This window comes from Mauremys reevesii, linkage group 2 (assembly GCF_016161935.1).
Source record: "Mauremys reevesii isolate NIE-2019 linkage group 2, ASM1616193v1, whole genome shotgun sequence".
Lineage (NCBI taxonomy): Eukaryota > Metazoa > Chordata > Testudines > Geoemydidae > Mauremys > Mauremys reevesii.
In genome coordinates, this window is record NC_052624.1 from 13,326,808 (window position 1) to 13,398,286 (window position 71,479).

The window sequence follows — 71,479 nt, forward strand, 5'->3', positions numbered from 1 at the left end:
CTAGGGAAAGTGTTTATAAATACAGTCAACTTGCATATTACACTGTAATTTAGCTTTAGATCTCTAAAACACAACTGGGATCCCATTTCTGTAGGTTTTTGATTTAGTCATAAACACATGGGAAGATGAGCTAATCAACCACGCAAAGTTACATACAAATATTAATGGCTTTGTTATGGAATCAAAGGATGAGTGAAGGCATGAAATGTACATCAACTATTGGTGTGATAAAGCCATAGTTTGGTTCCAGTTTCCATATGTGCACTGATGACACAGGCAGACGCGATTATATTGCAAGTGCCACCGATATTTTTGTTTTCTGACAGCCTCAGCTCCTGGAGTCAAATGATTACCCAAAAATCTGTGCTTTGGTTGAAAAATCAAAAAGTAAGTGTGTCGCCCTAATGGCTGAAGGGAAAAGCTTGAAAATGTGAACCCTTAAAAGACGCCAAACCCAGAAGGCAATTTAAAAGAACCTAGATTGATTGATTTGCTTTAATCTCTTGGTTTTTCAACCAATTGCATGATTTTGAGGGTCAGTCTGGCTCATGATTTTTGAATGTTTGAGATTGGCAACACTGCACCCATCTGCACGGTAATGCTTAACTTGGGCCTGGTCATGCTGGGTTTAGTCATCTGTGACTTCAGTGAGTGTTTTGTCCTGAGTAAGCATGGCAGAGTTGTGCTGCTTGTTAAGAAACATGCCTTTGCCTTCCCTCCCTATCTGCCTCTCGTTAAGTGGGTAGCCGTAAGTGTTTATCTTGTGGTCAGTCATTTCCTTACACCGGTCTTTCACACCCACAGATGTCAGCCACCACCATGCACGGTCCTGTATTGCATCCTTAATACTGGCAGCTACCATAGACTGGCTAATCATTTGTCAAACAAAAGTCCCATTTTCCCGTTCTCCCTTCCTGGTGCCCTCAGACTTTGCTGTATGAAAGGTTCTGAGCCTAGCGGTTGGCTCTGTTCCCACCAGGAGGAAGTTCTGCAGTGTCTGTGCTACAAGAGCAGCTGGACTCTTGCTGCTTGCTTCTCTCATGGGAGAGGTGGGAGTGGATTTGGCTGTGGTTAGGCGGGTTTCCGTTCCTGCACTTCCGATACCCTTTGCCTATATATGGGCTACGCCGCTTCGTAGCTAGCATTTGCCTCATTCGGTGTGACCAATCTAGAGCTGGCTTCTTAGTCACTTCTATACCACACAACATAAATCATAGTAACCGTGACTATCAGCATGTGAGGAAACTGACACTTGCAGTGTCCAAACAGTTTATGCACCATGCGCAATAGCAGCATTTAGCTCTTCTCTATGGCGCTTTTCATCTTCTTAAACTGCTTTGCAAACAACCTAATCCCCACAAATCCCTGGAGGTAAGTATTAGCATCACCATTTTATAGCTGGGGAAACAGAGGCAGAGGGCATTGGGCCTGTCAGGGAATGAGTCAGAGCTGGGCTTAGATTAGACTCGAGAGTTTGTGATTCTTGTCATGTACTTGGAGATGCCTCTTTCTCCTTGAATGACCACAAAGAAGCTGAGCACGGTGTATGTGAATACACGTCTCATCTTCTCTCTACGTTACTTTATTTGGAGAAAGCCGTAGGCAAGAGACAAGACTGGGAATCGGAAGACCTGGGTTCTATTCTTGCCTTGACAATAAATTTGTCATGTGACTTTGAACAAGTCACATATTCTCTGCACATAAATTTTCTGGTCCGTAAAACTGGAGTAACAGCTACCTCCTGGGGATGTTGTGATGCTTCCTTAATACACTAATGCTGGGGAAGTGCTGTGGTCCAGTGAACTGCGATTCAGGAGATGTGGGATCACAGATCCTAGCAAGCGTCGCTTCCTGGCCACCCACTCGGACTGCTGTGAGGAGAATCCAAGCCTCTGCCACTCTGATCCCTGCGGAGTTTCAAGCTCCTGGAAGCTGGATGGAGTCCAGCCATTGCCACATGCTTAGGGTCTCTTGGTGCACACTCAGGGCTCAACCCTTCTAGCTCGCACCCTCCTGCGAGTGTTGGAACTTGCTGTCCAGCCACGTAGCAGCACGGACCCTTCAGACTCCCCAGTATTTAAACTCATCCCCTCCTCAGAACTCTGCCCCATACACAGCCCCTGGTTACAGTTTAACTTTGGCAGGGGCACGATGCAGCAGCTGTGAAGCAGACAACACACACACACTTTGCATAGTCTAGCACTTTCATGTTCTTTACTTAACAGATAAAGCACAGGAGTGTACAGATTATACAAAACAATAGACTATCCCAAATGCAGTGTTCCTCACTAGTTCACCCGTCCCTTGGGAGGTCTTGGGGGATTCTCTGTGTTCTGTAAGGCAGGGTCCCCTGCCCCCTTCCCACTGGGCTAATGCAGCAGCCACCCTCATCTTAATCTGGTTCAAAATGGGTCTCTCCCCCCACCCCAGTTCCACCCTGTGAGGACCTTTAGAGATTCCTGCTGGGGTCACCTGCTTCTCCTCCTGGAGTAACTTTGCATTCCTCTCAACCCCACACCTTCAAACGTAGGCGGGGAAGTGTCTTCTCCCAGCTAGAGTAAACCCATTGCCTCCAGGTGTTTCACTTTGAATAGATAATTGTTGAGCGCTGATCATTCATCATTGTCTCTCGTCTGGCCAAGACATGACACCACCCTGTTAACTCATGGGGGGAACAGTAATTTCCTATGGTACAATTTCATAAAATCATCCACAAATCAGAAGTGATACAGCCACAACCCCAAATCGTCACATTAAGCACCCCCAAATCATCACACCCGGTTTCTGTTCCTGCCTCTGCCACTGACATACTGAGTGACCCACAGGCAAGTCATTTCCCCTTGCCGTGTCTCTAATTTCCCCTTCCAGCCTTTGCACTGCTGGGCTGGCGTATTTAGACTGAAAGTGTTTGGGCCAAGGACGCCGCACTATGTGCATGTGTCAGGCCTGGTACCATGCAGCCTGATCCCGGCTGGGTCCTATAGTTGCTCCTGTAGTACAAATAATATATAACATGCTCTGAGATCCCAACATGGCAGACACCACAGAATGGCAAGTATTTAATTTTTATATAGCCCAGCAATCCATTTCCTTGGTGAGATTATACTCGCATAGCATTGTTTTACAGCAGGGCAGTGCTTCATTTCATGGCAGGGGTCCAGCCGTGTCAAAAGGCACGTCACTGCTAGCATTTTGGCTGTGGACTGCCATTGGAAAGCATGGCACATGCCACAGAATGATGCAATGCCTGCTCACATTTCCTAGACGCAATTTCTATTTTGTGTTCTTACATCAGTAACATATGCAAATCGGATTATCCAGAACATCCGTCACAAACAGAACGGGCTACATTTACAACTCGTGAAATCACTCGCTGCTTTCCGGACCCAAATTCCTCCCGGGAGTGTCAGTGTGGCAATCTCATTGTCCTGAAGGGCTGTGTCATTTTCAGGCATATTGCAGTGGCACCTGAAAACCCCGCGGAGATCCAGCTCACACACTGTACAAACTGAAAGGAAGGCGAGGTGGTGGAATCTCCTTCCTTAGAGGTTTTTAAGGTCAGGCTTGACAAAGCGCTGGATGATTTAGTTGGGGATTGGTCCTGCTTTGAGCAGGGGATTGGACTAGATGACCTCCTGAGGTCCCTTCCAAACCTGATATTCTATGATAAGGCTCCATCCCTGCCCCAGAGAGCTAATGACCCAAATAGACAAGACAAAAGCAGGGTGAAAAGAAGTAACTTTATCCCCATTTTACAGGCAGGGAGTTGAGGGACACAGCTTGCCCGAGAGCACTCAAAATGTCGATGGCAGAACTGTGAATAGAACCCAGCTCTTCCGCGTCCTAATCCAGCACTTTTAACACCCACTGACTCCTGTAGTCTAGGTTGAGTATGGAACTGGGAGATCTGCCTCCCTGCACTAACTCATTGTGTGACCATGGGCAAGTCATTGACTTTCCCAGTGCCATTTATCTCTGTACAGCACTTTGATCTATGGATATAATTTAAGTGCAAAGTAGTATGGATTCTAGCGTTTGCAGTTGGATCTTTGAGTTGGGAGCAGGCTAGGCCCAGTCACAGAATCGCTGGTTAGTCGAGCAATACTGGCTCATGCAACTAGCTCCTAGTTTCAGATGGTAGAAGGGGAACTGGTGCATTGTGCTCACCTTTAGGCTCAGCCTCCCTCCTTTTGCAGAGCTGTCGTCCCAAACAGTGATGACCTCACAAGTTTTAACGGATTCGGCTCATTTTTGGAGATTGCTAATTTAGCACAGATTCCTGGAGTGCTAGTTTCTCTGTGTGCATCCCACTTTCGAGAGAGCCGCTCAGAGGCTGATCTCGAGACAGAATTGAGCCCTTTGTTTTACTGGTGGTCCTGAAAAAGTGTTGTGCGTACGAGCACTGGGGAATGTCCTAAAGAAATGAAAAGAGTCTGGTACTTTGTGTACCTTACCTTCAAATTGAAATAGCTCATTAGGAGCCCTCCTTAGAGAGCTCCCCTCCCCTCAAAAATTCCAAGGGCATTTCAGACATGCCTTGCAACATCAGGAACCCTGGTGCAAATGCAGGTTGCTCCTTCTTTCCAAGGCAAGCAGAAGGTTGGGATGGTTAAAATTCAAACCTGGTAGATGGAGGCACAGCTCCATAAGAGTCGCCAGACAGCAGAGAGGAAGTGTTGTCCAGTGGTTAGAGCACTAGCCTGGCACTTGGGACACCTTGGTTCAGCTTCCTGCTCCACCTTAGGCATGTCACAGCCTCTCTGGGCTAGACTCACAAAACTGCCACTTCAAACACCTAAATGCCAAAATCAGGCCCCACGGGGATTCACAAAGCCCCTGTTCAGCTACCCCCAATCCCTGTAGGTGCCTAAACTTGCTCGGCACCTACATTTTTGCAGTAAAAGTTCCCTAGGTACCTATGGTCCAGCCTCTGAGTACCTGCACAGCAACCCCAGGCCAGGCGTCCAGATGCCTAAGCCCCAGAGCATTTCACAAGCTGGGCAAAGGTTGGAACTCCTCCACCTAACTCATGGGCGGGGCCTAGGGAGCCAACTTTGGTTGGACGAATTCCTGGAGATTTCCTCACATGACATAATCATTAATTAAAGATTAATCTTTAATTCCTGGAGATTCCAGGACAATCCTGGAGGGCTGGCAACCCTAGCAGGGCCCAATCGGGTAAGCATGCTCAGAGCTCGCCTGCTGGATCAGGCCCCTACAGAGGAGCTTACACAAAAGAACTACAGTGGGTGGGAAAGGATGGGGGAGACCCTGGTTTAAATCCCCCCCTCCACCTGAGTGCAAGAAAGGAGTTGAACTGGGATCGGCCACCTCTCAGCGGCGTTATGGCGTACCCTACCCACTGGGTTATGGAGTAGTTGGAGGTGGGGCTCCCTCACTCTCGCCTCTTGAAGCTGTTCCACCGTGGCTTATTAAAAAAACAGTCATTGGAGCAGGGGGACTGAACCCTGGGTCTCCCACCTTCTTCATGAATCACTCTGGGGCTCGCGCATCCAGACACCTGGTGTAAGGCTGCCGGGAGCCCACTCAGCAGCAGAAGCGTAGGTGCCTAGGGACCTTCTACTGCAAAAATCCGGGTGCCGAGCGAGTTTAGCTCGGTGGCAGCTGAGCAGGGGATTTGTGAATCCCTGAGTCTGGGACTTAGGTTCCTAAAGGGGCAGGTAGGCTCCCTAAGTCCTGATGTGAATGTAGCCCGTATGTATAAATAATAAACTTCCTGTGCCTCATTCCGTGCTCTGGCCTTTCACTCATCCTTGCTAAGAGCTCTGATTGAAGCAAATCCTCTGCACTGTCAGCATATCATGCTGAAACTGAATGACACTGGGCAGGCACCATGTGAGCAGCAGAAGAATAGAGTTAAGATAATCGGCACACAGTTAAAACCAATCTACCAATGGAGATTTGCTGCAGTTTTATTTGCTTTCCTTGTTTAAGTAGGTTTTATCTGCAGGCGCGTAGATACACTAACATTGAGTCGCTCTGAGTTAAGCTGTGGTGTGTGGCACTGTGCAGTGATGTACAACACAAGATGCTTGATCTGTGAGTGACACAGGGCTTTTACTGCACATTTTGCCATGGATTAATGCAATCGGGTTATAATAATTATAATAAAAACGCTGCTCTCTTGCTACAAGCCAAGTGTCATGACAACTGTTCAGCTCTGGAGACATCCAGTCCCCAGCACCCAGCCTGAGTAAAGCCTTCTCTACAGGAAACAGTTGTACTGGTTTATCTTAAAGCATTTTAGGGTATGTCTACACTACCTGCTGGATCAGCGGGTAGCGATCGGTTTATCGGGGATCGATATATCCTGTCTCATCTAGACACGATATATCAATCCCCGAACGCACTCCTGTTGACTCCAGAACTCCACCATGGTGAGTGGCGGTAGCGGAGTCGACAGGAGGAGCTGCGGCCGTCGCTCCTGAGCCATGAGGACGGGAGGTAAGTCGAAATAAGATACTTCGACTTCAGCTACGCTATTCCCGTAGCTGAAGTTGCGTATCTTACATCGACCCCGCCCCCTAGTGTAGACCAGACCTTAGTTACATCCTTTATTTCAGTTTAGCTTAAATTGATTGGGAACAGGTTTAAACTAAACCGCAGTAAATCACACTTACCACACAGAGGTTTGCCACAAGTTAACTAAACCAGTGCTAGTTAGTGTGTAGGACAACACCAAAGGCCCTGAGCTGAAAAGCCTGCAATCTAAAGAGACGAGGCAGAAAGCATTATCCCCATTTCACAGGCCCCTGAACTGAGGTCCAGAAACAGGCAGTGACTTGCCTCAGATTACACAGGGAATCTGCGGCAAAGGCAGGAATTGGACCCAGTTCTTTTGCATCCCAAGCCATTACCTTCACCATAAAACCATCTCTCTCCTTAATCACACCCTCACTTGGGCATCAGGTCTGTACCAGTTCTGCTGCAAAGGGAAAGAGGTAGCAGGGTTTGCTTTTTTTGTGTGTATGTGCATAAGCTACTGCCATGCAGTAGAATGGAAACCTCTCTCTCTCTCTCTCAGCTTATGATAAAGAACCTTATGTTGCATTTTAATTTGTGAAAATTCTCTTCTGCTATTCTCATGTATCACAGTTCTGGAGACTCGCATAATTATTTTTCCAAGAAATGCTTTCAGACAAATAAGTCTGTGGAGGCTTGTAATTTCTATTACCTCATGGCGACTCTATTGATAGACACCAGCACACCTTGTGAGAATTAGAGAGCATAAAGTAATGGAGGTTTTGTCCTTTCGAGACAGAACTGCTCGCAGTGCCTGGCTCGCTGCCAACAACACCAATTACAAACCTGGAGTAGGAGACAGGTTTTAATGCTGAAAAACTACCATATTTCAACCATCCTGTTAATGAAGAAGCCACATTGTGGCTTCCACTTTCTTCAGGGCCTGCTAAGAATCCAGGAGCATGACAAATTGTAAGTGCTTATAGATCGTTTATTGTCGCTACCTTTGGCAAAGGCTGGAGTTCAATCTACTGTTAGTTGGCTCTGCTGGCACTAATAATGTTCTACCAGCTTTTTGGAAGACCTTCCTCTCCTACAACGGCCAGCACGTCATACTTGGTGTGGACCCCACAAGCACCCCACATTTGAATGTGGACACTTTGTGGGAGTCTGAGATGAAAACCCCTGCAGTACACAACCGGGGGCGGGGGGAGAAGGGTGCCTGTTTTTCCCCATTTAAAAATGGCACCCATCCCATACGCATGTTTACAGAACAAAGGCATTGGCTTCTCAATGCTCACGTCACTCATAAAACATTAGAAAATCCATTTTAAAAATAGCATGGCAGTCCGCATTACACAGTCCACATCAGATCAGTGATCTCTACTCAGATAGAAGTAGAAGAAATAGGTAGAGGCAGCGTCCACTTTTCCATTCTTTGGAAGGCGGCGGGCCATGCACAGTGCTTTGTTTATCTGAATAGGGATACGTTATTGAGTGATCCCCATAAAACTTCCCTGGAGATACTCTGCAATCCCCTCCCAAACATTTCTAGGGATGGCAGCCTGGTTTCTTCCCCTGCAATAGGAGACTTTCCCATGCCACTCCGCGATGAGTTCCACTGGCATCATTGCAGTAAACAGGCTAGCAGCATATGGGCCCAGGCGGCTTTGGGATGCCAGTCGCAGCTGGGTTCTCTGTGCCAGTGCCGTAACAAAGGCGAGGCGAGTGAGGCACTTGCCTCGGGCACGCAAAGCGGAGGGGCGCAGCTCTACCGTGATCGGCAGTGCTTTCGGCGGCAGCTCTACCACTGCCGCTTCTTCGAGGGCGGGTCCCCTTCCCTCGGAGGGAAGGACCTGCCGCCGAATTGCTGCCGCCACTTCATTCATTTTTCGGCGGCAATTCGGTGATGGGTCCTTCTCTCCGAGAGGGACTCAGGGACCCGCCGCCGAATTACCACCAAAGAGCCTCGGGCGCAAAAATTCCTTGTTATGGCTCTGCTCTGTGCCTGCGCCTGTGCCTGTCACCCTCAGGAGTGCGAGCTCAGACAGAATAACCACTACCTGGGGATATGCTGGCAGTATTCACTCCACTTTCCCGTACCCATTGGTGCCCAAGCGTCTAAAACTTTCTATGCCACAGAACACCCCACCTCCTCCCCACCAGGCTAGGCCAGACCCACCATGGTCTGAGCTGCAGAGCAGTGCTGTAACAAGGACTCCAAAACTACAGTGACACTTAATAGTTCTTATTACAGGTGTTTATGGGAATAACGCAAGGAGGTTCTGAGGCTTCTCCTTCCCTTTCCGTTGTTACTGTAAATCTAATGGTGGATCTGTCTGTTTTAATCAGTAGCCTGGCGTGGTGGCCCAGAGAGGTGCCCCCTCTATGCCTGCTGAACGTTTGTCCCCGATCAAGAGGAGAAAGAAGCAGACTAGGGAGGATACATTCTGCGCTATCCTCCAGTCTTTTATAGCCACGGACTGGGAACACAGGGCTTGGAGGGGCTATATGACCGTGACCAGGGAGAAGGACTGAAAATGGAGAGAGTGGTTGCAAGAAGAGCGGACTGAAAGGCACATCGGGAAGTTCATCAGGACATTATGGGTTCACTCAGGCAACAATCTCAGTGCTAGGCAACATTTATCGACCCAACTACCCAGAGACACAGCAGCCTTTCCTATACATACACAGACCGGCAAAACCACAGGAGCAACCCCAGTGAACTACACGTTTTGTACCAGAGCTGAAACACTGTCATGCTTTTTAATACATAAACATAAGCATTTATTGTTTACTTGTGTTTTTACAGTACTCCTAAAATAGTTTTAACCTGTATATTTTTTTTATTTCCTCTTCCTTTGCGTACAATAAAGTTCTATTTTTGGAAACTCAGAGTTAGTTTATTACAGTAGTTTACACCAGGCATAATTGCTGCATTACAGAATTCATAATGGGAGTCAATACCCCATCCATGTTTAAGCTCCATACATAGGTGCCAACTCCATGGGCGCTCCAGGGCTGGAGCACCCATGGGGAAAAATTAGTGGGTGCTCTGCACCCACTGGCAGCCAAGCTCCCCTCACCCCCAACCTCACCTCCTCCTCCTCCCCTGAGTGCGCCACGTCCCCGCTCCTCCGCCTACCTCCCAGCGCTTCCTGCCCAGCCGCCACCAAACAGCTGTTCGGCAGCGTTAGCATGCTCCAGGAGGGAGGGGGAGGAGCAGGAACGTGGGGCACTCAGGGGCGGAGGCGGGGCCGGGGCAGGGATTTGGGGAAGGAACTGGAATAGGGGCAGAGAGGGGGCCAAGTTGGGGTGGGGACTTTGGGGAAGGGGTTGGAATGGGGGTGGGGAAGAGGCGAGGCAGGGGCGGGGCCTCATGGAAGGGGTGGAGTGGGGATGGGCCCAGGGGCCGAGCACCCACAGGAAAGAGGGGAAGTCAATGTCTATGGCTCCATATACATAAAGATTCACTAGTTCATAAAATCAGCACACATTACTGTGGCTGACTGTTAAAATGGTCTTTTAAGGCCTCCCTGAGCTGTTCAAGTTCTGCAAATACAGGAGAATCATACTTCCCCTTTAAGCAATGGTCATTAGAATCGCACTGAGCTCTGCAGGGTCCATGCAGCTGTCAGAGCAATGGCAGAGGTCAAAAAGCGGCCCACAGGACTGTGGGAGTTTTAAAAACATCACAAAATATACGGGCTGGGGAAAGCATTATAAGATGGAGAAAATGACATTGAGGGGACCTGATCCCTAGTTCCCAGAAATCCCGGGGTGAATTGTTGTATTCCACAAAGCACCACAACAATGTCCCATAAGTTACTGAGCCAGACAGCAGCAAGGGGCTCATTGGGATACTGACCTGCAGTGCACCAGTTTCCATCATAGTGAATACACACTGCACCAACACAAGCAGCCAGGTGAGCATGCATCTGAGGGATATACAGAAAGCCGCCACCTGTAAACATGGTCCAATAAAAGATATATCACTTGTGTCAACCGAACTCTGTAGGGTAGACATGGCCTTCTTTGCACACATTTCTCCCACCATCCTGGCAACTTCAGGACACACTCCTCATGAAAATCTTCGTTTACTAAAATAGTGGAACAGACCGCACAGAATGCAAGCTACATATAGCTTATTGATCAATCATTTAAACAGAAGTTTTACATGGAAAGACTCAACTTGAGGCTCTGTTCTACTTTTGTGTCAGGTGTGATAGGTGAAGAAGGGGTACAAACACATTGGCAGAAGCAGAAGGATTTGTCCAAGTTACACAGTGTATTACAAGGGCTAAGTACTCATTTCGTCTGAACGTGAAAAGCGACTGAATTGAGCAGGGATGCCAACTGGCAGCTTTGCCAAACATGTGATTGACCAAGAGTTTCTTTTTCTCCTGTATCTTCATTTGGAAATCAGTAACTGCACTGTCCAGTAGCACATGGGTGATAAGATAAAAGGAGATAAAAAAAGGTTGATAAGGCTTTTAACATTTAAAATCTGGTTTAGTACTAGGCACATAAAAATGTTACAAAGTAGAACCAAATTCTCCTAACTTGTTAATTCTGAAAGTACTTAGAGAACTTTTATATTTGGAAAAACAGATTGCTCTGCATTGATTAGAATGGCGTCTGCAGGAATATGAATAGTAGCAACTTGGAACTGTGCTTCTGGACCCAAATCATTCATAGCCCGTTAGCTCCCCTAACTTAGTTTCCTGATTTTGGCACCCTTCTCCGCTCCGCTGGGCCAGACGTGTGATAACCGCTTTGTACCAAGTCCCTTCAATTTGCCATAACTGGTCAACAGGGCATCCCCCTGGCACTGGAGGAATACAAGCATGGCATAGAGCCAGCATAGCTAGCTTTGGGCCAGCTCTCCCAGTAACCCTCACCATAGCCAGCAGGGTAAAGATGTTGAATCCTAGGAGAAAGGGAGCTTGGTTGTGGAGAGCTACTGTGCTCCTGCTGTTGCTGGCCTGCAATCTTTTGATTGCAGAGTTAAATAACAGCTCCTGAGCAGTTCTAATTTTGCCTGAAGCCAGGGTGTCCCTTCCTCCCACCCCAAATCCAGTGCCAAACTCAGTCTGGCCACAATGATAAATTAGGTCCTGTATCTTTAATTTCATGAACATGTCTTCTCAGTATACCTGCACTTTTCCTTGTCCTGGTGTCACTACATTAAACTCTCCTAACGTTGAGCTTCTCCTTTGAGTGGTGAGATTTGAATGGACACAGCATGTCTGTAACACAGAGCCACAGTCACTGACGTAGGGGAAATCTCCCTCTGCACGTGGTATCATCAGAGCCTCAGAAGCTGCAGAGTAGATAGGGAGGCAGCCAGAGGTCTTGGGTGGGTCTCAAAGCAGGAGGAAGTGAGGAACCAGAGTACAACCCAGCCTCACTAGCCCTCGACCCAAGCCCTGCATAGGAAAGCCTACACTCATGACGTTTTCCTGTTAGGAAATATTAATCCAAGCTGTGTCCAAACATGGTAAACTAAACCTCAAGGAAATCGTTCCTTTGACGATCAAGTGCTGTAAGCCATCATATTCAGGAAGACTCACGTACACTACCGATAAGAACGAACTGTAATTTGCGCACTATCAGGTTAGCTATATAAATACATATTGCCTGTATGAGAAAGACAATGGGTTGGAGGGGTGTATTTTATTGGACCAACTTGTGCTGGTAAAAAAGACAAGCTTTCAACGTGATACAGAGCTCCTCTTCAGGTCTGGGAAAAGTACTTGTCACGGCTACATATGAAGTGGAACAGATTGTTAATACATAGTGCAAGAAACCATTCAAAATGACAACTGGGGTGTGCGGTCAGTGGTTTGTTTGTTTTCTGTACTGAAGCTGGTTCTCTCGAGGAATTAGGGTGGCCCATTCCATGTGTGAGCTACTTCTCTGGTGGGGTGTTTTTGTTAGGTGAAGATGGTTATTTGGTGAACCCCTAGTTGTCACCTACCACCCCCACACTGGAACCCCTTCGGGGTTACAGCCAACAGTTACAACCCCTGCTTGATGGGAACCACATCCTGAAAGAAATCTTTCCCAAATTCCCTCTTCTGGCCTTCACCCTTGTGAGCTCATCATCAGACACAAGCTTCCCACAGACCAGGACTCACCAACTCAAAGCAGTACCAGACCCTGCCAGAACAACAGATACAACCTGCAGCCATAACTCTACTGCTATGATAATCAATTCCACCCCCTTGCCCCATAACACATATTTCAAAATCCATGGGTCCTACCTATGCCCATCACAGCAGGTGGTATATCTCATCCAATGCACTAAAAGATATCACCTCACCCACCTTGTCAGGACAGGTTATAGATTCAGAGCAATCCAAGCCATGTGGTAGACTGGGCGCAAGCAAACAATATGCACTTTAATATGGCTGAATGTAAATGTATACATCTGGGACAAACACAGTAGGCCATATTTACAGGATGGGGGGCTCTATCCTGGGAAGCAGCAACTGAAAAACATTTGGGGGTCATGGTGGTTAATCAGCTAAACACAAGCTCCCAGTATGATGCTGTGGCCAAAAGAACTAATGCGATCCTGAGATGCATGAACAGGGGAATCTGGAGTAGGGGTAGAGAGGGTTATTATAGTCTATAAGTAACTACAGGGGGAACAAATATTTTTTTTTTTTTTTTTTTTTTTATGTTTTAGACGGATGTTTTATTGGAAACTTTAAATATACTCTGCAGACACGACACGACACCCAGCTGGGGCCCTGGGGAGCTGGGTGGGGATGCGGTGGGGGAGAGGCATGACGGAGCCAGTGGCTCATGAGTGCTCCTCGGCCAGCTTGTCCGCCTTCGCCACGGCCTCCTCGATGGGGCCCACCATGTAGAAGGCCTGTTCCGGCAGGTGGTCGTAGGCACCTGCCAGGATCTCCTGGAAGCCCTTGATGGTTTCCTTCAGAGGGACCAGCTTGCCCAGGTGGCCAGTGAAGACCTCGGCCACCTGGAAGGGCTGGGACAGGAAGCGCTGGATCTTGCGGGCGCGAGCCACTGTCAGCTTGTCCTCCTCCGACAGCTCATCCATCCCCAGGATGGCAATGATGTCCTGGAGGGATTTGTAGTCCTGTAGGATCTTCTGCACCCCCCGGGCCACGTCGTAGTGCTCCTGCCCCACGATGTTGGGGTCCATGATGCGGGAGGTGGAGTCCAGAGGGTCGACGGCAGGGTAGATGCCCAGCTCAGCAATGGCACGCGACAACACAGTCGTGGCGTCCAAATGGGCAAATGTGGTGGCAGGGGCAGGGTCGGTCAAGTCATCAGCTGGCACGTAGATCGCCTGCACGGAGGTGATGGAGCCCTTGCGGGTGGTGGTGATCCTCTCCTGCATGGTGCCCATGTCAGTCGCCAGGGTGGGCTGGTACCCCACGGCCGAGGGGATTCTGCCAAGCAGGGCGGAGACCTCAGAGCCAGCCTGCGTGAACCGGAAGATGTTGTCTATGAAGAGCAGCACGTCCTGGCCCTCCTGGTCCCTGAAGTACTCTGCCACTGTCAGCCCCGTCAGCGCGACTCTGGCCCGGGCGCCTGGGGGCTCGTTCATCTGCCCGTAAACCAGGGCGACCTTGGAGGTTGTGTCCTTCAGGTTGATGACCCCTGACTCGATCATTTCATGGTACAAGTCGTTCCCTTCGCGGGTTCGCTCCCCGACGCCGGCGAACACCGAGTAGCCACCGTGGGCTTTCGCCACGTTGTTGATCAGCTCCATGATCAGCACAGTCTTGCCCACGCCGGCGCCTCCGAACAGACCGATTTTGCCGCCCTTGGCGTATGGTGCCAGCAGGTCCACCACCTTGATGCCAGTGACCAGAATCTCTACTGCTATGATAATCAATTCCACCCCTTGCCCCATAACACATATTTCAAAATCCATGGGTCCTACCTATGCCCATCACAGCAGGTGGTATATCTCATCCAATGCACTAAAAGATATCACCTCACCCACCTTGTCAGGACAGGTTATAGATTCAGAGCAATCCAAGCCACGTGGTAGACTGGGCGCAAGCAAACAATATGCACTTTAATATGGCTGAGTGTAAATGTATACATCTGGGACAAACACAGTAGGCCATATTTACAGGATGGGGGGCTCTATCCTGGGAAGCAGCAACTGAAAAACATTTGGGGGTCATGGTGGTTAATCAGCTAAACACAAGCTCCCAGTATGATGCTTTGGCCAAAAGAACTAATGCGATCCTGAGATGCATGAACAGGGGAATCTGGAGTAGGGGTAGAGAGGGTTATTATAGTCTATAAGTAACTACAGGGGGAACAAATATTTAATAATGTGCTCTCTAGGAGAGAAAGGTATAACATGATCCAATGGCTGGAAGTGGAAACTAGACAAATTCATTTGAAGAAGTGGGTTTTTTTTACCCACAAAAGCTTAAACCCAAATAAATGTGTTAGTCTTTAAGGTGCCACCGGACTCCTTGTTGTTTTTGTAGACAAATTCAGACTGGAGACAAGGTGTACATTTATAGCAGTGAGAGTAAATAACCATTGGAACAGTTTACCAAGGGCTGTGGTTGATTCTTCATCACTGACAATTTTTAAACCAAGATTAGGTGGGTTTTCTAGAAGATCTGCTCTAGGAATTATTTTGGGAAAGTTCTCCGGCCTGTGTTATGCAGGAGGTCAGACTAGATCAGTGATTCTCAAACGTCATTGCACCGCGACCCCCTTCTGACAACAAAAATGACTACATGACCCCAGGAGGTGGGGGAAAGCTTGAGCTCAAACCCCACCGCAGATGAAAGCCCAAGCCCAAGGGCTTCAGCCCCGGGCTGGGGGCCTGTAACCTGAGCCTTGCTGCACAGAGCTGAAGCCCGAGCCCCATTCCCCTGAGCTGAAGCCTTTGGGCTTCAGCCCCGAGCGGGGCGGTTCGGGCTTCAGCTTCACCCTCGGCCAGCAGGACTTGGACTTTGGCCCCAAACCCCAGCAAGTCTAAACACTAGCCCTGGAATTAAAACCAGGTCCTGACCCACTTTGGGGTCCTGACCCACAGTTTGAGAACGGCTGGACTAGATGATCACAACGGTCCCTTCTGAACTCAGAAGCTATAAATATTGCCTTTATGACATTTGTGCCCTCTAAATGCTATACAAGCCGTTCACTAACCCTCATTAGACTTCAGTGAGGTAGGTAACTTGTCATCTTCATTTTACAGACAGCAGCTCAGGGCATGGAGAGAACTGAGGAACAGAAAGCAAGGTCTAGGTTTTCTGAAGTAGACTTTGATTTTGAGTGCCTCCATGTTCGGGTCTCCAACCTGATTTTCAAAGTCAATGGAACTGCAGGTTCTCAGCACTTCTGAAAAATCAAGGATATCAGGGTAGGCATCCAAAATTAGTGGACATTTTTGGAAATGTTTACCTTACTTATTTGCCCAAGATTACATAGTGAGCAGAGCTGGGATCAGGATACTGGACGTCCTGGATTCCAGCTCTGGATCCAATGGATGTGCTGAGCTGTGCGGCTCAAGGTAACAGAATGCAGAAATATTAACTTCTAAATCTGACCTGGGACCGGAGCCGATGAGTGTCAATCACACCTCTTGGCTCTTTAATTGACTATGTGAATTGAAATGGTTGCGGTCATCAACATTGGACTAGGCCAGATCAGATACTTTCCCCAGATGACTGACATTTTAACTCCAAAATTAAGATTTCATTTTGAAAATAATTAAGCACAACATTTTCAAAACAGTCTAGTCTAGAAGGCTATACAGCTTTGAAGTTCTCAGTGCAATTCTCCACTCTATACGGTTGTAAAGAAAACCTTCAAAGTCAAAAGCCACCATATACATAATGCCTTGATGTGTTTACATCTGAAACAATAGCTCTGGGGAGAGGTGTGAACTTCCCCATTCACAGCAAAGGCAGCTTCTCAACACTGAGTATTTCACAGATGATTCTTGCATGCAAGAAAGCTGGATAATCAAATTAAGATGTGCTCTAGTGAGACTCTTGTCCATCTCATTTAGAGAGAACAGGTGGATACAGTGTTGAATTAAGGCAGAAACAATAGTTTTGGGGATGCAGCCCCTGGGCTGGGAAGGGGGGGGCACAGAGAACCACACAGTTTAGATCCCAAGATAAGTCAGCAAGACCTCCGCCCGATAGCACTGGGGTCCACCATGGGACTGCAGAACCAGGACTGCTATGAGTACTTGGTCTTGTTTCAACTGGAGTAGACACAGGCCAAGACTGCCATTGGGTATCCCAGTAAATGGATCTGGTGCTAACTAGCAATTTTCCTTCATGGTCCTGTCTACTGAGAGGAGTGAACTATTCTAACCTCAGAAGGTGGGTTAAGTGTTGGGCATAATGGCAAAGCTGAGCAATGCTGGAGGGCAAGTTTGCCCAGCCAGTCCTCATATCTGATCTATTGATAAACAGATGTTACTTGGGGGTCTCTATCCCATCGAAGGGCCCCAACAAGAGCAGGTACTCATAGCAGCGTCAATCTGGCAATACGCATTAATACAAAATTCACTATTAAAAATCCGAAGCCCCCGAAACTCTCAGGTTATCTCTGGTAATTGCATTCCTAACCTCAGCTTGCACTATAAATTTAAATGCTACCCCACAAAGGTAGGCTGGCATAGGCAAATGTCTCTCCACTCCAGCCCACATGATTTTTATCAGGGTCATTTCTCTTTGAAGTGGAACCATCCCCTTTGTTCATTTGTCTTTAGGAATCCTCTAAATAATGCATCTCAAGCAGAAAGCACCTTCACAAAAAAGGTGATACCCCTCCCCCTTCTTTATTATACAAGGAAACCCCAATGTGTCATCCTCTAACAAACCTTCCTATAGCTCAGTGGTATTTAAAAGCAATGAACATCCTGGCACCAAAGGTTCAATTCTGGACTGCTTAATATAAGCTCTTCATAAAGGGAACTACATATGGCATGGGGGGGAGGTTCAGAAGAGGCCTTCAAAACCAATGTCCCAGTTGTGCCACGAGGACAGTAAAGATTCCAGTGCATGCTCTATAAGCAGTGCTGTTTCTCTTGCCTATGCGTCCTTGGCTAAAGATGCCCTCCTTCCTTTTATCTACCAGTTGTCTGCTGCTTTCCACCCCTCAAGTGGCTGCCTTTCATAGATATTGTACATCTATTGCTTGTAAAATATCATATAGCACCTTTTGCCTGTGGCGCCCAAATAGGGTGACCAGATAGTAAGTGTGAAAAACCGTGATGGGGTGGAGGGAGTGGGGGGTAATAGGCGCCTATATAAGAAAAATCCCCGACTATCGGGACTGTCACTATAAAATCGGGACCTCTGGTCACGCTACACCCAAAGCACTCTGTAATACTGGTCTCGTTGATGTAACACTTGGCATTTTTCAGCCACATAGATCTTGGAACCCTTTATTACAAAGCTGGGCAGGTATAATTGTCCTCCCCATGACAGATTGGGAAACTGAGGCACGGAGCCGACATCAACTGCCCAGGGTCAAAGGACCAACAGAGAAGGGAACCTAGCATCAGGATATCCAATTCTCCACATATGGGCAAACCAAGGCTCTGTTAGGTGACATGACGTCAAAGGTCACTCAGTTAATCACGAAGGGCATCTGAGCTAGAACCCAGGAGTCCTGAGTCTGACGCCCTCCCCCCCCCGATTGTTGTTAGGTGTGTACCATGTTGTCCCCCTGAACACAGGAGCCCTTGATGTCAGTCGGGGCCTCTCCCAGCAGCCAGACACTGACTCATTCTCTCCCCTTTCCCTGCTCCTTGTAATTTCTCTCCTGGAGGGGAGGCAGGACTCGCTCTGCTCCCGGGCTGCGCCGAGGGAGGGGGCAGGAAGCGGAGTGTGGGCTGGAGGCAGGCAGGGCTCTGGCTCCGGCTCCCTTGTCACCGCCTGCGTCAGCGCCCAGGAGTTTTCCACTGACGAAAAAGGGCAGCGCTGCTGCGCCCGGAGGAGGAGGGAGGCGCAGAGCCGAGCCAGGCGCAGCCAGTCCTTCCGCAGCTCCAGACACAGCAGCAGCCGCTCGTCTAGACGATGCGAGGCTGAGCGAAGGCTCCGTCCTGCGAGCTGCGGAGCCCGGAGCCGATCCGCCGGGGCTGCTGGCGCCTGCTCGGCGCCCCTCCGTCTCCATCGCTCGCCGCCCCCGGAACCCAGGCGCAGGTAGGTGTCTCCGGCTGCTGCTCTCTCGGGGGGCCGGTGCCTGGCCCCGGAGGGGCTGGGGGGTCGGGGTGACTTTGCGGAGGGGGAAGGTCTCCGGGGCTCGGGCTGGCTCCAGCGCAGCTGCAGTTCTTGGGGAGAGGAAAGGGGGGCAGCAGAGGCGCCGGAGCGGGAGGGGGGCACCCAGGGCTAGAGGGGGCGGCGCGGGAGGAGCCGGGGAGGGGGGCGCAGCCGAGACGCCCCGGACTGGAGGGGGCGGGGAGCTGGGGAGGGGGGCGCAGCCGAGACGCCCCGGACTGGAGGGGGCGGGGAGCTGAGGAGGGGGGCGCAGCCGAGACGCCCCGGACTGGAGGGCGGGGGCGCAGCCGAGGCTGGGAGGAGGTTCAGCCGAGACGCCCCGGACTGGCGGGGGCGTGGAGCTGGGGAGGGGGGCGCAGCCGAGACGCCCCGGACTGGAGGGGGGGGGGAGCTGAGGAGGGGGCGCAGCCGATACACCCCGGACTGGAGGGGGCGGGGAACTGAGGAGGGGGCGCAGCCGATACACCCCGGACTGGAGGGGGCGGGGAACTGAGGAGGGGGCGCAGCCGATACACCCCGGACTGGAGGGGCGGGAGCTGGGGAGGGGCGCAGCCGAGGGGCGCAGCCGAGGCGCCCCGGACTGGAGGGGCGGGGGCGCAGCCGCGGCGCCCCGGACTGGAGGGGCGGGGGGCGCAGATAGCCTGCGGGGGCAAGCACCCGAGAGCGGAGTGGGGGCGCCCCAGGAGCTGGGCGCACGGCGGGGGGAGCTGAGTCGCGGGACGGGGGCGCTGCCGAGACGCGGGACCTGGCAGCCGGGAGGAGGGGGCGCAAAGCGGACGCCGGCTCGGGACCTCGCATGGGAAAGGGGGGGGGGGCACAGGCCAGTGTCGGGGGCTGGCGTGGGGGCGGCAGAGGAAATGCCTTGGGGGGTAGCGCCCCCTTGCAGTCGGGGTGGGGAGCACAGTGCGAGATGGCGGCGGGGGACTGGTGCAGCCGGGGTGGGGGGTGTCATGGGTCCCGGCGTTACCGGCTGGGACGGGGGGGTCCCGGCCCTTGCTCCCCATACGAGACTGCGGAGCGCGCTGCCTGCCCCATAATCCGAGCCCCTGATTGTACAAGGCGCTGGTGTCCCCAGGGCCGTGGTCAGTAACATTTAGCTGGCAAAAGTTGTTCCTCCAGCTGCTGAGTCTCGCTCACAGCGGCTGCATTGAGAACCGGCCCGTCCCCTCCCCATGTCCTGGAGTGATGGGCACAAAATCAGTTCAAAAGAAGTTAATTAAGGAACCCAGGTCCCCCCCGCCCCCCAGCCCGAAGAGATAATGATCTCTGGCTCCATGCTGGGCTATCTCCTCTGAAGGGAATGCACATTCCCTCTGGGCAAATTAACAAGGCAGGGGATTTCTTTTGCTTTTAAGGAATTTGATGCCTGCTTTTCTCTTCCTTCCGTGGTCCCAGGCGTGCAGGGAAGACACTAACATTGTTTCATCCACTGAGGAAATGAAACTGAAGCTTTTCCATTCTGCCATATAGACTGCTGCATAAGATCCCTTCCCAGTAGGCAAGCTAGTGGAGATGCCTTTGGATGTAGTTTTCTGCCCATGACTCACGATTAAAATCAGGTTCTTTTCTAGATGCCCAGGTGGTGTCTGAAATAGCTTCAGTATTCGTACACCAGTGGCAACAGGAGAAAAACAACCAGGGCATTTATTATATGGCATTCCTTAAGGATATATTAATGCTGCTCATGCATCAAAACTGGTTTCATACTATAAATGTAAATGCAGAGAATAACTTTTTATTTTGGTGGTGACACTCAGTTTTGCCTTGAGAAAAAGAGCCTAATGCTCTCCATGTTTAAAGGCTGCAGTTTGAATTTTCTGTTGATATTTGAAGAAATGGGGACACTTGATAGTTATAACGCCCAAATTTGCAGAACTGACAGTATTTTTCCATTGCCACAGCAACACCTACTGGTTTAGAGACAAATTGATCAGCTGCATTGTCCTGCTGTCCAAACATCAGGCAGGAAGGTGCTTTTACCCCCACAGCCTGTGACTTTTTCTGTGAAATGTATGCAAATCAGTTTCATCTTCCCAGAGCAGTGGCTCTTGTCTTAATTTATTAAGTAAACAACCTGACTTTTCTTCAAGTTTACACCTGGATTAAAATGGTTAAGTTTCATGAATGTGTATTTTTTTTCCCCTCTAACCAAACAGGTTTTCTTTAGATTGTATGCCACACACACATTATACAATCTAGTCTTAGAAAAAGCTTGATATGCATGAAAACTTTTTTCTAAAGTAATGATGTCCTAGTAAAATGTCCCATTAAAAAAAAAATCGTTGGAATCAACAGAAAATGTTTGTAGCCATCTACAAATGTAAATGTGGAGTTATTTGTTGCATTGAACTAACGAGTCATCTAACTGGAGCTTTTGCTAAGCAATTTTAAGAGAAGCCATCAGGGTTGGGAGGTTTGTTTTAGGATCTGGTAGATGTGTGTTTCACTCTAATAGACCATACAGCTGCTGGCAAGCCTTTTAATAATTTAGTGCAGGAAAAGTGTGCACACATAGGAGAAAAGGTAATGTACAGTGTGTACCTACTCGAGGACAAATATGGAAACCTGTTGTGAATTATTCATAAGGGGTAATCAAATAGAGGATTTTCCTAGACAAAGTGCACACTGTATTTTCGTATTTATTATAGTAAGATCTCTGTCAAGGAGACCTGGAAATTTAATTTCTTAGCAGCCAAATCAGATAATCTCCTATGTATTTTGCTGTTTTTATTTACCTTTCCAGTTGTGAACAAGAGATAATGGCCTGGTGGGGAAAGTACAGGCTTGGCTTTTTGAAAAGTGTTAGAGAAAGTTCTTAAATGCTTCCTATGAAAAATATTTTGGCATAGGAATAAACTTGCACTATAAACTGATTCATGCTTTTATTCTGTGGCACTGACTAGTTCAGTTTTTGCTGTTGCATGGTAGGCAGAGTCTATTTTTACCCAGAGTAAGGTTATGAAACCATACCCAGCTGGGTTAAAATGATCTAGTTTGAACTGGAAAGCAAGGCTTGTGTTTCTTGGAATACTGTCTGTGAGGCTGGTTATCCCTTCTCACTCCATGCTTGAGCAGGAAACTGGGAGGAGACCTTTTTTCTTGCACTTTCCTTTCTAGGCTGCTTCTTTTTATGGTAGCTTCCTCAAAATGCCTACATCAAACCTGGTAATATTGTAAGGTGAGAGCGTGTAACAGCATGCTATGGAAACCACTCAGCTATCCAGAGAATTAAAATAGTTAAATGAATGGATGCTCAGTGAATCAATGCCAGGAGAGTACTGATTATTAAGTAATCTAGAAGCTTCAGTGAAAGCACCTCTGTTTTTAGATATCTGATATTCAGATGGTTAAATTAAAAGCTCTGCTCTACACCAATTTTTATTAATGCTAGATACCAAGGTCATCTGACCTGCAGTCAACAGAGGCATGTAAATGAGTGCCGCCTAGTCTAAAGAGAGACTAAAAATTGCACTGTCTTTCTCCAGACTTGCTCTGTGAGTGTATTCAGTGTCCTTCCCAACTAAAATACATGGTGGTGTTTTTAAACAAATATTTGCTCTTGTCAGACGTGCAGACCCACCATAGCCCTGGTGGACAGCGCTGGATTCTAATCTGACTCATGGATCAACAGAATTGCTAACTAATTTCCAGTTGCAGACTCTTTGTTGTTATTGATCCATGAGCCAGAAAGAACCCACCTAGACTTTCGGATTCCAGGTTGCTTGCAGAGCTGGCATCTTTTTACTTGTAAATGGAACAGATTTGATCTGAAAGTTACTGAAAAACAAATATTTAAGTCCATGACAATATTTTTACGAAGTTGCTTTTCAGAGTAGAGCTGCACTTTAAATTACTTTTGCACAAATCTTGAATTCCTTCATGCATTGGCTGCTCAGACATGAAACCAAACTTTAAAATGTCACTGCAGACTGATGTCCTTTCTGATGCTCTTTATTAGCATGGATGACCAGCCTGGTACTAGTGAATGCAGAACCTACAGCAACTGGATTAGTATTAGAAGTTTCTGTAGTTTGACTTGGTTGATTACCCTGCAACCATTCAATTATACAATTGCATACAACAGCTATGAAGTAAAAATGCAAATAGTTTATATTCTGCAGTAAAACGACCAGCAACTTGCATACACAAACATAATGTCTTGTGGGGTTAGTTATAAATAGACTAAAGGCACACTATTGTTTTTGGTTGCTTTTCCTCTGGTTGACCAAATAAATGCCAAATCTTCTTAAATCTAAATTACTTGAAATATTTACTGTTTACATGTCGTCCAAGAGTAGGATAGTTAAAACATTAATTCCTTGCATTCCAGTGTACTAGGGCTTTGCCTTGCAACTTGCTGAGAGCCAGAAATAGGATTTAGCCATTTCAATTCCCCTTCCCCTACTAGACATCCACCCCCCTCTGCCCTAAGTTTGATGTTCAAAAAAAAAAGAGAGAGGAATGCACATCTGAGCTAAATATTTGTTAGAAAGTATTCCCAAGATAGTGGGAGTTGCGGTGCTAGTGGAATTCCTGCGGGTTTCATCCATCGCATTATGTACTTGTTCAAAAAGCTGTTTTCAGTAAAATAGATGAGTAAGGAGCCTTAGCCAAGAACAGAATGTCTTTTTTGGCAACCAAAAGGAAGATGGGATTATTTTATTTCAGGTTATATAAAAAAAAGTGTATATGGTATTTGCAGACTTTGAGAGTGCAAGAATAGGACCCTTTTTCAAGCTGCTCTGTAGTTTTGGTGACTTATTCTTAAAACCATATTTATGTCCAATACAGACATTTTAATTGTGGAATTACTGCAATTAAAATATCCTCACTGGGTATAAATTGGCATTCAGGTTTTATTGGCTGATCATTCAACAGGCTAAGAGACATCAGAGTTTCAAGGCGGTGTTCAGATCCCTGGGCCGAATTCTGCTCTCACGGAAAAGTGATTGGCTTTACCTCAAATGTTTAACTCTATTCTGTAGGATTTTCTTTTTGGGTGGGTACAACCAGACACTGAGGATGCAGCTTCACTGTATCTGTATAGTTTGTGAAAAGGTTTTTAAAACTACCTGGGGAAATGTTCCATCTTAAAATCAAAAACAGAAAAGGGAAAAATGCTTTGGGTAAATGGGGGGGGGGAGGGCAGTTTCAGTAAAAGCTTTTCCCCATTGATCAAGAACTGTGTTTGCATGAACTCTATTTATGCATTGACAATGCAATCAAATATTTGAAATAACTTTGTCATGCTGTAGTGGGTTATTTTTTCTCTAAATGTTTAGCTCACTTCATTCTTATGAAGAGAAGTGATACATTTTTTCCTTCTTCCCACTCTTGGGGAAAATACCTTATGCATGGTGAGCACTTTTATACTGGACTTCATTGCATTAGGTAATCCTGGATTATAACCTACCTTGATCATGGTTTTGTGCTTCAGTCCAACAATCATTGAGGCCATCTGTTTATCTGTAACATGATTTGCTGTGTCTTTATAAACAGACCAGTGTATGTGCGTTATTCATGTGCTTCTCTGGTCAGTGTTGATTTTCACATTGATACTTTCCCACTTTATAATGAGCCCACTGTCAACAGCCATTTAGGCCAGCCAACTTTGAGTGTCATCTTGGAAGTGCATGTACAGGCCAATTAAACAAAATAAAAACAAAGGTAACTTGTAAGCAATCAGGTATGTTGTTATAGCCTTTGCTTTCAATATTTCTAATGTGCCACCTTTTTGCCTGCAAGTGAAACTGTTGTGGTCTTGGTTCTCTTTTATGCCCAGTGGTAGCCTATCAGTACCACCAAACTGCCAAATATCTCTCCTGAGGCACAGATTAGTGACTGAGCAATCAGGGAGATGGAAGAGAGGCCAGAATTTGGCTGTTGGTCAGGCTGGGTTGGAAGATGGTTGTGGCTGATTTCAGTGTAGGTGGTCTGTGAGCACAGATTTCAAAGGTAACACTCTTCCAAAGCAGTAGTTTACATTGTGTGTGCGGGGGCTTTGCTTTAAGTGAGCTTGACATGATCTGTGTTATTTCCCTATTTATTTATCTTTTTTGTAGTGCAACCTTGACTGTTCCACAAGTTTCCTGTGTTTGCTGCTTGACATCTGTCATAGTAGCCACTGGGCCGGCTCAGATGGCACAAGCAAAATGAGGGGTTACTTTCCTCCCTGTTTGCTTAAAATGTGGGATCCCTTGCAAATGATGTAGCTCAAAAGTCTGCATGTTGGGGTGGAAGGTGACTGTGACGTAAGGAGCAGCTGCCAGGCTGTATACACATGTATGCTTTACAAGTGAGCTGTCCACAAGCATAGAGGCATGAGAGAGTGAAGAGTGATTACTCCTTAACATGACTGGGGCTGCTTTAAATTACTTCCCCCTCCACCCCAGTGCTCTGAAATAGGAGGAGGGAAATCAAACAAACAATAGAGGAAGGAGTAGTCGAGTACTAGCTCAGTCACTCCTAATTTTCCAACGATATCATTGGAACAGACTTGTAAAACGGAGCGGAATAAAACCTCAGACTTCTGCACAGAGCTTGTTTCAACCCCCACACTGAGAAGATGGGTGGTGGTTGTTTTTTAAGCTACCGAGTTCGTGTTCATTTCGTAAAATGGGGGAGAAAGCACATAAGTACAGTGAGAATTTATACTAACAGCTGAGCTTCCCTGTGGTCACTGGGGAGTTCTTGCTGAATGGGATTGGTGAGCTCAATGGAAAGTAGCAAAGGGGTTAAGCCAGGTGTCAGGTAGTACATGTGGTGTTACTGATGGAAGATATCCAAATCCACCACCTCCCCATCTGTTTTGGATTAAGGCCAAAAAAACAACTGTGGCTAAACCACCTGCAATGTTAGTTCTGTCTCCTTGTCATGTTAGAGCTGTCAACAAAGGGTGTAAAAAGAGGCTGGGGAAACAGTTAGTTTTTCCCTAGTATGAAAATATTATATAAAAAAATGCTCTTTAGTGAACCCAACTTCAGATTAGAAAGTTGCATAGCCTAGTGCCTTTGAAGCCATGCTGTAGTAAATGATTAACTTTCTTATAACCAAAGGACCATTACAGCCGGCCATTTTTAACCTTTTAGAGACTATTGTCTTATGGAAAGCTGTTTGTCAACATAATTAATTAGTATTTGTATAGAGCTTTGAAGATGTAAAGAGCTATATAGATGCGCTAAGTATTCTTAGGCAATGCCATTGAAATGTTAAAATCCCCTCATGAAAAGGTTTTGAAATATGCATTTTTTTTTTGCTGTGTGCCCACACTTGGCAGGAGCTTTTAAAGAAGAATTAACAGACTAGACGTGCAAAGGAAAGAGGTAGTAATACAATTATGGTCACAAACACATGTGTGCTAATAGAAAAGTCTCACCTTGATTGGGGAGGAGAGTTTTTGGCAGTCAGGTATAACACTGGGCTTTGTAAGATTGCAAGCCTGTTTTTAATACATATCTGACACATCCTTGTGTTCTAAGTTAGCGTCGCGTTAAAGGATGCCTTTGGGGTTTTTTAGAATTAAGGATGTTAAATGGAACAATCCCGTGAGATCCCTGAATTCCATGCAGTTCAAGAAGTTCTGTGTAACTTGGTAATAAGCAGCTTGGTAACTGTTAGTGTCCGTGGCCAAGCTTCATTCACTAGATGTTTTCTAACGATTCTTAAACTGTGACTTTTTATATTTTAATTGTCGACCTTTTTTGTAAGGCATCTGGAAAAGAGAAAGGGGCCAGCATCCTTCTGCTTGTCTTGTTTCCCATGTCAGCTGTGTTTGGCTGTGTGGACTTTGGATCGAGTTCCATTCTTATCATTCAGCGACACTTTCTGATAATAGCTTCTTAGTTTCATAGGCTGCTAAAATTGCTTACTAAGAAGCAGCCGTTCTTGTGCCATGCCAAGTGACTGGAGCCCCACTGTATCATCCCTCCGTCAGTAAGAGTGGGTGATTCTCATAAACTGCACCTATTTCCTTGCCAAAGGAAGTTTCTGAACTCTAGCTCTGGGATGTCATGATTTGTAGCCTCACATGTTTGTTGCTGATAAATATACAAATGCACTGGTTTGAATCATAGTGAGTCATTCTTCCAGTAATAATCTTGTCGTGACGTCTGGTTACGTGCTCACCCACTTCAAACCTAAATAGACCAGTGGTGATTTCTATCAAAATAGAGAGGCATCCAGGTTGTTGTATGTAGGGTTTTATAGGGAGAAAAGGTCTTTGGTCCAAACAGAATTCTCCCCAAGAGTGTTCTGACTCAGTGCATTCTGAGCTGTAGAGTAAGTGATATGATTCAGTTAGTATATTGTATGCAAATTGTAGTGTCTTTTTGTTCTAGGAAATTCTTATTCCAAAGATGCTAGAGGATTAAATGTGAAGTTGTTTGGTGGGTTGAAAGTTGGAAAAGGAAATTTCTGGATTTCTAAATTTTGTTGAAGTACAGAATTACTTTGTTTTTAATTAGCTCTATTGCTTTTAATTGGTACTGTGTGTGATATATAACACAAAATAAACACATGGTTTAGTGAACAGTGGACTGAATCTGAAAGAAACAGAGGAAGGGTTGTTTCTTGCATTTGATATATTTGTATTTCAGTGCTTCATTTAATAAGCCCCCCGGGGGACTGAAGCAAGTAAATCATGGCAAGGGATTGTTCTCAACAAACTGGCTTTTTTTTTTGTAATTAGCAAGAAGCTAGAGCTGTAACTTCCTAGTAAGTGATTTGGCTTAGGAGTTAACATAAAAGATTTACTGTACAAAATGTAATACTTATTGTTTATTAACATTTCTGTTGATGGAATGAATGAGAGAGAGAGAGAGAGTGTGTGTGTGTGTGTGTGTGTTAACCTAGGGGAGAGGCTTGGATGTGTTCAAAAAACATAGCAATTTAAGCAGTAACCGTTCGGATCATGGTGGAAATCAGGGGACAGCTTTCATGGATGTAGGAACTGAAATCATGGTGGGCTCCACCACCTATCAAGGTTGTGAGGGAACAGCCCTGCAAATGTGAGGTAGCAAATATGTGACTTATAGGTAGGTGGCCTAAACATCTTCCCCTCTGATCTTTAGGTGCATAGGGGTAAATCTTAGCCACGTGCAGAGAGCTGGCACAGAAGCCACTGAAATGCCAGTGAAGCCCTCAAAATAAGGCTTAAGTGGTACTTGGTATTTGTGTTGGCTCCCTGCGCAGGAGCGAATTTCACCCCTTGTGAAGAACATCCATTGTCACCCATGCTTTATTTTTCTCCCTTATTTTTCAGTTATATGAAAAATACCGAATAACCATGAGTGGAGTATTGAAAAGGAAGTATGATGAACTGGAGGATGATGCCACCTACTGCTCCTCTTCCTCCTGCTCCCCTTTCTCCTCTTCTTCGGCCTCGTCCGGTTGGGAAACAGACGAAGAAAACTCCCGGGGAGACAGCAAGCCCAGCACTGCCTTACCCTCCAGTTTCACTCGTAAGTATCCCACGACGGTATATGTATTCTCATGGAGTCTACATATATGCAAAGACTTTGCAAACAGATTTTTAAAACATGGCACTATCACTGTGGATAGTTATTACAGTCACTCCCAAGATCTTGGCAGACACTGATTTATTCATTGTGAACTATGGAATGAGTCTATGAAGTCTAGTGCATATAATTTTATAAATATGGTCCATTTACTTAGCCTGCATTTTAAGGCTAGTTTTCTGCAACTGTTTACTCCTGTATTTTAGAACAATTAGGGCCTCTATGAATTTGCATAGAGGTCCTCATTTGCAAAGATAGGAGCCTGAAGTTAAGTACCTAAATCTACCTTCAAGTATCTAAATGGGCAACTAGGGGCCTAAATGTTAGTTGTAGGTGCCCATTTAAAAAAAAAAAAAAGCAGCGGACAAGTGATTAACCAATGGCTTACTTAGTTAATACAAACCACTTCAGAATGGTTTCGTAAGCAAACTGGAGAACTTGCCAAATAACGCGACACATCTGACACATTGCTGGTGCAGACAAATGCTAGTTTGTTTTCCTAGCAGCTACTACCAGTTTGGGTTGCTTTGGGGAAACACATAAGAACTTGCCTCACTTGTCATCCAAAAATTATAATGCGCATAATCTTCAGCTAAGGGAAATAGCTTTACCAAGTAAATTATACTTGAGCCCTGCGAATATCTTGCAGTTAAGGTCCACTTAGCAGACATACACAAACATGCGCTGGTCTGGAAAGGCATTAGAAGTCTTCTAATAATAAAGAGTCTCATTCTTTTTTGTCCTCTGGGTTTTGTGAAATAACAATGGACTTTCTGTATGCTCTGGCTTGATTAAAAAGTGTCAGGAATGAGAATATTTGGGGGGGGAGGGGAAGCAAAGTATAATTATATTAATTTTATTTTTTGTGGGTGGGGTGTTCTGGTAAAGAATAAATATTTTTAAATGGTTAAGCCAAGACTACACAATAATGCTGTACTGAGTGAGAAGATGTCATTAAAATGATGACAGTGACCAGTGTGAGAGCTTGAAAGCTTTGCTGATGTGTTTAGCAGAAGCTGCTAACATAGCTGCACCAGTGCTCCTTTAGACTAAACTAAGAAAAGTTTGTTTATCTGTTGGTAAATGAGGCTTACTGTTAAAAGTGGGCATGACTAACTCCAGTTCTGCATTTCTCTAAGCTTCAGGGGTACCTGATCCCACCCCACTTCTGCAAACACCCTTTGAGTTTATAGCTGGCCATTCCAATTCCATATACATAGTAGTTCTGGTCAGGGGAGGAAGGAGATGGTTCAGGCCTAGCTTTGGGATCCAGAGATCGGAGTTCAGATCAGTCTGCCAATGATTCCCTTTGCAAGATCAAGTCACTGGATCTTTTTGCAGCCTCAGTTTCCCATCTGTAAAATGGGGATAATTCTTCTGTCTTGTGTAGTTAGATTCCAAGCTCCTTCAGGACATTTACTGTTTTACTCAGTGTGTATACAGTGCCTAGCACAGTAGGGTTCGGTAAACTACCGATTTAAGCTAAACCAGTGTAAACAAGGGTTACCCCAGTTTAAGTGTGTCTGCACTAGGGCATTGTACCGGTATAGTTGGAAAGATGTAGAATAAATTCTGGCGCAACTTTTCATATACAGACAAGGCAAGTTTTTAAATTGCTGTTTTAGCTGAGAGGGTGAGATGGGAGGCCGTTGCCATTGCGAAGAGATGTCCCCCCAGTAACTGGAGACTTTCCGCTTGCCATGTGAGGTCTGTTTATATAATTGTCAATGGTTTGGGCTCTAAAATTTGATTATCTCTTTGCTGACTAGGACTTCATCCACCTTCTATGAGAATCTAGCAGAGATTGTGGAGAAACAAGCTAATTTAGTCTTTTGCTGCCTCTTCTTCCTAACATGTTCATATTGCAGGAAAAGTAGTTCCTTAAACCAATATTGCCACAATTTTGCGTTCCATTTTACATGTCCTGATAGGTGCAGGGCAACAGAGTGATTCTGGAATTACTCCTGTAGACTAGTAAATCCGATCTGTTATATATTTATATTCACGCTAGACGATGTAAAACAAGGTATCTCTGGAGAGATTATATTTTAAACTTTCTAAATACATAAAACATGCTATAGCAGTTTAAGGTAAACCACAGTGTTGTGTTGCCAATGTTTATATTGGGATCACCTGTATAAAGATTAACATCTTTGCAGCTGCTCTCAAATTAGTCTCCTGAGAATAAACTACAGATTCATAGTTCCTCCCAGTGGCTGCAAAAGGAAGTACCATAAAAGCAGCTGTTGGTAATTGTGTGCTCTCCCATATAAGCTCCAGTAAGCAAACTATTTGCGGGTTTGCAAAAGAGAATCTGAGGAGTAAATGCGAAGTACCCTAAAAGCTGTGATGCTAACAGCATATAGAGAGGACACTGAGGTGTTTAAAATCTCTCTCTCTCTCTCACTTACTTTTTATGCTCTGCTATACTTGAAGAAAATGTCAATGCCCTTGAGGAAATCAATGTGAGGAGGAGAAAAGCAGTTGCTTCTTAATGTTCTTTGCTAGCAGAAATATATTGGCTATGATTTCTTGCACCACCTTCACCTGCCTTGAAGTGTGTTTGCATATTGCACTTTAGGATCTGTCTGCTGAGATACTGGCCTAATACTAACTTGTTGATTTATGTAGTCGTACACTGTTTTGCAGCTGTTAACATTAATGTACATCTGTTCATAGGAGAGGAATGTCATGTGCCTTTTTTTTCATTTCTGTCTTTCTAGCTACATCCATCCTGAAGAAAACCAAGCGGTTAAAGAAGAACAATGTGGAGTTCGACCAGGTCACTGTGTTTTACTTTCCACGCTGCCAGGGGTTCACCAGCGTGCCTAGCCGGGGTGGCTGTACCCTGGGGATGATGAACAAGCACAGTTCGTCCAGGCAGTTTACACTGGCAGAATTTTCAAAGGAACAAGAGAATGTTCGGCGGGAGAAACTCAAGGAGCGGTTAAAAGAGGAGAAGCTGGAGGCATTGAAATGGAAGGTGAGTAATAACATGTGGCATCATTTATCATTAGCTGGTGCAAGTCCTTATTACTAAGGCAAAGATTTTGTCAAGGATATTTTTAGTAAAAGTCACGGATGGGTCACAGGCAATAATGAAAAATTTAGGGAAGCTGTGACCCGTCCCTGACTGTTCCTAAAAATATCCATGATAAAATGAGGAGCCTGAGCAGCTGCGGATGGGCTGGGAGCTCCAGGGTCCCCCTCCGCTGGGGGCTCCGAACTCGGAAGCTCTGGGGGGTCCCTCCTGCTCCTCCCCAAGCGGAGAGCTGTAGTGGTCTCCGGGCCACCTGGGGCTGTGAAGAGCAGCCGGCATCCCCCCTTTCACTCGTGGTGGCCGGGAGCTGTGGGAGGCCACCTGCCACCACTGGTAGCAGGGGACCCTGCAGCTCCCAGCCAGGGCTGGCTGAAGTCACAGAGGTCTTTGGAAGTCACAGAATTGGTGACCTCCGTGACTAAAATGCAGCCTTACTTATGATTAGTTTATGGCCACTTTACCATTAGGGGCCTCTCAGAGGTCTAAGTATCCGTTTTGACATATCCAGATTCTCTAGAAGCATGTGTTCAAGTGCAGATATGAGCAGCTCAGCTCTTCTGTTCTCCAAAAGTAAAGAAACTGAATTCCATTAATTTAATATAATTTATCAAGTCTTTAGAGGAGACTTTGTTCCTGTATGCTCAGTGGCTGTCTCACGTCTCCCTTGAGAAGAGTAAAGATTTGCCCTGGTGTCCTTGGCCAAAATGTTCCTCTTCCTACTTGAGCAGTTTACCAGGTGTCTGCCTCACCACCCAAGAAGCTGCTGCATTTCGGAAGCAGGACTAGACCTGTCCCCTCCCTCCCTTTAGTTTCTGCCCCTCTGGGTCTTAATGGTCACCAGTTTTAGGTCACTATTCTCTGATTCTTCCCACAGCCGTCTCTTCACCTCTACCCCAGGCACACGGCAGACACCCATTTTGGAAAGGCCATGGAGCAGTAATAGTGGGGGAGGGGAGGAGGGATGTATTTGTTGTTGTGGCTTAGTTCTAAGTGTGCGTTTGCTGGTACAGCGGCCTGTTGGCTAGGTTGAGATGCATTTCTTTAGTGTATGTGGTGCACTGACTCTGTGTTCCTGTTCTTTGGGCACAGCTGACTGTGAACGGCACAGCGGAGTCTGAGGAGGCCAGCCAGCTCACTACTGAGGACATATCCGACGATGACGTGGATGTGAGCAATGTGGAGCTGGAGGACGGCTTCTTCCTACAGCCCTACCCTGCCAAAAAGAGACGTGCTCTGCTCAAAACCATGGGGGTGAAGAAGATCGACAGAGAGGAGAAACGGGAGCTGCACAGCATCCGCCTGTCCCGTGAAGACTGCGGCTGTGACTGCCAGGAGTTCTGCGATCCAGAGACCTGCAGCTGTAGCTTAGCAGGCATTAAATGTCAGGTACGTGCCGCTCGCTATGCCACCCAGGCTGTGCGTCGTACCTTGCATCCATTAGGGACATATGTGAGCGAGGCTGGGACTGAGACGAGGCTGAAACTTAATATCAGAAGGGTCCTTGCACAGATTGGAACTATGTACACGGCCAGGCTTTTTGGCAGCATCTGCAGACTTGACGCAAGCAGAAGGAAAAGCAGGTTTGCTAGCAAGGAGCAAGCGCAGTATAGATTAGGTTCTCCTGCTTGCAAAGCCAGGTTGTAAAATGCACTAATTCTAACTTGCATTTAAAAAATGGTAACTGTCAAAGGAACCCTGTTGAAATTGACAGGCTGAGCTCTGGCTACCTGCCTTAAAAATGGTATCTGTGTACATATCTTTGTGACTATTTCTGAGCATAGAAAACTAGGCCCTTCTTACGCCTCTCAAGAGCATAAGATAAAATGAGGGTAACAGTATAGATAAAGTTCTAAGATCTCTGCTGGACAGCCCCCACCTTGGGATGCCCATTGGGTGCTGCATTTCTTTGCAGTCATGTGCATGTCCTGATGCCCTTCTATTCTGCATGTTTCTGCAAATCCACCACGTGTGGAAATCTGTACTCCCATACTGATCACTTAAAGCAGGAGTGATGCATATTTAATGTTCCACTGGCTTGCCAAAACCGAGCAGGCAGGTAGAGCAGAGGGCTGCATCAGAAGCACATGCCCATAAACTTAAACAACGCGTTTGGGTCTCATGTTAGGGCTCGATCGTGTCCCTTTTGGATTTCCTGGCTTTTCTTAGTTTATATCCCAGTGCTGAAGTGAGGTCAAGCCGGGCTGACAGTCTACAGCATGTGATGTCATGCGTAGCTTCACCCAATCTTCAGAGTCCTCCTCCATTTTTAAAACACTCCCACCCCCAAGAAATGAGTTGGGCGTGCCAACTGCAAGTTTCTGCCTGTAGGTAACTTCAGACTGACTTGGCCTGTATCACCTCTCGGTGTAATTCCGTTTAGGAATTTGTGTTCAGTTTTTCCTTGGAGCTGCTTGCCTCTTGAAATACGTTCTGCGAGATGCATTCCATGGATTTTGAAATGTTAATTCATTATATGTCATGGCTGTGGGGATAGAAGTGTGTGGAAAGTGTGCAACCTACTGTACAGTGCGTTTTACACATCCCCCTCTAGTGGCTGGTCCTCAGAGGGTGAATCGACCGCAGGTGCCAGTTACGGCAATTACTTGTTTACTTCAGATGGTAGAAGCTCTGCTTATTACCAGCTTGGGTCCTGGGATCAGTCCCCAGTGACTATCCCGATAGCTCTTGTTACATGTGCCTATGATATAATCAATACATAGCTATTTATATTATTTGTCCAACATTTTCCACACACACTTCCTTTGAAAGGGTATATGCTTTACCCATTAGATCTTTTCAGCTCCTTTGGTCTTAAGTTGTACTGAGACCTATCCTTCTAAAGAGTGTTTGTTTTTACCTGCTACCTGGTATGCCCTGTTATGAAGATGGTTTCTCAGAATCACTGAATAGAGGCTGTTTCTGCTACATAGATCTTGCTATGCTGTAGTTTAGGGGTTTCCTCATAGTTTTCAGTCACTTTCTTTCACATTATGCTGGGGTTTTACGGGCCCTGTGCCTTATAGCACCTAGGCAGAGGTAGAATCTCCCAGGTCTAACACTGTTGTCTTCTTTGCTTCCTGGCAGATGGATCACACTTCGTTCCCTTGTGGCTGCACAAAAGATGGCTGTGGAAATACAGAAGGGAGAATAGAATTCAACCAGGCTAGAGTGCAAACTCACTTTATCCACACCATCATGAAACTGGAACTGGAAAAGAACCAGCAGAGCAGCGAAAGGAATGTAGAACCCGAATCATCATTCCGGGACAGGCTCCATCAGTTTGGCTGTTCGGCAGGGAAAAACGTGTTTGAGGAAAGAGCTGTCCCGCTGACCCCAGCCTTTCAGTTCAACATGGACCTGGAGACTGTTGGGGAGAATAGCTGTAGTAGTGATATGACAGACTCTTCGATTTCATCCATTCAGAGCGAGGATTCAGAGGAACAGTACGAGAGTGTCCCGTCAGATAAGTCTCAGTCTGATATTGATGACGACGGCCTGGCAAGAATACTCCACTTCAATGATTCCGACATCGAAGACAACAGTAATAATTGCCAAGACAACTTGAGCTGTTTCCATCCAGCTGACTTCTTTAGTGCTAACATTGAAGACCAGTGTGGTACAACTGCTGAAAAACTCAGCACTGGAAAGTACTCTGGCCATTTGTCAAACATCTCCGAATGCCTGGATGAAAATGCCAATCAGGATGCTGGTTGTTTTCTAGACGAAACTGCTGATACACACTGTGATGGGCTTTCTTGCTGCATGTCATCCTCTGCAGAGCAGTGCTCAAAGAGCTACACAGATCTCAGTCTTTCCTCTGACTCCTTGGATCTTTTTCAGTCATTTTCCGACTACAACTTGGGACCTCTTTATAACTCGTTAAAGGAATATGAGAACCTTGATAACTTTTCAGCATTGCAGTTTCAATTGCCTAATTTTCCTGGCTTTCCCCAGGCAGGAGACCAGAGCACCTGTTTCCTGGAGTCTCTAATTGGCTTGTCTGAATCTGTCCCAGAAACCCCAGTCCCTTTCACAGACAATCAGCTTTTAGAAGATGCCATTAAGTCATCACTAATGGAAACAGTGAAAGTTTAAAAAAAGAAGGAAAACTGAAATTAAAACTGAAGTACTGAGCAAACTTTCACTGAAGGAGAAAATACTACAAAAAGCTTTCTAAGCAGACAAATTATTTTTTGTCTTTATAGAACATGGACACTTTGAAATACTGCAGCTACAATCAGTTCCCTTGCTGTTTGTGCAAAATTTATAAACTTTCATAATTTGGAAAAAATAGAAGACTTTCAAGTACGAATTTACCTGTGTTTTGTATAAAAAGACCTATTAAGAAATACTCCTTGTTAACATTGCCAGTCATACACAACAGCCCCTTCTAGAAACTATTCAGTGTTGCAGAAACTTTTTAAAACAACTTTTGAATCCATATTTATTGTGAAAAATGATTTGCATAAGAGTGAGCCTGCCATGCTCTTACGTTTAAATCTGAAGAAGTTTACAGAAAAGATCCATACACTAGATCCATAATCATTTTCACCTATTTATTGCAAATTCCAGAATTTAAATAGCCACCGAAGCTTGAACTAGCATGAAACCTTATTTAAATTGGTAATACCTCAGATGTATTATGTGTACAATCATATTTTTTACATAATATATCTGTATTTATTTATTTTTTACCTTTTAATACATGAATAGCACTGTGGTTTATTAATGACCTGGAAGTGCAATAAAAGTCTTTAGCAGCACAGATCCTAAAGACGACAACACTGTTTTTTAAAAGAGGCGGAAAGGTATTAACTTTAGAGATGATCAGATACCTTTTCTGTCTTTGCATAACATTTCTAAAAGAGCCTAAGCCAGGTGAAGTTGGGGGAGGGGGGGGGGTTGGGGTTGGGGTTTTTTCATAATTAAAAGCATCCTCTTGGTAGCTAAAAATCCTTTCATGGATGGAATTATACAATGTTGTGTGAGGTCCATAATTCTGCTATGGAAAACAACCCCCCTAAACTTGTCAAGAAATAATATGAACTAACTATATTTAAAAAAACTTTTTTCGTAAATTATTTTATAATTTTATTTAATTGCCTAAGGATTTGGCCATGAGATCGATAATGATCTATTATGGTGCCTGAATATGCAGAGGAACCATTAGCAGCAGCAGATGTAATGAGGAGGACCTTTCCAGCCTGTAGAACTTTGAGAGCAAAGCAGACGATAGCAACACTGCTCATGCTCCTGATTTAAGTGCTCCTTAGTACACTGAAGTGTAAAGGGTCTAACCATTATAAAACATAGTGGGCCAGACTATTTATATGCATTTTATAGATAAAGTGATGCAAGTCAATTAGATGAAAATGAAGATATTGGACTATTTATTGCTTTTATACGTTTTAGAAAAACCTAAAATAAAAAAGTAAAGCTGAATAATTTGGAGCATCTTTTAAAAAAAATAAATAAGAAATCAAATAGTATCATTTTAAAGGGTATCAGAGGCCTTCTTAGGCACGTGTGTTTAAATCAGTCTGAAAACAGGTCAGCGGCCATTACCTATAATTGGACATAATCTGTATTTTAGCAGTACACTAAGTGCCTGTGCCAACAGTACTCATGTGTGTTGGTCTAGTTTGTATATCCCGGTATCATGGTATAAATCTACCAGCTTTAAAAATAGGTTTAAAAGATTAAATTCTTGTATGTGATACAGTGATACCTGTACTTGAGCAATAGCCAAATGGGGGCTAGGGAATACATTTTGTTCTTTTTAAAGCCTGGTGTACATTGAGTTCAATGTCCAGCTCTAGCTGTTTGAAACAAAAGTGGTGCATGTGGCGACCCCATACTCTGAATGTAACCCTGTGGTGTCTGCTTTGCTGACTAGGCTAGCATAGGCAGACTCCCAAGCAAGAAAAGATGGTGTCAGTTTGACTGATTTTAGGCTAAAACAAAAACCCTTATGAAAAGCTGAGGCAAAACACTTCCATTGGCTGAACTATAAATCTAGCTGACTGTAGCGATTACAATGGTTTGTACCTGCTAGTTAATAAATGATTATTTGGTATTCTAATTGGCAGGGCAAGCTGTTCACAGCTACGAGCAATTAGGAAATTCTCACATACCAGGAGAGCTATTTTGTCCATTGTAGATCTTCGCTTGTCCTGAGCTGGTCAACTTTTAAATGGACATATTACAACAACACAAATTGAACTGTGACCCTTTGCAGCTGTGACTAATAGCTGGGTTTCTGTATAGCTGCAGGTTGCATTGCTCAGGAGTCCGTTGGTGCTGTCTGATTTAACTTCATCAGACTCCACTGGCCTCTCTGGGACAGCCTGCATCTTTGCTCCTGGAGCCCCAGCTACCCTGACTGAGCCCCCAGCATTCCTTCCACACTGGAACCCTCACTGAGGACCCTGCACCGTGCTGTGCAGAGCAATGGTACACTTGCATACAAGTCTCACCTAGCAAGAGTTGCTGGATGGGACTTGGCTGCCATGCAGGAGGGCCATTGTAGGTGAACTACTGGCAGATGGAGGATTTCAAGAATTTTTCTTTGTTCTGAAAATCCCATTCAATTATCTAATTGGTGGTAGTTTCTATTCTTCAGACGGCATCAAAAATACTGACAAAAAGTGTCCGGTACCATTCTGTATTTATTGGCACTAATGTAAGATTCTGTTTTAGAACATTCCTAGGTTTCTCTGCATATCTATCATTTTAAAAGTGAACGATGGGGATGAAGATTCCTGCCTTCATGGATTTTTTTTCTATAATTTATTCATTTTATTTGTGTTGGTGCCAAAAAAAAAATGGTTCTTTTTTTCCCTTCTTCAGGGCACTGAACTGTAAATATTATATATTTTCCCCTCTCTGTATCTGTGTAAAAAGTTGCCTGTTAAACAGTTTAAAAACTGGGTATTTATTGACACAAGCTGTAATTATCTAATGTATTGATTGAAACGCTTTGGTTTCAACATAGCTTTATTTTAGCTTTCTTTGTGTGTATATATTGTGATTATGTTGCTTAAAGGTACAAGTAAAAAAAGCTTTATTTTTACCTTATCCATTTTCATTTGTTTAAAAAAAAAAAAAAGCATTTGTCTACAGCTGCTGTCTGTCATTTCATCAAAGCAATATGAAGAAATTTCCATTTACACTCTCAATAAAACAATTTTGTTTGAATATGGTAGTGCCCCTGCCTTTTTTCCTGGCTATTTCAGTACAAGTGTTTGCTGAAATGTGTTAACTCGTTCCAGTCAAAAGGTTTGTGAGCGAAAGCTACCGATTCCAGGCCAACAGTATCTCTTACCTTTCTTAAAACAGACCAGAATTAGATAAGCCTTTGCAGATAATGGCAGGTCCTTTTGAAGAGTGTATAAATATTAACTAGCCTTCATAACACCCTTGTGTTAATATGAGTACAGCCTCACTAGGGAAAAAAAAGGTGCATTCTTAACTGATGTTCGCAAATGTGGTAACACAAGGCAAAATCCTAGTGGAAACCAGGCAGTTTGTAGTTTTAATATGGAGTAGGTTGATGTAAAAGACGGGGAGGGGGGGAGCCAGGTTTACCTTGACCTGCTAAAATTACATGTTAAAATTGACATGTTAAAATTACAGGCTATCTTGCCTTAACCTGGTGTTAGTTACCACCTGTTAGCTAAAACCATGGGTTAACTAAAAACTCACTTGTCTTTTTCTAGTGAAGACCAGGCCTATGGGTATGTCCATGATAGCGTTTTTACCTCTAGCTAATTGATTTTGTTAACTAGCTTGAGCTAATTGGCATTTATGAAGGCTACTCTAGAAATTCTCCAGACATTCGTTCCAGGGTGTAAACCACAGTGTTCTGTAGTGGTAAAAAGGGACTGGAATGTGAAGGTTCACTGCTGGTATCAAGAAAGGGACTGCAACCCCTTTCAGTCAGACATACTTGGTCCTTCGCAGCAAATTTGGCACCATCTGGGAGATTCCCGCTGAAGCTACACGGAGGCAGGGCAGAGCTGAGCACTAGTCTAAGAGAAACTCATGGTTCTGATCCTCTTCCTTTGAACAGTAGAGACCAAAGAAATTGAGTCATGGGCCTTCTGACTTTTCTAAACCAGAAGAGTTCCCTTCCCCTGAGACCTGAGCAGCCTGGGCAAACTAGCAGGGCCAATTATTTGTCACCCTGCTCTGAGCAGAACTAAGCCCAGTGCTGGCAGAGACTTCTCACCAGCACCCACATGCTTTGTAGGGATGCTGGAGTCGTCAGTTGTACCAGGGCACCAGCCTTGGTTCCAATGCCACCTGCACCAATCTCTCTGGCACCAGAAAAAATTAAAATTTTCAGTAGCAGGAGACTCTATCAGCATCACCTCTAGAACAGACTTCTCCTCCTCCTCTTTGCTCACAACACTTTCTTTCTGGAATCTAGCAGGGACCCTCCTCCAGACATCCATCCCCAACCTGTTCCCGGGGATCCCCCAGAGAGCAACTCAGATCACACCCTTGATCACCACCAGCAGACTTTAGGGATCCTCCTTAAGATCCCTTCCAGAATGCCTTAGTGCCTCCAATATCCCTGTGAGACATCTCCTTGGGCCTCAGCACCTTCTCTATCCTATCCCTTTAGCTCTAGCCCTGCCATTGTGGGCCCCTGGCCCGGGCCCAGGCCCCGTGAGCAGTGGCTCTTCCTAGATCCCCTTCGTGAGCTGTGGCTCTTTCTTAGATCTCCCAAGGCAATGAGAGCGAGAACATTAGGAGGCAGAGGCTCAGGAGGAAGGCCCAGATGATGCCTCTCTCCTATGAATGGTCCCTGATGGACACCCTCAAGCCTATATTCCACAGATGGGGGCTCTTCTCCTTAGAGCTGTTTGCCAGCAGCAAATGCCCTTGCTTCTGCGCCAGAGCAGGTACTAGCACAGAGACTTTCATGCTGTTCTCAAGGCCCCAGGTGCTTAGGCATTGCACCACTCAGCAGTGCAACACCTAACCCCCAGGTGCCCTGCGGCCCAGTGGAATTCACACCCCTGCATTAGGTACCTAGGCTCCCCATACAGTGCATGAGGAAGTGGGAATCCTGCTTTGAGGCCAAGTCTGTGCCACAATCAAACACCCGCAGCTGGCCCATATCAGCTGATTCAGACACAGGCTGTGGGGCTGTAAAATTGCAGTGTAGATGTTCAGGCTGGAGCCCAAGCTCTAAGACCCTCCCCACCCCTCCCCTTCCCCCCCCCCCCATGTGGGGGGCCAGAGCTCGGGGTCCGGCCTGAGCATGAACATCTACACCACAATTTTATAGCCTCACAGCCCGAATCCAAGTCGTCTGACACAGCCCGGCCGTGGGTGGTTGATTACAACATAGACATACCCTGGGCATCAGCTTGAGCGAGGACTCTGAGCTGCTCGTTAGCAGCAGGGTCAGGGCAGGGCTTAGGCAGCTTTGTCAATGCTGACCAGCAGAAACTAAGGTACCTATGGGGGTCAGGCAGCAACCGAGCGGTAACTTTGAAAATCATTGGTGCCTTAATGGTACCTTTAGGCTATGGGCCAAAGTCTGCATGCTCTTCCACCCACCTAAGGGGTGATACAGAAGATCAGGCAGATTGCAGCCACTGTGATTCTGATAGCTCCTTATTGGCCCAGATAGTATTGGCTCAGAAAGCTAACGACCTTTGTCCACACAGCCACTAACTCCTCTCCACAATCTATCAGCTTTACACTCCCAGAACTGAGGACAAATTCTCCACCCAGAACCCATGGCGCTACAAGTGACTGATCAGACATTGGCTGGCTGAGCATCGCAGCCTAGGATTGCTCCATGGCTGGCCAGCAGCTCCTGATATGGAGCTGGAAACCCTCCACCGGTTCAGCGTGGAAGAGCTTTTCTGTCTGGGCGTCACATGGTCTTGCTCCAGTGCAAGTCCCTAGTCCCAAAAGTCTGGCTTACGTCCTCTCACTCATGTCATGGGGCGTCACCATCAGCTCTCTCGGGGGTGGCTACAAACCAAAATAACCTGCGGCAGTGAGTCTCAGAGCCCGGGTTAACTGACTCGGGCTTGCACGGCAGGGCTAAAATATCAGTGTAGACATTTGGGCTCTGAGACCCTCCCTGTTTTGCTGAATTTCCAAGCCTGGGCTCCAGCCCAAGCCTGAACATCTACACTGCCATTTTTACCCCCATAGCCTGAGCCCCACAAGCTAAAGGCAGTTGACCCTGGGCTTTGAGAGACACTACTGGAGGTCTTCAGCTGCGTAGCTACACTCTCAGGTTCCATTTTGCTGCATCACCCTCCTGTTCAACCCCATACAGTGTTCTCTCAGCTCACTTTTCCAAAATCTCTCAAAGACTGGTTCACCCACACACACTCCCTTCAGAAGGGGGCCCTCCCACATTCAGGGATGTTAATATAGGTCTGACGAGCCTTTGGGAGCCCCTCCTCCTTTTGAAGATTCATCCGAGTGTTCTCGTCACCTCATGTTCAAAACTGCCTTCCTGGGGCTGAGACCTTAAGCGCCGCCCTGGTGGAGTCTTGCTTCACTTGACCCAAACCAGCAACGTCTCTGTTTTCTTCACCAAACCACACTCAAATGCAGGAGAGCCCAAGCATCACACTGCAGGTGCTTTCAGAGCCCTTCTTTATTCCTGAGCCAGGACAGAGCCATTCCGGCAATCACCCCATTTATTTGTGGCTTCAGGGAAGGCTGTGAAAGGTCAGGCCACCTCTTCCCCGAGTTCAGCCAAGTGGATCACTCAATGCATTACAAGCTATAACCAGCAAGCAGATATGTCCCTTCCCTCAGGCCCCCTCAGTGACATCCCAGGTGGCTTCTTCAGCCAGACTAAGAAATATTCCTATGTCAACACGCTGCAAGGCCGTCCATTGGTGCCCAGCCCAAACCTTTCCTCAGCATTATGCCCTGATTTGGCAACTAGCTCAGATGCCAAATTCAGGTGAGCGGTAGTGAGCAAGTCACCATAAGTGGGATCCAAAGACCTGAAGCCAGAAGAACAGTTACTTACCTGGCAGTCTTAGCATAAGTGCCATTTGCCTCAGGCGGCATGTGACCAGGATTCATCACTGGGTACTAACAGAGAGCATGACATGAACGCTGATCCATGCCTCCCACCTTGCAGTAACTGTGGCTCCTTGAGATATTTTAACCACGTGGAGCCTACAAGCTGCCCTCCACCCCTGTGCCTTTGGACACCTCTTTACTGGATTCTGACTTTTAGTGAGGGAACAGAGAGGCAGCCCGGGCTGCTCTGCCCCATATGAAATGCTGGGTACAGGCCTGGCTGCAACAGATACTACTAGTCCATGATTTCAATCCCTCATGCATGCAGGGGAGGGGAGGTGATGTCCTCAGTGAGATCTACACAGAGAAAACATCTTGATAAATTGTATTTACTGTAAAGTAAGTCACTGTTCTTAGTGGTTAATGCCTGTTTAACTTCAGTGCCTGATAAGCACTTGGGGGTAAAGGGCCCCTTAGGTGAAAGGGAGTTTGCAAGACATGTAGAGTAAGACCCTCACCCCCGCACTGGCCCTTGTAAACTGGAGCAGGCTGGCGCAGTGTAAAAGCCTCGCACCTAGGGAGGATTAGCTCAGCACAGACACCCTGTAAGGCTGCCATCAGAGGACCCTTCACAAGCCCTAGTTTTGAGTGCAGAAGGGGCATGATGAAGTGACGTGCTGCAGAGATTCTGAGAACCACTGCTGTGGCCAGTAGAGCAGCCCAGGAAAGCTGCAATAACTTACCTGGGTGCTCTAAGCCATATGGGATCCACAGAACGACTCAGGCTCAGGAGAGTGCAACGGTGACTTAAAGCCACCTTCACTCCCTTCACCAGGGCAATGAGCTCCGCAGTGCTCAGCTTACCTGTGTGAGTAACTTCCACGGGGCCACTTGTGCGACGGGCAGAATTCCACACAACTGGGGTACACATCCAAAGTCAGCAGGCCAAACACCTGCTCTGTTGAAAGGGCATTGAGTCAACCATCCCATCTGAAAGATCAGCACATTGTAAACCGCATGAAGCTCAGCTTAGCAACTCTGGATAGATGAAGGATCAAGCAGATGCCAACAGCCAAAAGTCCAAGTCCAACACAGTCCTGGTGAGCCTGTCTTAGGGAACGTTTTTTGGCTTGTTCTGCCGTAGGCTGAAGCATTGTCCTAGAAGGCGCAGTGCACTAGGATGAGCCGTGCTTTGCAAAACCTAAAGATTTAGGAGTTGGCTTCCTGGACGGGGAAAGCCAGGTTAGGGGGCAACCAGGCTGCTATGTGACGACCCAAGAAAAATAGTTCAATTGGTGTGGAGGCCAGTGCCATGAAATGTTTGTTTTTCAGTATAGTCTTCAGTGGGATTTATGCAGAGAAAAATCAAAGCTGAGGCATCAGACTACCCCACCGGGGTTTTGGTTTCGCCTAACAAGGAAGAATTTGGGACCTGTTTAAGCTCCTCCTGTTTCCTCCATATTTCATTCAGCCAAGACGGCAGCTTCTTGAAAGCAAGCCAGTTGCTATAATTATTTCTGGGTGGCCAGTCCCAGAGAACAAGCATTACTGTTAACAAAGCTTTTTATGTATGAACTTCCTGGCGCCTTCTGACAATTCGCAGAATGTGGCATTCAGGCCGCTACAGATTAATGACATACAGCAACACTAGGGCGGTCAGCTAAGGAAAGTTCACTGTTCCCCTAAGATACATCACAGAAATGATGCTTGTGTGTTTCGAAGGCTAATGTTTAACAGCCTCCCAATTCAAAATAGCTGCCTGGGAGGAGGGTGTGTGAAATCAGACTGTAACTAAATTGCTGCACATTTGTACATGTGTGTGTGTGTGGGTGTGTGTAGCACACAGAAATGCTGATATAATGACACACCATTTATAGTGAAGGAGACAGCAAAAAGGGAGACTCAGGTGTGATTTTAAACATAGTGAAATTGGTGCAAATTGCTGGGTGGCCACTTATATCGGTTTGAGAGTGCCTTATTTTGGGTTAGCTTAAACTGATTCCTAATTGACTTAAGCTATATGGCAATAAGACTGTCCACACAGCCTTTTCCACTAACTTAATGAAACAGATGTTTAAGATTGCATCTGAAGTTAAATCAGTGCGACTTTCTCATGCAGACAAGCGTAAGGTTCAAAATCCTGTTTGCTGTTACACCAGTGTAAACTGAAGTCAGTGGGCCTGAATCTCTTTTTCACACCCATAGCTACACTGGTATGACTCCATTGACTTCAACCGAGTTGCTTCTGATTTACATCAGTGTAAGCAAAAGGACAAGAAGGCCCAATGGAGTTACTCAGGATTTGCATCAGTGTCAGAGAGCGCAGGATTAGGCCTACAGGTTGCCAAGTTGCCTGAGTTTGGCGTGAGCCAATATACAGTGCCAGTTCAGAAGGCAGCAGGTGGGTGTGAGCATTTGAGTTTGAGAGTTGTGCTCTGTAGTGTGGCTGTCCAAAGAAAAACAGCATCCTAGAAAAATAAGTGCATACAAATAAGAAGAGTTTACATGGATCAAAAGGTCTTTTCAGAAATGCCACCATTTTGCGGAAATGTTATCTTCAGCTTGATGTTGAGAAATCCCTCTGAACCAAGTGCTGATGGTGGAAAAGACAGAAAACATGTTGGCAAAATGTTCCAGTTTTCTCCAGAGCACAGTAACATTAAGGCTTGGTCGGAAAAATAACTATGAAAATGGCATCCTCTTATGCAGCCCATCAGTTCTGTGTCTGTGTTCGGCATCAGATCTGTTGAATTACTGACAAAAACAAGTTTTTAATGCTTTTTACTTCTGCAAAGCCCCATTATAGAGGGGAGTTGTTCCAGAATAGCTACTCAGTTCAATTTCCCCATGTAGGTGAGGTGTTTCATGACCTTAGTATCTGAGCTCCAACTTTTACTTACTTCTCAAACATGATGCGGGGTGGGGGCATGGCTTTATGGACCAATAAAATGCTAGATTCCTTCTCTGTGGCGTTTACAAGCTAAATCAGATGTGATAGCACAAGGGATGGAAAAGGGTGAAGGAAGAGGATTGTATGATGTTCACCATCTTGGCCATGACTGGGGAACTGAACCAGGGAGCTCCAGGACTGAAACCCCAGATGTCTGTAGCCCAAGCTAGAGAACTACCTCTGTAGCTAAAAGCCTCAAAGTCATCGCCCGCTGTGGATTGGGTACAGAATGGGACACAATACAATCTGATCAGTGGGTTAGTCGTCTGGGGTGAGCAACGGGGCTAGAGAACAACTGGAGGTAGTTCTTGTTATGTGCACCTCATGCTCATTCTTCACCTGATTCAAAAAATTAATTTAACAGATTAAAACTATCACAGGAGTTGGGATGGAGGTGAAGTAAATGCATTTTTCTTTACAAATAGGTTTCTCAGTCTACCTAGCTAAGGTGTGATCACGAACAATACACAGCCCAGGTAGTTGTACATGTTGGCAAACACAAGGCTTAACTCTTTCCTGTATCTATTATGTAAACATTTCTTCGGTTTAGTAACCATAGGAACAAGCTCTATTTGCTGATATCGTTACCCTGGTAAAGAGCTGGATGAATCCCAGCTGAGCTTTAAGACACGCCCAACCTTCTGTTGTGAGGATCATTAAAGATTTTTTTTTAAATGATATCCTGTGAAGAAATCCACTAACCACGGACAGATGTGCTGCACACTGCTCTGCTAAGCATGGGTAGGAACAGAACAGCACGTTGAAACTTGTCTGACCCAGCAGCAGGTTAAAGGAACATGCTACAAAGGCACTCGCTCTGAAACATACTGCTGATTGAGGAGAATTCAGTGACAAGTGCAGGATGTCAGTAGCCTCTGCTGGTGAAAAGCAGAAATGCAGAGAGCTCCATGCTACATCAAATATTTTCCTTTGGTGTTATTTGTCTGGGTTAGGGTCACCATCTAGTGAAGGGAAATTAAAGGCTGTTTCTCTGAATGTGGACCCTACTATAGTAGCCTAAGAGAGCCAGCCTTTGGTGTAGGCATTTATTATGTGTCTGGGAGGAGACAACAAGCATGCTGGAGGTGTGGGACGGATGACATGAGTTGGAACTGGGACATGTGTGGACGGGCAGGGCCGGTGCAACCATTTAGGTGACCTAGGCGGTCGCCTAGGGCGCTGGCCTTTGGGGGGCGCCATTTTCTTCGGCAGCGACCATGGCGGCCAGATCTTCGGTTGCCCCTGTCGCCGCCGGCACTTAGGGGGAGGGAGCTGGGGCAGGGGAGCGCGGGGAGGGCCACTTGCAGCAGGTAAGGGGTGGGCGGCACACAGGGGAATTCCCCGCCCCAGCTCACCCCTGCCCCACCTCCTCCCCGAGCACGCCGTGGCTGCTTCACTTCTCCCGCCTCCCAGGCTTGCGGCACCTAAGCTGATTGGCGCCGCAAGCCTGGGAGGCGGGAGAAGTGAAGCAGCCACAGCGTGCTCGGGGAGGAGGCTGGAGAAGTGAAGCGGCCACAGCATGCTCGGGGAGGAGGCAGGGCAGTGGTGAACTGCTTTACTTCTCCCGCCTCCCAGGCTTGCGGCGCCAATCAGCTTAGGCGCCGCAAGCCTGGGAGGCGGGAGAAGTGAAGCAGCGACGGCTTGCTCAGGGTGCTTGTCCTCGTGCGCGGAGCAGGGGTGAGCTGGGGTTGGGGGGTGTCTCAAGGTGGAGAGCGGGGAGCTGCCGCAAGGGGGGCTCCTCAGGGCGAGGGTGCGGGGGGGGGCACAAGGTGGAAGGTTCGCGTAGGGCGTGAAACATCCTTGCACCGAACCTGTGGACGGGCTTGGGGAAACCTGTCCAGAGAGGCATTGTAGGCCCAGTATGTGAAGCACTAGACTGGGACTCAGGAGACCTAGGATAAAATTCTGGCCTCACTTAACACAATGGGAGTTTTGCCATTGATTTCAGCAGGGCCAGTGGTTCACCCTGGTTTGTATTCTCAGCTCTGCTACCGATCTACTGTGTGGCCTCAGGCAAGTCACTTCACTTCAGTTTCTTCTTCCTTCCTTTGTTTGGCTTGTCTTTTTAGAGAGTGACTTCTTTGAGGAGGGACATTATCTCTCACTAATGGCGTGTACAGCACCTAACTCAAGGTTGGTTGGGGCCTCGAGGTGCTACTGTGATACAAATAACAACAGCAACAACATGCCTGATGGTGTTCACCCAGACATGGCCTCCAACAACCAAACCTGGCTCGCTCTTGAGCAAAGAGACTGACAGATGTGCCGAAGTATGAGATGGCGTGGTGCAGAGCAGGTGTTACACAAACTTCTGCTACGGAGAGGCATGACTTGACGCCATGAAATGAAAAGTAGCACTCTTGGGGAATAGGTGGCTGGTAGCAAGCCTACCAAGCTGATTAGCTCAGAAAACATCAAAGGCCTCAGTTCTGTCTTTTTCCCCATCTGAGGCCCTGAGTAGGACTTTAGTGGCACATAGGCCTTGTGCCAGGTCTCCGCACTGCAGTAAATTTCACTCAGGCTGAAGAAAAGTGTCCTTGTTTTGGAGGTGGGGTTGGATACAGAGATGTCCCTGTCTGACTACACTGAAGTAACATTAGGTTCTAACTTGACAAAGACAAGGAAATCAAGAGTTTACACCCACCAGGCCAACAACCAGCATGCAGCTAGACCCAGGCTGCAAAGCACAGATTTGAACTCTGAACCAGTAAATCATTTTCTTTCATAAATGTTTTCATTTGTTCCTTCAAGCAGAAACCTAAATCTAGTAACCCATTCCCGTATTAATGGATGTGCAATTTCCAGTACAAGGTGTCCAACTAATGTAAATCATGAGGGATTCCACCGAAATCAATGGCCCCAATTTTGCACCTCCCCACCCCCCACCGCCACACACAGCAGATCTCCTTCACGCACAGCACTCCCTTAACCCTTTAACTTCCAGCCATTACAGCAGGTAGTACAATGTAGCATGTCCTGGCTTCTTTTTTGTCCAAATCCCTGAACAAAACAGCAGTATGGAATATATACTGGAGATGTAACTGACAATGCACATCAGCTCATTCCAGCAAGAAATCAGAGCCATTGCAAAATCTATTCCATTCCCCCCCGCCACCACCCTCACCCTCACCACTTAACCTTTTAGATTAAATAAAGGCTGATTTGGCTTTAAATATGAAAAAAAACTCTACATTTTAGGCTCCCTATCCACTGATTCGGTCCTTTTATCTAGCCGGTCTGGAGCAGGAGTAAAGATCTCACTCTAGCTTTACTGTGTGTCTATACAGTACCTAGCACAATGGGCCTTGGTCCTCATTTGGTGCCTCTAAGGACTTTAGCAATACAAATAAACGATAATAAATTGACCATCCAACAACAAGCCAGAGACTAAATGAAATTCACAAAAAATTCCATAGCGTAATTTCAAACACGATCAGTTTCCAGAACAGAGGAAGAGGCTAAATTAATTGAATAAACTATTTGTTATGAATTATTTCCTCAGCTGTTTAAGCAATAATAATTAACCTTCCCACTCCCACCCCAGTAGCGATTATGTAATGTACAGTTAGCTGGGCGGATGGCATGTATTTCTTCTGTGCATAAGGATCTATTTAGTCATAATTTTAATTGATTGAGTCTTTACATATAATTTCCCGTTAGGTTAATTGTGCTCCCACTGCGAGAAGAATAGACCCCATTGTGTTGCTCCATCAGCCATATGAACTGTGAGTAATGGGTTTAAATCCCAAAAGGATGGGAGAACTGTAATGATGGGTTTGTGCAGTGCAGTGTGTACATTGAAGCTGAGAGAGAATTCTGTTATATTTCTGTTCTTATGCCATGCCCATCACCATGGTATCTGAGCCCCAAGGCTGGCTCCAAAGCCCATTGCAGTCTGTGGAAAGGCTCTTGTTGACTTCAGTGGGCTTTGCAGCTGGCGTCTAGTGAAAAGGCATCACACAGAAGTATGGTGCACAGGCAGTCTTCTAATTTCAGCTTCTGCTGCTTGTCTTTTCAGGTGACCAAAGCTACAGTTTCATTTACAGTGTGGAAGAGTTCACTGGGCCTAATCTTGCTCCCTTTGCACTTAATGGGAGAACTGCCATTTTGTTCAGTGGTTGTAGGCCTTCAGGCTCCACCTAAGGTCAGCCACTGGGTGGCTTGGGCATGCAATATGATAAATATGCTCTCAGGACTTCATCCCTCCCATCCCTTCTTTCTCTGACTCTTCCAAGTCTGTGGCAGCAGAAGTTGGCAGCATATAGAATAACAGCAGACTTCACAATAGCCGCTTTGTGCCAAGAGAAGTTTATGTTTGATTTGAACAGCATGCAAGAGAAGGCCCTGGAGGGATTTCCTTCAGGGATTCAGTATCATGTCTCTGCAAAGCTGTAACTTTAAAGTGACAGACCCTTAATTTTTATAAGACTGGCTTTTTAAAAGGCCACAAATCTGCCTGTTTTATTTTAATTTTTTTATTTCGCCTGCTTTGAAATAAAAGAATCAAACTTCTGTCTTTTATCCTAGTGGAAATATCCTGCGGTGCTTGTCTCTCACTGTCAATTAGAGCCACTGCAAACTCGGCCATGCCATTAATGCTAGATTACACATCAGACCAGATTCTGAGGTCAGTTACTCTGGTGTAAATGGAAAGAAGTGCCATGGAAATCACTGGTGCTCTTCCTGATTTAATCTGGTGTAAGGGAGAACAGAATTGGAACCAATGACAGCTTACACCTACCAACTCACACATCACCTAAGCCCACTACAGAGACAATTTATGCATCATTTCACAACAGGAGGTTCATCGTCACGTTGGTTGGAATTTGTGATGGGGTGTTCAATGACTGCATTTCTGCCTTCGCTGTCACTTCTGGGGAGAAAGCTGTGCTTTGATCACTGGCATTTGCTCCTTTCTTGTTCTGCTCCATTCTATTTTGCAAGCTCCCTTGTCTAGCTATTTCTTGCTCAGGGCTTTTAGCGCTTTCCTTTTTCTGTGCATGGCCATCATGTGAGTTTTCCTTGTAAGACTCAGAGGTATGGGATTGCTCACCTCCTTTCTTCATATTCAGTTTGTGCTGGCCTATAAAGCAAGAGTTAAACAGCACATTTAGCAACCGGGCTATAGAGCTTTTCTCCTCTAGGTCACAGAGCAGGATTTCAAAAGGGGCCGTGTCATTTTATGCCCATTAATAACTACACATGGGCCAGAGACGCCAAGTTCAGATCCAAGGAGGTTTGGATCGGTGCCTCTGGTTTGGACACATCTCTGCTAATAAATAGGCTAGATCCTCAATGCCATAAATCATAGTAGCGCCACGGACTGCAATGGAGCAGTGCCAGTTTGCACCAGCAAAAAGAAGCCTGCAGCTGCCCTGTGCCAGCCAACTCGGGCTCATGGGGCTCGGGCTGCGGGGCCATTTTATTGCTGTATGGACTTCCGGGCTCTAGTACCCACTGGGGTGTGAGGGTCCCCAGGCTTGGGCTCCAAGCCGAGCCCAGAAGTCTACACAGCAATGAAACAGCCCCGCAGCCTGCGCCTCCAAAGCCTGGGTCAGCTGACATGGGCCAGCACCACGGGTGTTTCTTCGCTGTGTAGACGTACCCAGTGTGGCCCCATACTAGTATGTAAACCGGCATATCGAGTGCTGACCAGCTGGCATGATTCAGAGTGCCAACGGATCCGCTCAGGAAGAAATTTCACTACCACCATCGTCATGGACTGTACTGGATAGCCAGGCAAGTGGCTATTGATATTTGCCCCTGAAACATCAGCCACTAGCCACTGCCAGATGTTTATTACATAACTGACATCACCTCCATCCCCTACACCTTTGTTTTCTTTCTTCTCTGCCCCCCCCCACACACACACAGAGGCAGCCATTATTAGGGGTCTACCAAATCCGCAGCCATGAAATCGAATCACCATGAAAGCTGGTCTACCCGATAAAATATGGTCTCCCCTGTGAAATATGGCCTCTGGATGCTCAGCTCGGAAGGCAGCACTGCCGCCAGCAGCAACACAGAAGTAAGGGTAGCAGGGTATAGCCACCCTTACTTCTGTGCTATACTGGTGCTGCCTTCAGAGCTGGGTGCCCGGGCAGCAGCCACCACTTTCCAGCTGCCCAGGTCTAAAGGCAAAGTGGAGAGCGGTGGCTGCTGGCCAGGTGCCCAGCTCTGAAATCAGCACCACAGCCTGCAGCTGCAGAGAAATAAGAGCGGCAGGGTACGGTATTGTCACCCTTCTCTGCTGCTGCTGTCAGTGGCACTGCCTTCAAAGCTGGGCACCCAGGCAGCAGCTGCTGCTCTCCTGCCACCCAACTTCAGGCAGTGCCGCCATCCATGGGTGGCAAGTTTGTAAAAATTTTGGTGGGGCCCAGAACCCGCCCCCAACTCCGCCCCCCCAACTCCGCCCCCACCTGCCTAAGGCTCTGGGAGGGGGCTCGGCGGGGGAGGTCTGGGGTGCAGATCCTGGGCTGGGGATTAGGGTGCAGGAAGGGTGCTGGGTGCAGGCTCTGGGCTGGGGCAGGGGGTGGGTGTGCAGGAGGAGGTGAAGGGTGCAGGCTTTGGGATGGAGTTTGGGGTTGGGAAGGGGTGTGTGGGAAGTGGGAGGGAGTTTGGGGATAGGAGGGAGTGCAGGGTGAGGACTGTGGGGCTGAGGATGAGGGGTACATGATGCAGGAGGGGGCTCAGGGCTAGGGAAGAGGGTTGGGCTGTGGGGTGAGGGCTGTGGATGAGGGGTTCATGATGCGGGGGGGCTCAGGGCTAGGGAAGACGGTTGGGCTGTGGTGTGAGGGCTGTGGATGAGGGGTTCATGATGCGGGGGCTCAGGGCTAGGGAAGAGGTTGGGCTGTGGATGAGGGGTTCATGATGCAGGAGGGGGCTCAGGGCTAGGGCAGAGGTTTGGAGGGGGGGGTGAGGGCTGTGGGGCGGGGGAGGAGGGGTTCATGAGGGGGGGGCGCTCAGGGCTGGGGCTGAAGATTAGGTGCAGGGATGAGGGGTTGATGGGGTGGAGGTGCTCTGGGCTGGGGCTGCGGATTAGGGTGCGGGGGGAATGAGGGCTCTGGCTGGGGCTGAGGGTTTGGGGTTGGAGAGGCTCAGGGTAAGGGCAGCCTGCCTTGCCAGTAGTGGTGAAGGGCAGGCACTAGGACCCTGCGGCAGCAGACAGCAAATCTGCTGGGAGCCCTCCGGGCAGCAGGCAGGGGAGAGGCGCGCTGTGTTCTGTCAGGCAGGGACGCAACACAACGCGGCGGAGGGGGGGGAACACACGGAGGGGGGGGGGTGGCAGGCGGGGGCTGGGACCTGCTCCAGGCAGGGTCGCGGCAGCAGGGGGAGACCTACGGTGGCCGGGGCCGATCCAGGCAGGACCGGGGGGGCGGGAAGAGACCCAGCTCCAACTATTGCTGGAGCAGGGCGCCCAGCCCTGAATATTGCTGGGGCCCAGGCCCCACACAAATATATAACCTGCTGCCCATGCCGCCATCAGCAACAGCACAGAAGTAAGGGTGGCAATACCATGACCCCCTAAGAGACTTGTGACCCCATTTTGGGTCCAGGCCCCTAGTTGAGAAACGCTGCAGAGAAATCGCACATTTTTCATGGGTTGGTCACGGCATAAATAGCAAATTTCACAGATGTGTTACACATCCACAAAATTTGCTATTTATGCCATGACCAACCTGCAAAAATTGTGTGATTTCTCTGCCATTTAAGTAGACTCCTAGCCATTATAGTTTTCCCCACCGACACCTCTCGCCAACACGCTGGCACCTTTCATGGTCCCAGAAAGGCACCTGAAAAATCCGCTGGTTCACCTGGAAGGCAGTAGTTAAATGTTCCACTCCAGTTCATTCTGCTCTGACCAGGCCATAGTTCAGCATAACTTCCAGATGAACAGAGATTTACTCTGTGTGGAAACAGAAGCTACAGCAGGAATTAGCTCATGTCTGCACTTAAAGCAGGAATGAAAAATGTACTATTTTAGCTCCCCTCATTCTGCATTGTTATTAGTATTACAGTTGGACCTATGGGCCACAATCAAGGGCAAGGCCCCATATAAATATATAAAGACACTGTCCCTGCCCCAAAGAGCTAATGACCTAAGGGCTTGATACTGCAGACACACAAAACTTACTGCAAGATTGGGCCTAAATTATGACCACAGCTGAATCTCCAGGTCTGTCTTTGCTGCTCCTGATGACCCATCAGCCTGAACGCGATGCTGGTAATTTATTCGGTATCAATTTCAAGGTATATTTTATCAGTTAAGTTAAATGTGAGTAATGAGCATTCCACTTTCATGGATTACAGGCCTGGAATGGCACAGTGAAGCGAACAGCACAAATATCTCAGAACTCTTCTGGCTGGGATCTGCCATCCCCTGCCAGGGGCAGTGGACTTTATCTTCTGGTAAGAAAGAAACAAAATGAGACCAAGCAGAAGGAAAGCGCTCCAGGGAAGAGCACAGCTTTACTTCAAGGTAGTGCCAGAGAAGCACTAAGGATTAGAGGCACAAAGGGGACTTTAGACCCAGGTGTAATTTTAAAAGCAAACATTTTTTTCTTACTTCTGGAGACCTACATTCAGGATTCTGGGCCTTATTCTCCTCCCACTGAAATCCTTGAGATTTTTCCATTAATTTCAATGAGAGACCGGATCAAACCCTGAAGACATTTTTTCCCTAATTTGAGTGTCTAAAATTAGGCACCTAAATAAAATCAGCCGGGTTTTCAATTGTGCGTAGCACCCACTGCTCCCATGCGTGTCAACTGAAGCTGTGGGTGCTCAGCACTTCAGAAAATTTAGGACCCTAAATATATATTTGGGTGAAGAAATTCAGGCTCCAAGATGGAGCATTTTGGCCTTAGAGTTTTCCCTGCAACAGATGATAAAAATCACACACCTACCAGAGTGTAGGATAAAGGAAGAAACCACAATTTAAATGCGTAATAGGAAGGGTTAACTTGTTTCCTTCATAGAGAGCGACTCTTCAGATGACCTTTTTAACATGGATGCCTCTATATATGTTAAAACATTTTTGAACGGATCTATTTTATATCTCGAGTACAGATATGAAGACTGCAGCTAAATGGAGAGCAACATCACCCCCTACCAAACAACCCAGACAACACTCCTCTGTGCTGATCCTGTCCTCTCCTGAGTGAGCGATTTCCCTTTGTTGCCTAAGCCTGATGTCTGTGAAGGGTTCTACCACACCCTGTGGTAGGACATGCACTGGTGCTGGGTGTACTGAAGGGACAGGGCATTGGTAATTAGACTCAGAGCCTTTAAGATCAGAAGGGACCATCATGATCATCTCATGAAGGCTCAGGGCATTGGTAATTGGGGTACAGAGCTGTTGCCTTTGAGGTGACAGTTCAAATCCAGCTGTGGCTATTGGTAGTCAGCAGCTGTCAGAAGCCGATGACTGTTTGGGGAACTGTATGACATGAGGTCAGTGGTCTGAGTCCAGTTCTTGGTGGGCAATTAGTCAGAGCGCAGGACCCACCCTGTAACTGCATTAATTGGCATCCTTGTTGGCAGTCTCAAACAACAGGCAAGGGACTGAAGAGACATAGAGACCTAACTGCATTCTTCTGAGGTAGAAGGTGTCTCTAGATGAGCAGTGTGTCCTGCTGGGGGAGACAGGTGGAAAGCATTCTACTGCTGCAGTGGTTCTGTGGGCTACCTGGCAATAGGAGTTGATATGTCACCTTTCACAAGCCTTGGTGCCTGCTTTACGCTACAGAGATTCCAGCCTGTGAAATGTTTGTAAGAACATTCTGTCTACATACATAATGGTCTAGTGGTCTAGGACAGCCCACCTGTCAGCAGATTTAATAATGGGTAAAGGCTCAACCAGTTCAATGCCAGGATGGACGCAGACTAGCTGAAATAGTTCAACTCATCCTCCCTGTTACCATCCCACAGCTTACCAGTGGGCCAATGAAAAAACCTCCTAGAATAGGAGCTGAGCCAGGAATTGTGGAGTAGGTACTCACAGGGCATTGCAACTAGTCTGGATGCAGGGAGGACCTGAAACCGATTCAGCTGGGCTAGAGAGGGCTCATTGAACCGTTTAGTATAGACCTGGCCTAAGCACCTGATCCTGCATCACAAGTCAATAAGCATATGCCAATAATGTCAACGAAAGCAGGAGCAGGACCTAAAGCATTACAAAGTAAAACAGTGATTGTGGTGTACCGAAAACTTAAAATTGTAAGCTATCACTTTAAGTTTCAAAACTTTTTCTGGTGCTGTTTGCTGGGTAGGGGATTCCATAAAATCTGGGCCTAGTAGCAGGCAGTCTGCAGTCAACCACCATGCAGTAAGGTTCAGTGAGTTGTGCCTCAATGTTTTTAGGAAGCAGCCTGTTTTGTCTCTCTCTGTTTTTTGCTCCGTGTGTAAGTTATCATTCTGGATTCAAAGAAATAAAGTAATGTTGCATTCCAAGCTTCCAGCAAGAGTACTTGTGTTTTTATCTAATTTCCCTGTGTGTATGCCCTGAACATAATGATGATGAATAATGTACACAGGCCTAGATAAGAGATAGGTATGGTCCAATAGGCTGCAATGCATTGCAAACTATTAACTATTATACCATCTTGGACTAATAGAGAATAGAACTTAATGGGCCTTATGTGCTTTTCATACTGAAAGTATCCCAAAGTGCTTTCCAGTAATGAAGACTGAAATGCTGTCATGGGACAACAGAGTTCATTATTTTCATTCCTCCTAATGCCCATCATTTTTGCCTGGTGATCAGTGGTTGATAGTGAAGAGTAAGAGGCAAACTTTGTTAGAGACTTTGGAGACCACTCCCTACCCAGAAGGCTATTCAATCAGACACAACACTGCAGGGACAGAAGTGACCGGAGCCAGGGCAGTATAGGATATTCCTCGCACACTTTAAGGCGCTGCATTTCAGCCAGTGCAGCTGGGCATTGTTCTTTCTACAGTGTTGCCTAGTTAGGGGGTTCATGCTGGAAGGTGCTGAGCACCTCTTTGAAGTGCGGAATGCCATCAGCTCCAAATAACATCAACAGGAGTTGAGGGTGTTCAGCTCCTCGCAGGCATGTCCAGTATCTGGCCAGATCAAACCCTTGGAGATCCATCTCTTTAAAGCCAGCCATTGTCTTGTGACACCTCTCCTAGCTGGGAGTGCAGACTTTCCAAAATCTAGTGGGATCCCCTGTTTTATCTCAACCCACTGCTTGCCACCTTTGGAAAAGGTGCCTGATATTACCAACATCATAGTATCATCACACAGTATGATTAGAAAGGTCACTTTAGATGAGCTTTTTTGACAGAATTTCTTAACTGTAATCATGGGAGTGACATGATTACAGGTTGGTGATTGGGGCTTGTAGAAAGGTGAGAGGTTTGTAGCTCCAACAAGACTCTTCAGTGTTGAGAGACATTTGAAGAGTATAACATGAAGAATAATGCGCATCTTACAAAGGTGCTGCAAGGCTGTAATTTTATCTAATGGTGCTTCTTATCCTATGTAATAAACTATGGCAAAGTAGCACAAGATGTTCCTGCCACAGGAGCCTGAGAAGCAACGATCCTCTTTGTAATGATGACAAGATAATGACCCTGAATTAGGGTTTACCTTCTCACAACATTTGGTTCTTCTGCCATGAAACGTGCACTGTGATACTTGCTCCTGGCTGTTCCAGAGACTGATTCTGATCTCAGTCAGTCTGGAATAACTCCACTCGCTTCAATCACTGACACCGGCATGACTGAGATTAGAATCTGACCTTTGGGGTTAAAGAAGCAACATCTTGCTCAACATCCAAAGCAACTTGTGATAACAGGTTTAAAATGGCACAGTCAGGGCTGTTGCCCTAAGCAAACCGATCACACTCACTATGTCTAGGGGAGAGCTGGCCCTGAGCACCCTTATTTCTAGCTGATGACAGAGGTTGTTAGGAGTCATGAGAGGCTAATATCAGAGACAGGCTCACGGTGCACCATTCAGATCCCAAAATCTGAAAGGTCCAGAGTTCACTGGGTTCCAATCCAAGGTTTTGGTTCAAGCTTCCATTAATTTATTTAGACCAGGATAGGTGCAGTCTGTCAGGCACTCAGAACATAGCATTCTTGGCCCTGGGCCCTGCACATAGGAGCCTTCATCAGAAGAGACAGCCTGACCCCGTGGGGTGTCACACAGTTCAGGTGAAGGCTAGATGCTTTCACTGGGTGAAATTCTATGGCCTGTGCGATGCAGGATGTTACAATGGTCCCGCCTGGCTCTAAAGTCCATGAAAGGCCTAAAATACCATCTCAGGAAAGCCTTCCTCCAGAGTCAGCAAGGTGCTAAATATTCCACACTCGCAGATCTGTGCTCCTCAGCCCCAGAGGGACAGGGAAGGATCGTTTTGTTCTGGGCTTTTGTGCATCGTAGTTTTGGCCAGCACCTAGATAACACAGTGATAGGCAGACAGACTGACCAGGTTAGACTGCGCAGAACCACTGACACCTCAGAACAGGGGAACTGAAAAAAATGTGAGAACCAAGGAATGTCTACACCAAACAACCTGAACCGTTCACAATCTAACTGAATGGATACATTCACAGTAGCCAGGCTGAGAGCTGGATTAAGGAAACCTGGTGCCTCAGGCACACCAAAACACAGGGTGCCCCAGGGCTCCACCCGCACAATCCCATCTCCATGCCATTACCTACAGTGGCATTGGGGGGACCCCTCATCTGCCAGGAGCAGCAGAACTGGCAGCAGAGGTGGGCACCAGTATTTACCTCAGGAACCATTGCTTGGGTGGGTACACCAAGGTTACCGCCTATCTGCTCTTTCAGCCAGACAGAGTCCTCTACTGGGGTGATGTTCTCAGCCCCATAGCCTCTGCCCCCAGAGATGTGAGTCTTGGAGATAATCCCCCATTGTGCTGCACAGCGTAGGTCACACTTCTCAGAACTAATGTTTCAGGCTTTCTGCACCCAGGCAGACGTCTCTGCATTGGTTACACTGGAGTCACATTTGTTCACAACCATTTAATTTTGTTCAAATGAATGCTGAGAGTCACATGGCTCAGGAGCCAGGGCCCTAGGCATAGAGTTTATGCCTTAATCCAGCCTGGCGAGGTTCTTTCATTTTTAGAAGGTTGGCACTTCTGCTTCACATCCTCACCGGCACTGAACTAGAGTGAATCAGTTGCACTGCCCTTCAGGTAGCCCCCCAAAGCTCCCGGAGCAGCTCTCAGCACCAGTGGCTATCGGGTGATTTTGCAGGGCTTGTGAGATACCTCCAGAGCATCCAGGGGAACTGAGCAGGGAGAGGTCAGACTCCTATCATCCCATTGGTCACATCAACATGGGCACTTGAACTGTTTAAAGTTACCTGGTTAAGTGTTAAGGGACTTAAGGCCATTTGCTCCACTCTAACTAGTAACAAGAGCCGATAGAAGTATAGACTGTTAGGGAAGGACACAAAGTGTTTGACAAGGCTCAGGCTGATTCTGTGAACACAAGACTTACTGTAGTACCCGAGAGCCTTTCAGTAGTACATCAAGTGACATGACTAACATCTATCATGTGTTTGTTCTGTCATCCTCTCCGCTGGGGAGAAATGTGTGCAGGGGAGTGTCTTGTTTTGTTATTACACACACACACACACACACACACACACACACACACACGTAAGTTATATGTTTATATTAGAGCAGGCAGGTCCAGAAATGCACCTTGCACTTTGAATGGAAGGTCGAGAGGTTTGGGATGGTCCTTAGCTCCTGAGGGAGTTGATGCCACAATCTCAGACCAGCTCCCCAGCAAAGTTCAGTCTTGGCATAGATGAGCTTTACCCTTATTGGAGCGAGTTCCATTGGGCCAGAGGCATCTAGTTGTCGACCAGAGCCTGAATCCTGGAGCTTTAGGGGATCTTTTAGATGCCCTGAGCCTGGGTCACTGAGCACTGTGAAAACAAGGATGAGGTCTGATGTGCTCACAATAGCCCGTATTGCTGAGGAGATTCACTGCAGTGTTCTGAACTAGTTGGAGTTTCCTAAGTGCTGAAGGTTTCATGGCCAAGTACATCTCATTGCTGTAGTCCAGCCGAGAGGTCATGTAGGTGTCAGTAACTGAGGCCAGGTCATCACCTGTTAGGATGGGACAAAGTTTCCCAGAGCGCATTGCTCGCAGCTGCTGTTACATGAGTCTGTGTCAGCAAGGAATCGAGGAGCACTCCTAACTACAGACTGAATTGGCTAGTCATGGGTGTGAACCTTCAGCCAAAGGAGGCTGCAACATGGCTGCAAGTTCCTCTGCCCACCAGCATCACCTCAGTCTTGCTCAGGTTCAGGTTCAGCTTCATCTCGGCCAAGCACTGGGCCATCTTGGTGGTAGTAATGGGGTAGAATGTGGTGAAGGATAGTTAGAGCTGTGTAGTCTCTGCGTATTGCTGGCATCTGAGTCCATGTCATCTGGCCAGTACACCTAATAGCTGCATGTAGCTGTTGAAAAGGACGGGAGAGAGACTTGATCTTTGTGGGACTCAAGTGAGGAGGCTAAGTGATGAAAGTGCTGTTTCCCATCACCACTCACTGGGTGTATCCTTCCTGGAAGGACTCAAACCACTTTAGATCATTACCCTGCCCTCTTGCCACCTTTTTTAAGTGAGGAAGCATTGTTGCTTTCTGCAGCATCATCAGGAGGATGAGCATGGATGTCTGCCCTCTGTCCATTGACAGGAGGAGATCATCCATCAGTGCCTGTAAAGTGGTTGCAGTTCCATATTGTGTCTTGAATCCAGACTGTGCTGGTGTTGGCTTCAATTAGATGAGCTTGTAGTCACCCTTTTGCTGGCTTCTCTATGAGTGTGCTTGGGGATGGGAGGTTTGACATTGGGCAGTAGCTAGCTAGAACCGATGCATCTTAGGTAATTTTCTTCAGTGTCAATTGGCCAATTGTGTGTTTGAAGGAGGAATGGAAGATTCTTTCCCTGAATGATGCGTTGGTTATTTTGGTCAGGAGTTTTCAAGAGTTACTCATGATTCTCTTTCGCAAGCCAGGAAGGGACCAACTTGGGTTCATAAATCTTGGACTGAGACTCATTTTGGATGTTCAGAACTTCTTGATAAGTTAATGTACTGAATTCTGGGCATGCAGGCAGACTATTGGTTGGTGGAAGTAGGCAGGGTGGATCCAGGTTGTTTGGGAAGCCTGGCTGAATATCTGTGAACTTTTTAGGCTATGTCTACACATAAAATGCAGCACTTCAGCGTAGACACTCACCACAGTAGGGTGACCAGATGTCTCGATTTTATAGGACAGTCCCAATATTTGAAGCTTTTTCTTATATAGAAGCCTATCACCCCCCACCCACTATCCTGATTTTACACACTTGCTGTCTGGTCACCCTAACTACAGCGACCAGGATGAGTTCTCCCATCGCTGTAGTTAATCCACCTCCCCAAGAGGCAGCACATAGAGCAACAGAAGAATTCTTCCATCAGCCTAATACTGTCTACACTGGTGGTTAGGTCAGCATAGCTACGCCTCTCAGGGATGTGGATTTTTCACACACACCCCCCGGACAGATGTAACTGTGCCAATGTAATTGTTCAGTTCACTTGGTGCTAGGTTCTGTTGCAGGCTGTAGGCACTCAGCATTGATGGAACAGTTCACCATCCTGATTAACTCCTTTGGGCAGGATTTGGCAGTTTCAATGAAGGCTGAGGGAAAGGTTCCTGCCAACTGCATCCATATTCCGTTTCTGCTGAGTCAGCCCACCTGCTCACACTGCTCTAATTTGCCTGTACGTGCACATACTGGGCCAAATACTCATATGGCATAGATCAGTGTAGCTCCACTGAAATCAGTGGAGTTACACGGAGTTACGCCTGCTGAGAATCTGAACCACATTATGTTGTTTAAACCATGGCATTATTGAAGAGAGAGCGAGAGATGCAGTGGTGTTGTAGCTGTGTTGGTCCCACAATATTAGAAAGATAACGTGGATGAGATAATATCTTTTCTTGGACCAACTTTTGTTGGTGAGAGAGAGACGAGTTTTCGAGCTTACAGAGAGCTCTTTTTCTGCCCAGATTTTTAAAGGTATTTAGATAACTAACAATGCAAATAATTACTTAGTGGAATTTACAATGGTGCCCAGACACCTAACTCTCTTTAAGATCTGATCCTAAGAGCCTGATAGGTGGGTTTTTTTTAGTTATTATTTAAATCAAAATAAGCAAACAGTGGGCCAGTTAACTATAACTCCACCTTGATCAAATGTTGACCAACTTAACTTTTTAAAGCTATCACTCCCCCACTTGGATGACTTTTAAAAAAATCTAGTTCCTTTTGTCATATGCTAAATATTTTGTATTCGATGCTACAGAAAAGAGCATACACTTTATGTTAAAAGGGACAAGAACCGTTATGTAATATTAAAGGTCATAAAAGTAAAACAGAATACTTTTTTCCACTCTCAGGAAAGGGCTTTTAGTTAATATATGGGAGAACCTAGAAAATATTGTCAAGTGCAATCAAATAACGTAGTGATTTTAAAATTAAAATCTATCAGTACAGATGCTCTCCACTGCTCTTACAGATCTTGCAAAAATTCTTAACTGCTTTACCTTCATTTGTACTTGCCATAATATACAAGATTTATCTATTTGCAGATAAGAAATTATATCTCATTGATAATTGTATCTAAAAATCAGCTCCCTTATATATCTGTGAGTAAATTAAATGATAGTGTGCCAGGATATGTATGCACTCTTTCATCATTTAGACCCAAAGTATTTTCTTCAAGATTTGGCCTTTGTATAGTTGAGGGGGAAAAAAACAAAAAACATATTTCTTTGATGTAATGGTGCCCTTCAGTGGCAATTTTGGTTAATTACAAGTATAAACGCTGCTATACAGTTCCAGATGATTAATGCAGATATTGGGTGGAATGCACAAAGGTCCATATCGTGCCCTTGGGCTAAGCAAGCGGCTATGAGATTGAGGACAGAACAGGGGAGTGCACAAAGAAGTTAATGAGCTGGAATGGAAGTATTGGTAAATTAAACAGCAATTCTGCAGTTTTAAAATGTTCTCCTCCTATACAGCAGAAAGGGATTTGGCTACGGGTAGGCGTGTAGCTTCCCCACATACTCCTACAAGCTCCACTGCTCATCTTGTAATCAACCAGAAAATGAATCTGTTACCTCCAACTCCAATAACAGGGTTTGAGTGCTTTTTTCTGCTAGTTTCATAAACTCAATATCACCCCTGAATGGTTCTGAATCATCCTTTAAGCTGCTTAGAGCAGTTCACAGAAGTATTGTTCTCTGGTAAGAATACATATTGTTACTAAGCTCCGATTATCTGGGACGGTGAATTCAGACATCCCAACACCTCGGTGTGTATTATCATCATCACAGGACTGAAACAAGAGCTTCTCTTGCAGCTTTGCTCCAGGCCTGCCCTCGCCACTCCACCAGTGATTCCAGCCTAGAAGCTTTTTTTCCCCACAGTGCTCCTCACGCATGGAACTCCCTCTCCATTCCAGTTCAGCAAGGGCCTGATCCTGCTGACATCGATGACAAGGCTCTCATTGAATTCAATGGTGCAATTGTTCCCGGTGTTTAAAGTTAAGCATGTGTGTAAATCTTTGCAGGACTAGGGGCTTGGATTGTAAGCTCTTTGGGGCAGAGACCATTGTCATTTTGTGTCTTGTGCAGCCCTAAGCACACTGTCAGAACTTAATAAATACTATAATGAAGCTTAATTTGGCTGAAAACCGTACCAAGGACAACGTGATTTATTCTGCATTAGAGTGTGTAACTGAAGTTGCATTCTCAATGCTCAGGAATGAACTACATGATGCTAAATCACTAGTTTTAAATAAAATGGTGTCTCTTCTACTGATTAATTAGTTGGATTTATCTCTGATGTGTCTTTGTCATCAAGAGCCGTCTATCTAATGTACTTATATGGTTCCCATTACTGTAGCACATGAGCACCTCAAAAATAGGGATGGGGAACTAAGGCACAGAGAGAAGTAATGGCTTGTCCAAGGTCACAAAGGAAATGTCTCCAGAGCCCCAGACTACTCTGCTAGCCATTTGACCCTGCTTCTCTAGAAGAAGATTTCTCCCTAATACCTAGAACCACTGAGAAAATTAGCAAAGAGTCCTGTGGCACCTTATAGACTAACAGATGTATTGGAGCATGAGCTTTCGTGGGTGAATACCCACGAAAGCTCATGCTCTAATACATCTGTTAGTCTATAAGGTGCCATAGGACTCTTAGTCTGGATCTGTAAAAGTAGCAAACACGGCTACCCCTCTGATACTTGAGAAAATTAAACATTTGAATTTGTAAGTGAGCATGACATGCCTCCTCGTATCATTCTCCTACACAGTTGACTGGGAATAAACGGGGGGCACATTCTGTTCTCAGTTATAGTAGCATGATCCAGACTGCATTAGGGAGCCATTCTGCACTGGTAAGGCAATAGAAATTGGTGATGAAAACATCTCGTCTATAAATTGCATGAAATCAGGCACAAACAGCTGGCCAAGGCTTTTCAACATTTTTCTTATCTGCATTTTTTATTGTTTCAGAAGTTTGAGTACAAAGGGAATCACTTCCTATCCACAGAGAAACATGAGTGCACGAGATAAAGGGAGAGAAAGGGGTCACTTTCTCCCCTCTAATGGATCTCTATCCCAACTAAGGGCTTGTCTACACTTACTGGGGGATTGACGTGCAGTCATCGATGTGTCACAATAAAATGCCTCCCATCCCCCGAGGGTCCCCTGGGTAAGCACCAGCGTTGTATATTGCTCATGCCATTATATTCATTGGAAAGTATCTTGGGAAGGGTTGAAGGTGTGAGTGTGGAGTAGAAGATTCCTCTGCAGGTTACAAGAGGCTGAAGGGGGAAGAAGGGAGAAAGGAACAGGTTAACTTGACGATCCAGCTAGGCCCGAAGATAAGGAACGAAACTGCAGCCTAAGGCCAGCGCACACAAAGAAGTTCTCTGCTGCCAAACAGCCAAAAGCCTGTATCTCAACCCCGGCCAGCTGTGCAAAAGGAGAACTGAGCCAGACAGAACTGAAGGGGTTGCAAAACTAGTAAAATTGTGAAGGTCAGTGAGTTGAAAAACAACAGTCTCATAACCCTGAAACCGGTGTGTTTTGGGGAAACTAAGGGAGCGGACTGGTACCAAGAGCATGGGGGATGAGAGTCCCTGGACAAAAATGCCCCCAGAAGAACCCAGGGCTTAAAAGCCTCCCGCGAGCTGAAGCAAATCAGAGATTTACAGCGGACACTAGACAACCTGTGCAAAGGGCAGAACTCTAGTCTACCCTTCCCCATCTTCTTCTTATGTTATACCCAGGCTTGGCCAGCCTTGGGTTGTGCATGTGTAAGTATGAAAGTGGGTTAGGGCTTGGGCACTAACGCTTTCTTCCTCCCTCTGAGTGACATGGGGCGTGCCCCGCACTCACTGCTGTTATTTGGTTAATAAAGCTTTACACTTAGTCACTTGGTGTTCTCCTTTATCTCTTCCCCTAAAGATCCTGCGACCTCAGCCTGATCACCTGAAGCCCCAGGCAGATTGGTAACATAAATCTGTCACAGATGCATCAGCGGTCGATTTAGCACGTCTAGTGAAGACCCACTAAATCGACCGCAGATCGCTCCCTCATCGACTCCTGGACTCCACCTGAACGAGAAGCGCAAGGGGAGTGGATTGGAGAGCATCTCCCACCAACATAGCTTAGTGTGGATCCCTCGGTAAACAGATCTAAGTACATTGACTTCAGCTATGTTATTCACATAGCTGAAGTTGCATAATTTAGATTGATTTCCCCCTGTAGTGTAGACAAGGCCTAACTTTCAGAGAGTTGAAGGCCAGAAGGACCATCATGATAATCTAGTCTGACCTCCTGCCTAACTCAGGCCATTGGACTTCACTCAGTGATTTCTGCATCAAGTCCATAACTACCATTTGAGCTATAGACTATATTTTTAGAAAGACATGAAGTCTTGATTTAAGTTAACATACCGGACTGGCATGGGTTGTGTTGTGCCAGTGCATCAGCATCAGCAGCATGTGAACAGCTGTGCATAGCCAGCACAGGTATGCTTTCTGGTAGCTTGCCTGCATCTGCTGCTACTGGTTCCATTAGGATGGCAGCTGGCATTGACACCATGCTGTTCTCAAGGTGTCTCTTTGATGGATGGAACCTCAGCGATGATACTGAAAAGTGTAGCAACGGTCGAGGAACTGGGTAAAATGGTCTGAATTTCAGATTTTCTCCAAGGACAGGGCTTCTCTCAAGTTTTTGGGTTTCTTATACATTTAGCTAAGTGTACAGTAGTTGCAAGTGGTCAGGGCCCTAGCCTGGGACTTGGGAGACCCAGATTCAATGCCCTGCTTCACCCCAGTGTGATCTTGTGCAAATCACTTTGTTATTTTGAGCCTCAAGCTAATAGCACTGCCCTACCTCACCGTGGTCTTGTGAGAATAAATGAACTCAAGATTTTCAGTGCTCAGATACTCCAGTAATGGGGATTATAGAAGTACCCAAGACGGAGAGCTTTAACTCTGAATCTCCTGGCTTTTTAATGGTGTTTGTTTGTTTTACTAGCTACAGTGTTCTTGTAAGGATTTTTATCTTCATGTCATGTCAATTTTAACTTCACCTTAATGAAGATTTCTGTCTATGGGAATACATAAAGGGGACCGTTTTCTTCCCCAATTCTGCGAGCAGAATGTTCTCTAACACCAGTGGCAGTTTTATGCAGCTTCCGAGAGTAAAGTGTCACGTGAAGTTTATTCCTACCTACATGCACATGTTTTACAGAATCCCAATGATCACTAAGAAAGGATCAACTGGAAGCTCAGGGAAAATACTCCAAAATGGTAATTTGTTTCTGACACAGATCCTAGTTGAGTGCCCCCTTGTGGTCACTCTCTAAACTGCTGTGAGGGGAATCCAAGCCCCTGGATCTCTGGGTAGTTTAAGCCTCCTTTGGTCTCAGCAAGTTGCAGCACTGTTCTCTCCCTTGGTCACTGGTACATTTCCTAGGCACCAACTCTCAGTCTACTCCTTCACAGAAATGAAGCCCTACAGCTCACTTGCCTTAGGCCCCTAGGACCAGTGCTGACCCCCAAGATACCCCAGTTGCTAAACACACCCTCTTCCAGAATGCCACCGAAAGGTGCAAGCCTTCTCTGTTAGAGTTTAACTTTCTCAGGAGGCACTTAGTAGATGTGAGGTATATAACACACATATAGCCACGGTGCAACCCCAATGCAATCTCCTTTGATTGAAGCTTGACGTCCACAATTGGTCAGTTCAGTCAGCAGTCTGACACTGAGCTCTCACATCATGATTGTCACGAGTAATGCCTTCTACTATCTCTGGTTGGCTAGGGGACTCCATACCATCCTGGCAAGTGATGACTTGGCCACACCTTCACCATCTCTCGGCTGGACTACAGCAGTGTGATATACCTGGGAATGAAGCCTTCAGCACTTAGGAAACTCCACTTAGTTCAAAACGCTGCAGTGCATCGCCTCAGCAACATGGGCTACTATGAACACATCAAATCTGTCCACCATGCTCTGGCTTCCCACAGAATGTCAAATCAAGTTTACGGTCTCGGCCCTTATCTCCAACGCACTCAATGGCCTCAGCTCAGGGTATCTAGAAGATCACCTCAAGCTCTGGGACAAAGACTGTGGTCAACAACTTCACTCCGCTGGCACAATAGAACTCAATAACAAGAGTAAAGCTTGTACGTATGGGCGACAGAACCTTTCTCTGGGGGGCGATCTGAGACCGTGGAATGAACTCGGCTGGGAACTAAGAATCATCACAAACGTCACCATTTTCTGCCCCAAGTGCAAGGCTCATTTCTTTGACCGTACCTTCTCTAACTGGTATATTTAACACACACAAAAAACCACCCCTCAAAACCCTACCAAAGAGGGACACTCCACTCCACATGCTTCTCCCTCTGGGGAGAGAAAGAACAAACAAGGAGTGACATATGTATAGCCACATTGCTTAACGCAGTACTGGAAGACGCTCGGATACTACGGTGATGAGCATGGTAAGAAAAGCCTACATAGACTAGAACAGATTCTTTGCACGGAAGTCTAACACATTTTCTCCTTTGCTTAATCATATAAAGCACAAGAGAGTACAGATGATTTAACAAATAACAAGCATTCTAACTGCAATGCCCCTCACTAGCTCACCCTCCCCTTGGGTCCATGTGCATTCAGGAAAGCAGGCGGGTTCCTCTGCCTCATGAGGCTGTTACCTGGTGGTAGGGTTGCCAACTTTCTACTTGCACAAAACCGAACACCTTTGCCACACCCCCTGCCCTGGCCCTCCTCTGAGGCCCCATCCACGCCCTGCCCCTTCTTCAAGGCCCCGCCGCCGCTCACTCCATCCCCCCTCCCTCTGTCATTCACTCTCCCCACCCTCACTCATTCATTCATTTTCACTGGGCTGGCTCAGGGGGCTGGGGCATGGGAGGGGGTGAGAGCTCCAGCTGGGGCTGTAGGCTCCAGGGTGGGGCCAGAAATGAGGAGTCCAGGGTGTGGGAGGGGGCTCCAGGCTGAGGCAGTGGGTTGAGATGCAAAAGGGGGTGAGGACTCCAGCTGGGGGTGCAGGCTCTGGGGTGGGGACAGGGATGAGAGGTTTGGAGTGCAGGAGGGGGCTCTGGGCTGGAGAGTGGAGCCAAAGGGTTCGGAGTATGGGAGGGGACTCTGGGCTGAGGCAGGGTGTGGGAGGAGGTGTGGGCCCTGGGCTGGGGGTGCAGGCTCTGGGCTGAGGCTGGGGATGAGGGGTTCAGGCTGCAGGAGGGGGCTCTGGGGTTCAGAGTGCAGCAGAGGGCTCTGGGCCGGGGCAGGAGGTTGGGATGTTGAGGGGGGTGAGGGCTCTGGGGTGAGGGTGGGGATGAGGGGTTTGAGATGCAGGAGGGTGCTCGGGGCTGAGATCAAGGGGTTCAGAGGGCAGGAGGGGGATCAGGGCTGAGGCAAGGCGTTGGAGTATGGGGCTCAAGGGTGCAGGCTCTGGACAATGTTTACCTCAAGCAGCTCCCAGAAGCAGTGGCATGTTCCCTCTCCGGCTCCTATGTGGAGGCACGGCCAGGCAGTTCTGCACGCTGCTCAGTCCGCAGGCGCTGCCCCCACGCCTCCCATTGGCTGTGGTTCCTGGCCAATGAGAGCTGTGAGGGTGGCGCTTGGGGTGGGGGCAGCATGCGGAGCCCCCTGGCTGCTCCTACACGTAGGAGCCAGAGGGGAGACATGCGGGCTGCTTCCCAGGAGCTGTGCAGCACAGAGGCTAGCAGGAAGCCTGCCAGCCCCGCTGCGCACCACCACCAAGCGGTCAGTCAACGGCCCGATCAGCAGGGCTGACAAGAGCCACCAGGATCCCTTTTCAATCGGGTGAAAACCAGACACCTGGTTACCCTACTTGGTGGAATACTTCTCCACGAGGAAGACTTTCCTCCCAGTTTCTGTGATCTTCCTTTCTCCTTCCCAGTGCTTCCTGTGCCTGTGTGGTGCTACTTGTTTCCATAATCCCTACCTTCCCCAGCCAGAGGAATAAGTGTCCTCATGCCACTGAGCAAACCACTTAGCATAACCATTGTGGTCAAAGTATGGTTGTTAAAAGTTAAGTACCTTCCCACTGTCCCCAGTCTGGAATGTAATTGCTGCATGTGCTGTCAGCACTGCTGGATTCTCATGCACATAGGCCTCCAGTGACAGTAATTTCATGATACAAGCTCATAATATCATCCAGAATTCATAAGATGTACAGACAGAGCCCCCAACTCATCATATTCCATCCTTTCAATATCCATAAGGTATTTTGTGTTGTAAAAGGTGCCAAGTTGACAGCCCTAAAGTCCTCTATTCACAGTTCATTCAGCAGCATCTTACCTTCCCAACACTGTTTTGGCAACGTGACTCACTCTTAAGGTATGTCTGCAGGTCAGTCAGAGTGTGCGTGTGTGACTGCAGCACATATACACTTACGGAGCTAGATTTAATCTAATGAGCTCAAGCACCAATAGCAGCCAAGCCACAGTAGCGTGGGCTTCAGCATGGACTGACTCTAAGTCTGCCCAGGATCCTGGATACTTGGCTGTAGGGTTACCACCTTTGAAATGCAAAAAGAGCCCCCCTCCCACACACAAGGCAAGCCCACCACAACCCCCAGCACAAGGCACTGCAACCCACCCCCTTTCAACAGCCACTCATATAGTAGAGATAACACAGATAGAACAGATCCATAATATGGCCTGTCTCCTCACTCTCGTGTGATCAAACCCTCTCTCACACACGCGCACGGTGCGCTTGCCCGCTGGTGGGCAGAGAGCTGCTGTATTTTCAATGGTTTTGATCTGTTATCGCTTAAATTGCAGAAGTGGGAACACTGCAGCATCTTTAGCTGGACACAGAAACTTTTAACATTGGCTATCCCAGTGTATTGTGATAATCACGCAAATCTTTACACCCACATAAAAAAAACTCGGCAGATTAAATTATTTTTCTGGCACCTGGAAAAGCCATAAAAACACCAGCCAGGCCAAGCAAATGCCAGCCAGGTGGTAACCCTACTTGGGTGGCTAACCTGGGCCAAAGTCCATGCTGCCGTGGCTTCAATGCTATTGGTACCTAGCTAGCTTGAGTATATTTACATGTGCTGCAATCACACCTCCAATTGCAGCGTAGACATACCCTGAGACCCTCTCTACACAGGGGCAGCAGAGCCTGCTCAAAACTGAGGGTCCAGGGACCTCTGCCCCCACTCCTCCTCTTCCACCTGAGAGCCACCCCACCCCGGCCCAGGAAGAAGCTGGAGCGGACCAGGAGCTGCAGGCCCTCCAGCTGCCCAGGGTGTGGGGGTTGAGAGCAGCCCTCGCCTGTGTCCCCACCCCACGGGCCCCCCCACCCAGGGCAGGACATGCACAACTCTTACCTGAACCCGGCACTGGCATAGCAAGAGCCTCATGAGCAGCTATGGGGAGCCATGGCGCACCCTCCACCTGCCTGGGGCGAGGGGGGTCGAGAGCAGTCCCCAGCCCGTGCCCCCACCCAGGCAGGTGAAGGGTCCGCAGCGCAGCACCCCACAGCTGCCCGGGCTCTTTGTAGGGTTGCCAACTTTCTAATCGCACAAAATCAAACACCCCTGCCCCACCCCTTCTCCAAGGCCCTGCCGCCACTCGCTGCAACTCCCCTCCCTCTGTCACTCGCTCTCCCCCACCCTCACTGACTTTCACTGGGCTGGGGCAGTGGGTTAGGGTGCAGGAGGGGGTGAGGTCTCTGGCTGGGGGTGTGGGCTCTGGAGTGGGGCCAGGGATGAGGGGTTTGGGGTGCAGGAGGGGGTGAGGAGTGCTGGGTCCCAGCAGTGCTTACCGCAGCACCCGTAAGTGGCCACCAGGTGCTTGCAGCCCCATGGCACAGGGGCAGCCAGGGAGGCTCTGTGCACTGCCCTTACACCCACAGCCGCAGCCCGCTTATCTCTCATTGGTCACAGTTCCCAGCCAATGGCAGCGGCGGAGCCGGCACTCAGGGCAGGGGCAGTGTGCGGAGCAACCCTGGCCGCCCATGCGCTTAGGGGCCGCAAGGATCTGGTGGCCGCTTCTGAGAGCCGCATGGAGCTAGATCAGGCAGGGAGCCTGCCTTAGCCCTGGGCCCTTGCTGTGCTGCTGGCCGGATTTTTAACAGACCAATCGGTGGTGCTGACCAGAGCTGCCAGGGTCTCTTTTTGACCAGATGTTCCAGTCAAAAACTGAATGCCTGGCAACCCTAGCTCCCCGGCTGGGGAGTTAGTTTTCTTAGTGTAGACAGGGCCTAGATGTTGAGTCTCCAGCTCAGGGCTGAGAGGACAGTTCAGTCTCCACAGCTCATTCAGTCTGTGGTCACTGTACTAAGACTGCCAATAAGGGTGCTCATTTGAGGCCAAACGTGGTAGTGGACACATTCACTAGGAACTGGGCTGAGGCCAAACTCAGTTCTCATAGACCTACAAAGAAACCAGCAAACTCTCATTTACTACTTCCCTGGCCTGGATTTGAACTAGTGATGGAACACTCCGTATCCTCCTTTCTCCGACTGTCCCAGGAACCGTCTATTGTCTCTAAGCTGTCTCTAATAAAGCACTGGTATGTATGCTGTAGTTATGTGACATCCACGTGACAGGTGCAACAGCTACCATACCCCAT

General features: G+C 47.1%; 2 protein-coding genes across 3 annotated transcripts; one reads left to right on the plus strand and one right to left on the minus strand.

The window, feature by feature from the left end:
- Positions 1-13,166: 13,166 nt before the first annotated feature.
- On the minus strand, positions 13,167-14,398 carry LOC120399646 (ATP synthase subunit beta, mitochondrial). Its single transcript, XM_039528095.1, has one exon. The coding sequence runs from the start codon at positions 14,396-14,398 to the stop codon at positions 13,295-13,297; it is 1,104 nt and encodes a 367-aa protein (XP_039384029.1). The 3' UTR covers positions 13,167-13,294.
- A 3,915-nt stretch (positions 14,399-18,313) lies between these two features.
- Positions 18,314-36,176, plus strand: CSRNP1 (cysteine and serine rich nuclear protein 1). Of its 2 annotated transcripts, XM_039528096.1 has the most exons (5): positions 18,314-18,662; positions 27,997-28,195; positions 30,976-31,235; positions 32,382-32,678; positions 34,377-35,387. In XM_039528096.1, the coding sequence occupies exons 2-5, from the start codon at positions 28,021-28,023 to the stop codon at positions 35,385-35,387; spliced, it is 1,743 nt and encodes a 580-aa protein (XP_039384030.1). In that variant the 5' UTR covers positions 18,314-18,662; positions 27,997-28,020. The 2 variants fall into 2 exon arrangements, with proteins under 2 accessions (XP_039384030.1, XP_039384031.1); XM_039528097.1 differs by lacking the exon at positions 18,314-18,662 and having other exon boundaries at positions 28,021-28,195; positions 34,377-36,176.
- The last annotated feature ends 35,303 nt before the right edge of the window (positions 36,177-71,479 follow it).

Coding starts and splice junctions, on each gene's coding strand:
- LOC120399646 (XM_039528095.1), bottom strand. CDS start 14,398: ATGGATTTTGAAATATGTGTTATGGGGCAAGGGGTGGAATTGATTATC.
- CSRNP1 (XM_039528096.1), top strand. CDS start 28,021: ATGAGTGGAGTATTGAAAAGGAAGTATGATGAACTGGAGGATGATGCC. Junction 28,196..30,975: donor CTTACCCTCCAGTTTCACTC/GTAAGTATCCCA, acceptor CTGTCTTTCTAG/CTACATCCATCCTGAAGAAA. Junction 32,679..34,376: donor TAGCAGGCATTAAATGTCAG/GTACGTGCCGCT, acceptor GCTTCCTGGCAG/ATGGATCACACTTCGTTCCC.